At 33.6% G+C, this 72,089-nt stretch overlaps 4 protein-coding genes across 7 annotated transcripts in view; 3 read left to right on the top strand and 1 right to left on the bottom strand.

Annotated features, from left to right (window-relative positions):
• Positions 1-7,655: 7,655 nt before the first annotated feature.
• On the top strand, positions 7,656-12,498 carry LOC107868239 (heterogeneous nuclear ribonucleoprotein H2). Its single transcript, XM_016714868.2, has 2 exons — positions 7,656-7,819; positions 11,486-12,498. Exons 1-2 carry the CDS (start codon positions 7,803-7,805, stop codon positions 12,267-12,269), a joined length of 801 nt encoding a protein of 266 aa, XP_016570354.2. The 5' UTR covers positions 7,656-7,802; the 3' UTR covers positions 12,270-12,498.
• A 13,233-nt stretch (positions 12,499-25,731) lies between these two features.
• On the top strand, positions 25,732-32,174 carry LOC107868238 (probable serine/threonine-protein kinase PIX13). Its single transcript, XM_016714867.2, has 6 exons — positions 25,732-26,103; positions 27,829-28,160; positions 29,977-30,112; positions 30,199-30,341; positions 30,428-30,551; positions 31,417-32,174. The coding sequence occupies exons 1-6, from the start codon at positions 26,019-26,021 to the stop codon at positions 31,905-31,907; spliced, it is 1,311 nt and encodes a 436-aa protein (XP_016570353.2). The 5' UTR covers positions 25,732-26,018; the 3' UTR covers positions 31,908-32,174.
• A 1,389-nt stretch (positions 32,175-33,563) lies between these two features.
• Positions 33,564-54,495, bottom strand: LOC107868237 (ubiquitin domain-containing protein DSK2a). 4 transcript variants are annotated; one of them, XM_047410757.1, is made up of 9 exons: positions 54,126-54,472; positions 40,151-40,909; positions 39,111-39,322; positions 38,861-38,974; positions 36,006-36,064; positions 35,772-35,797; positions 34,907-34,993; positions 34,227-34,313; positions 33,564-34,133 (listed from the first exon to the last, which is right to left on the bottom strand). In XM_047410757.1, the coding sequence occupies exons 1-9, from the start codon at positions 54,367-54,369 to the stop codon at positions 33,985-33,987; spliced, it is 1,737 nt and encodes a 578-aa protein (XP_047266713.1). In that variant the 5' UTR covers positions 54,370-54,472; the 3' UTR covers positions 33,564-33,984. The 4 variants fall into 4 exon arrangements, with proteins under 4 accessions (XP_047266713.1, XP_016570352.2, XP_047266714.1 ...); XM_016714866.2 differs by lacking the exon at positions 34,907-34,993 and having other exon boundaries at positions 54,126-54,495; XM_047410758.1 differs by lacking the exon at positions 34,227-34,313.
• Positions 54,496-66,926: 12,431 nt separating this feature from the next.
• Positions 66,927-72,089, top strand: part of LOC107868235 — a gene marked incomplete at its 3' end in the record, with an annotated part of 29,456 nt that continues 24,293 nt past the window's right edge. Inside the window, 3 exon segments of the mRNA XM_016714865.2 lie at positions 66,927-67,128; positions 67,222-67,306; positions 70,948-71,058. Coding sequence (XP_016570351.2) covers positions 67,057-67,128; positions 67,222-67,306; positions 70,948-71,058 — 268 coding nt within the window.

A 72,089-nucleotide genomic window follows, 5' to 3' on the forward strand; every position in this document is an offset into this window, starting at 1 on the left:
GCTCTCCTTTTTCTAATTTTTTTATAAAATATATGAACAACAAAGAAATTTAACGACAAACTGACATAATATATAAAAATTTTAAAAAAAAATCTAATATCAATAAATATCCTAAACTGATTTTCTGTGGTGAAAAATTCGCAAAAACGGTTTATCACAGAAAAATCAAGGATTATATTTTATGATATTAGAGTGACTTTGAGAGAAAAATAAGGAGAAAAAAGTTGAAGAAGATCTCTTGAATAATCATGTATTATGATGTTGCCATTGTTGTTGTTTCTTTAATTTAAAATCAAGGATATTCAAGTGATTTTGAGAGAAAATTAAGGAAAAAATAGTTGAAGAAGATATTATAAAAAATCTTGTGTTTTGATATTCCTTGTTGCCTTTTATGAGTCAATGGGATAGAGAGAGAATAGAAAGAAAATATCAAAAATAATTATATGAGAGAGAAAATTGATATATACAAATCTTAATATATTTGTATATAGGACTCACAAAAAAAAAAACTGACTTTTAACTACCAAATGACTATGAATTGTAATTTTTTAAAATATTAACCATATCATGTAATTAATATAGTATTTTGTCTATAATATGTAATTTTTTCTTTATATTATATATGGATTCTCAAAAACTTAACTATTGCATGATATGTCTCATACTTCTTTTGTGTTTGCTAACATGAAAAAATAGATATCAAAAAATAATATTAAAATTCACAGGAATTTTATATATATATATATATATATAAATCAACTGCTTAAGAAAATTAACTTTATGAAAAGGTAAAAACGGCATAATCCAACACCTTGACTCATTACATAAGAAACGTCTATGACAACATATATATTTTTGGAGAAGTATCGATGGTGTGTTAATCTTCATTATCATCACTGCAACAAAATCTAGAGAGATTTAGAGAATGGAAGAAAAAATAAGATTCTAAAAATCTAATGAAAAACAACGCATTGTGTATAAAAAGAAAATTATCCAACAAAATTATTGTATAATACATAGCATAAAAAAGTAACTTTACTTTCATATTGCCACATCTTAAAGCCATATGACACAAACATGAAGCTATATATATACATACACACACACAATTAAAAATATAGAGAGATATCACATCACCTTGTTTATTTCTAACTTTGTACAGATCCAATTAAAGCAAGACAGAGTAAGCTAAAACATGAAAAGGGTTCACTTCAAATCTATATATAGTACAAAAACAGAATATGAAAAGACATAGACTTCTAAACTATAGGCGTAAAGCAGGTCATGAACCCACAGTTTTGTCACAATTTTGGAATCCACATGCTAGATGCGAGGCTTCTTGTCGAGGCACAACTTTTATTCCACGGTTGTACCATCGCCTTATCGTGTTCCAGTAGCCGCACTTGTTACTGCCTAAAAAATATCTATCATTGAAGAATTAATACATATTAAAACCCACTAATTACATATGATGAGGAAGAAGAAATGGTACAGAAAACTGTATATAGAAGTATATCAAAAGCCATTATAATTAGCACATGGCCTTTAACTATGCATTTATTTTGTGGGGCATTTAAAGCGATTTAGTAAATAGATTATGTATTGAGAAAATCTGAAAAATCCATCAAAAATCTCAAAAAAAGGAGGAAAAAAAATAGGAATGGTGGTCATAGAGAAGGTCACATCATCCTTATCTTGTTTTTCCTTTATATATATATACTAGTGGAATTGGCTGCGCTTTGCGCGGTGATAAGCTATTTTATTAAATAAAAATGTAATTTTTACTATTATCCAAGTACAATGAATGCGTTAAGATTTCTTTTAGTTTTCAAATTCAAAAAGTTAAAGTTAGTACTTTAAATTTATAACATTATTTATAATTAGTTGTGTAGTTTATTCAAAGTTTTCACTCTTTGAAAATTTATGATCTTTTAGGGATACTTGATTTTATCTATCTCTATGTAGATGATATAAATTTAAAATTTTTACTAAAAAATTTCTTTAACATATATAAATAATATATCAAAACACAATAAATATAAGAATTGTAATTAAAAGTTCATAAATTAAAATATTATTTTGATTTTGTATTTATGTACATATAATGTTTAAATATAATGCTAAAGTAATAAAATTTTAAAACTAATTTTAAAAGACACTACAAAATAAATTATCAAGATCCTTAGTTATTATTAGGACTCACATTTTCTGAATTTCAAAAAATATATTAAATTTATATTTGGAAACTCAAACTTTCAATTCTCACCATCAATACATATATGAAGCCAGGCATTAGAAAAGTGATGTGACACCTCTATTTGGTAAAAAAATTATTTTTTTTCTTTTTTTTTATAATTCCTTCAAATTTAATTTACTTATTATTATTATTATTATTATTATTATTATTATTATTATTATTATTATACAAAAATAAATATGTCAATTACCATTTCCTCTAGTCATTTACATTTCTCAGCAATTATACTAAAATCACGAGAATTGCATTATTTTGCATGGATAAGAAACTGCCATAATTGATATGTGAGAAGGTGGTAGCATTAATTTCTAATTAATTTCAAAATTAAAAATAATTAAAACTTTAAAACTTCATCAATTAACTAATAATAAAATTAAGGGATACAAAAATATATGCTTGCACTAACGCTTTATAATAAAGAATTTGAAGGGGTACGCCATATGATCACAATATACATCAACTTAATTGTAAGTACATCTTTTAATGTTGAGTTGTAACTACCAATAATTATAATGAGAAATATGAAGAGGATAGTAAATTACTAATTGTAATAATTAAGGAATCAATTTTTATATTAATTACTTAGAAAATAGAAAAAGCCAAAAAACAGAGGGAAAAATAAGTTAGGTATTGTATTAAAATGTAAAAATAAATTATAATTATCTGAATTAAAAGAAATGCTTTTTATATAACTTTAAAGTGGTTATCTAATCACATAAATATAAATTTATGACCTTATATGCTATTTGCCTTCTTCTTTTCTTTTCAAAACAAAAAATTGTGAATAACATTTTAATTTATTTTTTTTCACTCAAATACTCTATTTTATTGTCATTTTTTTTAGTTTAATGCTTGAACAAAGAGGGTGTTGAATTATTATTTTTTAAATAGCCAATAAAGTAAGTGCTAAAGTTATAAGTTGGACATATTCATTTTTTTTTTACTTTTAGCTCATTTTTATACTTTTCTGACCTAAAAGTAAATGTTTAAAAATATTTTTTTTCTTCAAACACCAAAAAAATAAAAACAAAAATGTAGCTTAAAAGCTAAAAAAATGTAAAATAAATTAATTCAAAAACTCTTGAAGTTCTTGAAGTTATTAAATTTTTGTTCTTCAAAATGCTTCTAATGATAGTTTTTAACCCCGTGTTGGGTGAATTGTGACCTCGTACGATCGTGTCGGGTGAGCAATAGCCGCTTCGTCACAGTACTTACTTATGGGCTAATAGGTCACACGAGATCGGGGTGAAAACTTCACTCGTACAAGTAAACAGACGTTGGTGATTCCGCGAAATCAACTATCAAATCCTTTCTGACGCTATTTAAAAAGTAGAATAGGAAAGAGCAATATCGAATTTAGAAATTAGGAATGCACTAACATGCAAAAAATACCAACATCAAGCACATAATGTTCATTTTAGAATGTTGCAAAAAATATCACAATAAAAATTTACAAAATCTAATCACAACTTAACATAATGAAATATGTGTGTACAACTATAGTCATATGAAAGAAAGCACAAAATAAAAGGGGGTCATTTCTCTTTTTCAACATTCTATTTTATCTTATCTATCATCATATTCTTGTCGTCATTACGTTTCTAAAATATAATTTTAAGAAATAAGAGGAAAAAGTATCACAATAAAAATTGACAAAATCTAATTATAACTTCACATAATGAAATATGTGTGTACAATACTACAATTATAGTAATATGAAAGAGAGAAAAATAAAAGGAGGTCATTTCTCTTTTTGGTTACTACTCTAGCCATTCATGACAATTATTTATTCTTTATTGACTTCATTTTTTTTTAATTTTCTCATTGACATTAATTTTACAGTTACAACTACATAATACATAAAAAGAAATTAATTATCATTAAGATTATGTTATATTAATCTCTTTTATGTGGGTTGTCTCAAGCAAATGGTGAATTGTATTCTATTGCAAAAGTTCTATTTTAAGGATAATTTTGATTTATTTAATGAAATTTTTAATAATCTATTTATTTAGTAGATTATGTAAAAAAAAAAAAAAAAATATAAGGTGCCACATCATCGTTTCTATATTTCTTCTTTATATCTATTTTTAGTATAACGACAAATAAAAGTGAACAAATTATGTAGTAATTTAAACTATTTAGAGAAAGCAAAAGAATGTGTATAATTTTTTTTTTAAAAAAGACATTCATCTCAAATGGTTCTTATGTCCTTCTCCTCAAATCTTTACATAGTCATCAATCATCATTTCATCTTTACTTCATTCGTTCACTATATGATCTTCTTCTTATTCCTGTAAAAAAATAATATATCACAAAAATTATATATAATAAAAAATTATAAGAAAACAGATTTAAATTATACATGTTCTTGCTTAAAAGTTGCAAACAATATAAGATAACAATAACAACAAATTTAATGTAATCTCATGCATGAGTTTAGCAAATCAATTAAAATGTCAAATGAACAATACGTGTAGAAGAAGAAGAAGAAGAAGCAATAGCATACCCAAAAGAAAACAATAAAGAGGACATTTTAAAAGGTATACAAATGATTTTTTTAAAAAGAATATATGAAAGTTCAAAAAATATATAGTGAATAAAATATCCTTAATTTTGATGATGGAGAAAAAAAGATTTATAATACTTCTATTTATAAGGCAGCAATATGGAATATTAAGGATATCATGAACATGACTATTAATATAATTGAAGAGTTATGATCATCAAAGGTCATGAGAGTAATGGAAAAGAAATATTAAATTTTAAAAATAAATGAAGGAGTAGTAATTGGTCCATTTATTTGAATTATTAAAAAAATTAATTGATTAGTGAAAAAAAGTTCCAAAAAATCACAAAAAAGATAAATAGTTTTGGAGACCTCTACGATATGCCACATAGAATTGACTAAAGTATATATATATATTGATTGATTGATATATAAGGCTGTATACTAAACCATTTACGTAATTGAGTCTAAGAAATAATCCATACGTAACTAATGATACCAATAGCTAATAACATGATTTGAAATGTATTAACTACACATAATATAATACCAAACATAGTATATAACTAATGCCTACAAATTTGAAAATCTTACTAATCAAAGATATTAATAAATACGGAAAAGGGTCAAAAATACCCCTAAACTATTAGAAATGGATCAAAAATATCCCCCGTTTATTTTTTTGGCTCAAAAATACCCCTCCATCAATTTTTTTGCTCAAAAATACCTCTCAGTTAATTTTTTGGCTCAAAAATACCCTTCTCTCTAATGAAATGCCACCAGACATGTCACGTGGATAAAAAAAATCACTTGACCAGTCCTTATCAGCATACACGTGGAAAATCACTTCATTTAATCTATCTATCCATCAATACATTTTATTCTATTTAAAATTTTAACCCGACCCATATTAAGAAAATCCGAACCAAGAGGCAAAAATCAATGGTTCAATTTTTTTTCTCAAATCATCCCTTTCACCACATTTCATTTCATTATTAACGTTTTTAAAGTTACGAGGCTCGCTCGAGTAATTCTTGACCTCATCAACTTGTGGTTGTCCGACACTGTCGCTAAACTTTCTCTCCCCAAATTTTAATCTTGTCTTCGAATTACCATTCCTCTTAGTACAATCAGGTTTCTCACTAGATTAATTCAGATAGGATATCCAGTAGGAATCTGAGCTCTTGGACACCGAATCAATTATTTAAAGATCCAATTATTTAGGGCGATCCAATTAAAACTTGATTCTTTCATGTCAATAATTAGAGGACCTGATTGTTCCCTCATCTTTTGCCTCGATCGATCCGAAATATCTGAACCCATCACATGAAAAATAAGCAATCAAATTTTTTAATTTTTTTTTTGTTCGGATTTTTTGAATATGGGCCGGGTTGGATTTTTAAATGGAATATAAAATGGGTTGATGATAAGATGATTAAATAGAGTGATTTTCCACGTGTATGCTGACATAGACTTATTATATATTTTTTTTTTCACGTGGCGTATCTGGGGTGGCATTCCGTTTGAGAGAAGAGTATTTTTAAGCTAAAAAATTAATGAAAGGATATTTTTGAGCCAAAAAATAAGTAGAAGGATATTTTTGAGCAAAAAATAAATGGGGGTATTTTTGATCCATTTTCAATAGTTCAGGGATATTTTTGACCCTTTTCCATAATAAATATATAAAGTTGGTAGGCGTTTGGTCACGAATGTTATTTCACAATACTTCGAAATATTCTTTTATTTTATTTTGAAATGTGTTTTTGGCCATAAATATTTTGAAATATATTTTTAAAATATTTAAATTTTTAAAGAATACCTCAAGAAGTGTTTTCACTATTTTGAATTCACTTTTTAATTTATTTTTTTCAAAAAATTTAAATTTTTTATTTTCATAAAATAACTCAATTTTCATAAAACTCTAAAATAAATTATTTTTTATATTTTCAAGTTTTAAAATACCTATTTCTAAAATACCATGACCAAAAACACCTCGAGCCCTATTTTCAACTTTAAAAATATCAAATAAAATTAATAGTTTATTTTTATTTTTATTGTCAAATGAGTCCTTAATACATTCATTATTTTTTCTATTGCATCCTGCCAAACGGCCCTATGTCTCAATAGAAAATTGCCATATGAAAAGTTATTTATACATATTAATTATTTTTGGTAAGAAAAATTAAGCTATAATATGTAAGAGTCAAAGTTATACTATTAATTGACAAACAAGGCCATATACTATAAATGTAATTTAGTCTGAGAAATAATTTATGCCTAACTAATGATACCAATAGATGATAACATGATTTGTCATGTATTAATTATACATAATATAATACTAAATAGAATGTATAATCAATGCTTACAGATTCAAAAATCGTATTAAACAAAGATATTAGTAGTAAATATATAAAGTTAGGAGCTATTTGACCATGAATATTACTTATAATATTTCGGAATACTTTTTTTTACTTTATTCTGAAATACTTGTTTGACCATAAATATTTTTAAAATATACAATAACAACAACAATAAACTCGGGATTTTGGGGAGAGTAGAGTGTACACAGTCCATAAATATTTTTGGAATATGTTTTCACAATATTTAAATTTTTGAAAAATCCTTCAAGAAGTGTTTTCATTATTTTTGAATTTACGTTTTAATTTAGTTTTTTCAAAAAAAGAATCTAAAAAATTATTTTTCATGAAATAACTAAATTTTCATAAAACCCTGATTTTTTAATTTTTTATATTTTAACTTCAAAATATTCCATTTCTCATATACTACGGATAAATATAATTTCAACTCTATTTTCAATACTAAATAAAATTAATATTTTTTTTATTTTCATTGCCAAATGGGTCCTTGATACATTCATTATTTTTCCTATTGCAACCTACCAAACGACCCTTAAAATGCTCAACAGAAAATGGCCATACGACGTCGTTCAGAGGCTAGGGTGTTCTCCTCTTTCTTCCTCAACAAGCTTTCAAATTGAGCCAAATAGTTTGAATTTTTCAGATTTTCAGAGCTATGTACGGATCAAGAGGGTAAATTAACCTAATTTTCCTTTTTATTGATACAAATTAAATGCTTTTTTTTATTAGTTGAATTGTTCTTTTTTTGTGTTTTTTTTTTGACTTTTTTATTTTATTTTATGTGTTTTTATTTGTTTGATAAATTGTTGATTTGATGTGGATTTACTGTATTTTTAATCTTTTTTTTTTTTTTTGAAACTAGTAACTATTATTATTCGGTTATTTTGTTTGATTTAAGAACCATGTAGCTGAAATTTTTGATTGTTCGTTTAGTCGAGGGTCCATTGGGAATAGTCTCTTTACATTTTTGAGGTAGGGATAAGGTCTGTGTATGCTATTCTTTACTAGACTCTACTTGTGTGATTATGCTAGGTTTGTTGTTGTTGTTGGAGAAATTATGATAGTTCGTTTAGTTGAGGGTCTATTGGAAGTAGCCTCTTTACCTTGATCTAGGTAGTGATAAGGTCTGTATATACTTTATTTTATCCTCCCCAGACCTGCTTGTGTAATCACACTGGGTTTGTTGTTGTTGTTGTAGAAGAAATTTTGATTGTTCGTTAAGTCGAGGGTCTTTGGAAATAACCTTTTTTACCTTCTCAAGGTGGGAGTAAGGTTTGCGTACACTCTATCCTCCCAGAAACCCATCTGATTACAATTTTCTAATTACAATGGGTTTGTTGTTGTTTTAGGAGAAATTTTGATCGTTTGTTTAGCCGAGGGTTTATTGGAACAACTTCTCTACCTTCAAAAGGTAGGGTAAGGTCTGTGTACACTCTACCATCCTCGGACTCCACCTGATTACATTGGGTTTGTTGTTGTAGGAGAAATTTTGATAGTTCATTCAGCTGAGGTCTATTGTGAACAATTTTTCTACCTTCTTAAGGTAGGAGTAAGGTCTGCGTACATTCTACCCTTTCCACACCCTAACTTTTTGTGATTATGTTGGGCTTCTTGTTGTAAGAGAAATTTTGATTGTTCGTTTAGTCAAAGGTCTATTGGAAATAGCCTCTCTATCCTTTTCAAGGAAAGGGTAAGGTCTACATACCCTCTACCCTCTCCAGATCCCACCTATTTGTGGTTACACTGGGTTTGTTGTTGTAGGAGAAATTATGATAATTTGTTCAGTTGAGGGTCTATCAGAGATAGCTTCTTTACTTTCTGAAGAGGCTATTTCTACACTCCACCATCCCAGACCCCACATGTGTGTTCACATTGGTTTTTTTTTTTTTTTTGGGGGGGGGGGGGGGTTTTTTAGGAGAAATTTTGGTTGTTCCTTTAGTCGAGGTTCTATCAAAAATAATTTTCTCAAGGTAGGGGTAAGGTTTGTGTATACTCCGCCTCCCCAAATTTGACTTGTGTGATTACACTGGGTTTATTGTTAGAGGAGAAATCTTGGTCTTTTGTTCAGCCGAGGGTCTATCGGAAATAGCCTCTCTACCTTTATCAAGGTAGGGGTAAGGCTTGCATACGCTCTACCCTCTCCAGACCGACTTGTGTGATTACACTGGGTTTGCTGTTGTAGGAAAGATTTTGATCGTATGTTCAGTTGAGGGTTGACTAGAAGCAACATCTTTACCTTTGATCAAGGTAGGTGGAAGGTTTTTGTACACTCTACCTCCCCAAGACTCCACTTGTTTGATTTCACTGGTTTGTTGTTGTTGTAGGAGAAATTTTGATAGTTAGTTTAGCTGGTTCTATCAGAAACCGTCTCTTTGCCTTCTCAAGGTAGGGGTAAGGTCTTTGTTTACTCTACCCTTCCCAAACACCACCTATGCGATATCTCACCGAATTTGCTGTTGTTGTGGTAGGAGAAATGTTGATCGTTCATTGAGATGGGGGTCTATAGAAAACAACCTCTTTACCTTCTAAGGTCTACGTACACTCTACCCTCACTAGACCTCACATGTATGATTCCCTTGTTTTCGTTGTTGTTGCAGGGGAATTGTGATAGTTCATTGGGATAAGGATCTTTAGGAAACAACCTCTCTACCTTCTAAAGGTAGGTGTAAGGTCTACATACTCTCTACCCTTCCCAAACCCCACATGTGTGTGATTACAGAATGGGTTTTTTGTTGTTGTTGTTGTAGTAGTAGGAGAAATTTTGACCGTCCATTCAGTTGAGGTTCTATTAGAAACAGTCTATCTTCTCAAGGTAGGGGTAAGGTTGAAGTACACTTTACCCTCCCTAGACCCCACCGGTGTGATTACATTGGGTTTTGTTGTTGTTGTAGAAGAAATTTGATTGTTCGTTCAGCTGAGGGTCTTATTGAAAACAACCTCTTGGTAGGGGTAAGGTCTGCTTACATTGTAACCCCTTCAAACCCCACCTGTGTGATTACATTGGGTTTGTTTGACAACTGGTTGATTTTATGAACTACGTAGGGTGAATTTTGGAATTACGTCACTATTGGTGTACCTTTTTGTAGGTACAAACAATTGACTTTTAACTTACTTTAAAGACAAATTATTCTTATTAGAATGTAATAAGCAGCGTAGAGTAGAGTAGAGTGAATATAGAAGATTCATACCATCAGCTACACGGGTTAGCTCAATTGGCAAAGCTTGAGGACTTGTGTCTAAGGTCACAAGTTCAAGCTCTGCGTCAAGTGGGGAGCATTTATGTTGGGAGGGGTGGAGGGGCAGGCTGCAGTTGGATCCACACGGATTTCTTGGACATAAAATAAAAAAGATTCATATCGTCAGCCCTAACTAGTTTGGAATTGAGGTTTGAGGCTTAATTGATTGACTGACTGTAACACCCCCCCCCCCCCCCCCAAAAAAAAAAAAAAAAAAGGAAGGCCTTTCTGTCTGGTGGAATGGGAAGTTCGATAAATCTTATCAAGGAATGGGGTGAGGTGACGACATACTTGTCCCTCTGATATTTAAACTTTGTATATCGATTCAGGATACAATACCTTGCACTAAGATCTTTTCTTTTTCTCGATTCAAGGATTGTTAAAACATAATCTTCGACCTTTTTCAGTTGTCATAGTTATCCAACCTTTAGGGATTGATAGAGTAATAGCAATTTTTTTGGTAAAGGATAGTGTAATAGCAATTTGTTAAATTGAGATTCTCTTTCTCAATTTAAGAACCTTGTACAGAATTGTTTGGCCTTTTAGGTAACCATAGTTTTCACATTTTAGGGGGGTTTTTGTACCAATACAAAATTCCTGATCACTGAAGTGTTTAAGTTGCCATATCGTTACCTACATAGTTGAGTAGTTAAGACTCCCTCTGCCTTAAGGATTTTAGGTGATTTTCTACTTCTACCTGATAGCTGGAAGAGTTTTTAAATCAATGATGGTCTAGTATTGTGGTCATCCGGTTATGTGCGCGTTATTTGGATGAATCTGTGTTTGTCGCTAGAGATTTTGAACTATAAAAGACAGAAAATATCTCCATTCTTGGAAAAGTTGTTCTTTCTTTAAGTTTTTGCTTAGGGAAATAATCCCGAGAATATGTGTCTGTATTTACTATGTTCATTTATGTGCTAACTATGTTAATATGCGGTAATTTGTTATTATGTTTTTTGGGATGCATGTGAAATGTTGTGATTTCGTTTTAGAATAAGTGGTATTGGAAACTAGGTTGTAGGAAACATATGGGTTGGGATTGGTTTTATTAACAAGGTTGAGTGGGGGATTTTTTTTCCTTTTTGGGTGTGAATAATTGAAGGGCAATGTTGGGGAGCGGGGGGGTTTCAGACGGGTACGGGATCGGCTCAAAGAGACCAAGAATGATGGAATCAAATCCCTACTTCGCAGTGAGCAGCGGTCCAAGCAGTTATCATCACGCTTATGGCTATGGCGGCAGCAGATCTCGGCCTTCTGGATTTCCTGTTGTTCGTTTGAGGGGTCTTCCGTTCAACTGCACTGTAATCGACATCTGCAAGTTCTTTGCTGGCCTGGATATTGTCGATACTTTCTTGGTCAACAAGGACGGACGGTTCTTTGGGGAGGCTTTTGTTGTCTTTGCTGGTCACACGCAAGTTGATTACGCTCTTCAACGGGACAGACAGAACATGGGGAGGAGATACGTGGAGGTTTTCAGCTGCAAGAAGGAAGACTATTACCAAGCTGTAGCTGCTGAGGTGAAGGAAGGAGGTTACAATTGCGTAAAACATCGTTCTCCTCCTCCATCTCGACCAAAGAGGTCCATGAACAAAGACGATATTGAGTACACCGAGATATTGAAATTGCGAGGTCTCCCATACAGTGCTAGAAGAACAGATATTGGCAGGTTTTTTGGTGAGGAATTCAACATTACACCAGATAAGATACACATTGCATATCGTTCTGATGGAAAAGCTACCGGAGAGGCTTATGTGGAATTCGCCTCCGCTGAAGAGGCTAAGAAAGCTATGTGCAAGGACAATATGAAGATTGGATTTAGGTATATTGAGCTATTTCCTTCCCATCCAGATGAAGCTAGGCGAGCCGAATCAAGGTCACGACAGTGATGCCAATTCTTAAGCATGACAATATTTTCTTCACATGTCATAAGTTAAGCTCCATGGGCAAGAACTGACACCACCACATTGTATTTTGATTGTTGAGATCCTCTATAACTCTTGCCTTAGAGGCAAGACTTCATACACTTGTTAAAGATCGTCTTGTTTGATTTACTGTCATTACTGTATCTTTTCGTTGACAAATTGATATGAACAGTTTTGTAATTTGTGGTTCTCACTCTTGGCATCTTCGCTAGTGTTTGGTCATAGATTCGCAAATATTTTTGGCTATCTTAGTTTTGGGTTTTGCTTAATTTGCTTTGAACTCTTCTCCATCCATTGATTTTTCTGTTTTTGAATTCTCTTGGTTTGATTACTGCCGTTACTGTATGATTTTCTTTTGGGCTCTGTGTGTGTGTGTTTAGGTCCAAGAAAATGCAATAATTTTTGCTTTGGGCTATGTCTTACTGTTTTTTTTTTTTTTTTTAAAAAACAGTTCGGTGCACTAAACTCCAGTCATACGGCGTTCGGAAAATGATCGGATGATAAGTCAAAATGAGATGCACCTATGGGGGATTATTTTATTCCGATATTTATACTAAAATGGTAAAATGACTATCCTATCCGAAGGGTGGGACTTATCCAATCCGATGTACCAAACGACCTCTACTTCCTTTATTCTAAGAGAATTTACAATAATCGAGTCAGTAAGCTTAGGATACTGAATGATTAACAAAATAATAAAATGCATCGTCATATAAACTTGGATATATTGTCTAACAACAAATACTCAGTCTAGTCGCACAAATAGCTAGATATGTTGTGCTTATGAAAGTAACAAGTACTTCCTCCGTTTCAATTTTTTTGTCGTATTTTTCTTTTTAATTTGTTTTTTAAAAAATGCGACTTTTCTTTTTAGGCAATTCTTTAGTTATAACTTCTCACTTGATATTTTTAAGATTATAAAATTAAAAGACATTTTAATATTTTTTTCATATCTTTAATTTAAGTTCATTAGATTTAAACGCATTTTCTACTTTATTATATTATGTGTCAGGTTAAAACCAGAAAAGCAAATTATACATCAATAGTTTCAGTTTTCAAACTTCTACAAAGAAAAAAAAAAAAGAACCTTTACAAAGAAGCAACATTTTTTTTTTTTTTTTTTAAAAGGTGAAGCTTCCTATCACATTATCATTTGTTGACAACTTTTGTTCATACACATAACATGATAAAAAAATCACAAAAATATATAGAACTAAAACAAATAATATCTGTAAAACAAAGAGAATTAAAAATAAAAAAGAAAAACTACAATATAACATAATTGTAGGAGTATGTCAAAATTCAATAAATACACAAAAAGAAGTACTAAGTGGAATTTGTTTTAACAATAATGGAGTAGCAAGTAGAACTTAATTATAAGTTATATTCTTGGAAATTTAGTTGGATGTACAAGGAAAAGACATCAAGTATTCAATTAAAATTGTCCCTTATGTCTTGGTTGGTACGAGGAATAACGAATATCTGATTTTGGAATTAATTTTAAAATGAGTTTATCTCATGTTTAGTTAGGATAAAATGATGAGGTAATTTATCCCTGAATTGCAGTGCTATTTTTGAATTTATTCTGGGCAAACAACATAAATCCCAATAATTTGAAGCTTGATTACAGAAAATCCCGATATTTTGCATAATTATTGAAAATCTCAATTTTGGGTCTATTAAGAATCGAGATATATAATTACCTCCGATACATCCAACAAAGATACATTTTTTTTGTTGTAAAGATACATAATAAATCTAACGAAGACACATTTTTTCTTTATAAAGATATATAATTAGCTCTCGGTATATTTATTTCGATTTTGATTCTCTAGAGATATATAATTAACTTTCGTTACACCCAACAAAGATACATAGTTAGTTAAAATTTTTGTAATACTTTATAAGGGTGGAGATTTGCATAAATATGTTATGATGTATATTTATATTATTTTTCCTAATTTTATTTCACCTAAGGGTGGAATAACAACTCCGAACAACTAATATCGGAAGAAATTATCTCGAAATGATTTGTTCCACAACCAAATGAGTCCCATAGAGTAGTATTATTTTGATTCTTTAAATATAACCTTGAACATCTTTCTTTTTTTTCTAATCGTTTCTTTATGATAAAATAAATATAAGTATGTTCTCCTAAATAAGTTTAACTTTTAGTGAGATATGTGATCATACCGTTGACATGATATTAGAGTAAAAATATTCTACGTTTAAGTTCTCACCGCTAAAAGCGAATCTATAAGGTAACTTACAATCACAAAAACTCAATAATATTTACCTAAATCATAAATATATTTTAAGAAATCTTATAAATACTTTTAAATATTAAATTATAAACCAAAATATATTAATTTGAGATGGTTATACAAAACTCATAAACTTCAAATTTTAAATTCGTTTCGCCTCATCATCACTCAACGTCATTTTTTCTTCTTTCTTATGCATACTTTCTTTGACAAATGTGTTAAAATATTTATTTTCCCCACAAATAAGGTACTAATGTTTTTTTCAAACTTTGAAAAATTTCAAGTTCTTTTTCAAATGTCTTTTTTTTTCCCCTTCTCAAAATCCATTGACTAACCTTGGTTTTAATTATTATTTTTTCAAGAACTGATTGACTATCCTTGATTTAAATTATTATTATTTTCCCATAGGAAACTATTATACTTCTAGAACTGATTTTTTTTCCTTATTTTTTCTTGTAAAAAATTTCTATCAGGTGATTTAAGCAGGTTTTAAATAAATAATTATTTTCTTCATTTTGATTTAAGTATCTTGGCTTAACTAAATGTGAAGTTTAAAAAAAAATTAAATCTTATGATTTTAAATTTAAAATGTATACGGTGCTAAAATGCCTTTTGTAATCTTAAATAATGTCACGTCGAAATATTCGAATTAGCGAGTTATCAAATACTATAAAAATTAATATTCTTTTTAAATCAAATCTAAAAAGAAAGTAAAAGGTCAGTTGGTTGCACTAAAACTTTTATTATGTGGGAATTTTAACAAAGGTTCGGACCATAATGATCTACAGTAAACAACTATTCCGATATTTCTGCTATAGTTGTTTTTACGACTTGAACTCATTAGTCATAACCTCCTAGTCACATATGGTGGCGAATTCAGAATTTAGAAATTATGGGCGTTCGGAAGGTTCACACACACATACTGACGCTCAAATTTTAAAGTTTAATCTGGAAATTAAAATATCTATCTATCTTTTTTATTTATTGAGTGCTTTTATGAGTCTTATACTAATTTTTATATATTTTTAATATAATTATATGTAATCTACGTTGAATTTAATAATTATTGAAATACCTCAAAATTAACCTTAAATCCGCCCTTAATCATATAATAATAATTTTATGAGTTACTCTAAAATTTACTAATTCAAAAAGTGCAAAATGGGCGGAGTGGGTGAATTAGTCCAAGAGCAATATAATAATCAAATTTCTGCAGTCAATGGTGTTATACAATATAGTCAATGACTCAATATAATACTCATGTGGTTTGTGATGAATGTTAATTTTTTTTAAGGGAAATGAAATCATTTTCATCCCAAACTATATAAGAAAAGCGTAAGCCACACTTAAACTATACTAGTGACTTATTACTCACCTAAACTATTAAAAAGTGATTTTTTTTATATCCTGTAAAATATTATATCATTTACACGTGGTGTGGTGTATTACACACGCCTTCCATATCAGCCTAATGCAGTTATAGACTTACACCTCACCAACCACAACCTCTCCAAATTCCTTGCCTCAGCTAATGCAGCAGCACCCACATCCTTCAACTCAGTAGTATTTGACAAATCAATCTCAACCAAATTCCCACAATTCATAACTAAATTAGACAATCCCACATGGATAAAAAACTTAGACTTTGAAAGATTAATTAACCTTAACATTTCTTTATATAAACTAGCTATAACTGTTAGTGTTTCATCTGTAATTCTTAGACAAAGGGAAAGATCAAGATTGATAATTTGCGGGTATCTATTAAGAATCTTTGTTAAGTGTTCTGGCCTAAAAGGTTTCAAGATTTTCCTAGCAAAAAATGATTTACAAACAAGTGAGAATGATTTTTTGTCAAATGGGTTGTCACTAAGACAATCAAGAATTGAAAAGACAATTTCTTCAAATAGAAAATCAAATGGGTTGTGTAAGCAATAAAATATTATTCGTACAAAATTTGAATACTATTAAAATTAAAATATATTAATGTCAAACAAATATTGGAGATTAATATAATTGGATTAATTATTTGAGTCCAAATATGCATGGATTTAATTAAAGTCCAATTGTTATTGGGCTAGTCCACTAATTTGGGCTAGAGATGACTAAGCCTACTTTAGCAAACCCAAGATGTCATCATGTTCTAGAGGACCAATTTGGTGCCACATGTCAAATGATGTGGCATGCCAAGTCAAGTGAAGGAGTCAATGAGGTCATGCCACGTGTCAAAATGATGCAGTAAATTAAAAACCCATAAGAAATGTCATGTCACTTAAATCTGATTGGCCAAAGGAAGTTCATGTTTATCATGACCCTTTACTTCCTACAACTATAAATAGGAGTCTCATAATTCAGAAAAGGACGAACAAGTTTAACAAGAATCAAGGGAGAGCTCGTGGATCAAAGCAGCAGATTTCTCTACAAATTCAAAAACAAGCTCAAGATTTCAAGATCAAGAGTTCAAGGTTCAAGAACAAGCTCAAGATTCAAGATCAAGAGTTCAAGATTCAAGAACAAGTTCAAGCTTCAAGATCAAGACTACAAGATTCAAGAACAAGCGCAAAGGCCTTGAATTTAAGTACAAGTCGAGATCAAGTTCATCAAGTCTTCAAATCAAGTTCAAGTTCAAGATCAAGACCGCAAGATTCAAGAATAAGCTACCAAGCCCTTGGATTAAAGCACAAGTCAAGATTAAATCCGTCAAGTTCAAGTTAAAGTTCAAGATCAAACTCGAAGCCCTTGAATTTATAGTTGAAAAGGCGAATCAGAGGAATCATAGAGATTGTAACACTCGCATTGAAATCAATAAATTGATTGTTGCAATATATTCTTCTAGTCTTGATTATTTATTTTCGATCTCTAGAATTTTATTATCCAACAGGTTGTAATTGGATTGTGAAATTTGCTTTTGCTTCTTTATTGTTTTCCAAGATTGGACCATTATGGTTCTTGCAAGCAAAATTGTGAGTTAGATTTGGATAAAAAAAAATTAGGTGAAAATTTTTAAAGGAAGATTGGGTGGTGGAGATGTAATATTGTAGTGTTTATGTGAATTTGATGATATAAAGAGGTTTAGGGAAATTAAGAAGCAATAGTTTAACAGAAAAACACTGGTCTAGTTGAGAACAAATTGAGTGAGGAAGAAGATGAGAAGAATGTTTCAATAACTTTATTGTCCTTGATGGTTTTGAGAGAAACAGTTATTCCATAATCCAATTCGTCCAAGTGAAAACAACAAATTCAATTTGAATTTTGGCGAGCCTGTTTAAGCTTAGTTTGAATTTAGTGATTCAAATTTTATTTCAAGATTTTGAAATTAGTGAAATTGACATCAATTCGGTGGGGTTGGAGTTTGGGGGTGGGGGATGATGAAGAAGATAGTTGGTTGGGGTGGGGTTGGTGTTTGGAGGTGGGGGTGATGAAGAAGATGATAGTTTGGAGGTGTGAGAGGGGAGATGAATATTTTATTTTATTTTATTTTTGTATTAATTTTTAATGTAGACGCGCTTTTTAAATTTAATTAATTATGTTTTTCCCACGTCAGAGCTTAAGGTAAAAAGTATCACTTTTTTATAGTTTAGGTGTGTAATAGGTCACTTAAATAGTTTAAGTGTGGCTTAGATTTTTTTTATATAGTTTGGGGGAAAACGATTCCTTTTCACTTTTTTTTTTAAAATACTTTGCCTATGTCACAATTGAATTTTAACAGGTGATAAATATTCCTTCATTTTTAGTGAGAAGATGAGTCATCATTATAGTTACATTTTTCCATAAATATCCAATAAATTCAAATCTTGTATTTGTGTCAAAGTTTTATCTCATATATATGTAAATAATAATTTATCAAAAATCTTATAAAAATAAGAATGGTCGTCTAAAATTCATAACCTAAAAATCCTAAATTTGGCTTTATTTTTAATCAAATATTCTGCATTTGAGCTCAGAAAATATAATCTCACCTTTAGTAAAAATTATTTTACCTTAGAAGTTAACATTTTCAAACAAATTTAAATTGCAATTTAATCGAGCCAAAATTTATTCGAACCTACAAGGGCAAAAAAAAAAAAAACATCCACACATTAATAAGACATTCAAATACATTATCATTATAGTATGCGGTACAGTGGATGAAATTACTTCTTATATAATTTATAAAATTTTTTATAAAAATAAGAATGGTCGTCCGAAATTCATAACCTAAAAATCCTAAAATTTAATTTTATCCTTAATCAAATATTTCAAATTCGAACTTAGAAATTATAATCTCACTTTCAGTACAGACTGTTTTACCTCAAAAGTGAGACTTTTAAAACTAATTCAAATTACAATTTAATCGAGCCAAAATCTATTTGAACCTACTACACACTAATAAGATGTTGAAATAATTATCATTAAAAGATATGGTGCAGCGGATGAGATTGTTTCTCTCTTAATAAAAATTTTAATTTCGAGATCTGAATATGAAAAAGTCCTATTCGTAGGGAATGATTTGCCAAATAAGTCTTATGCAACATGAATTCAAATTAATTGAATTTCAATACTAATATCGGACCTCAAATAAAAAACTAAAAAAAAAGTTTAAATAATTGACTCTTTCATTCTTTTTCCAATTGAATAGACTGAGACTAGGAAACCTGCATGTTGTTTGTTAAACAAAGTCCACACTTCACATCAATAATATCTTCTTCTTTTTTTTTAAGTATTTATTAGTAAACACACATATATATATGAAGAAATTATTAAGTTAATGAAAAGTAGTAAACTAATTCTTAGTAATTAAGTCAAGAAAATGACTAGATGTGGTTATCCATTTTAATACTAATTAATGAATAATATTCGCTTTTAACAACTCAAGAAAGTTTAGGAAAAAGATACATCTATATTGTCAAAGTAGTCATATAGTTGTTTTTCACTAAACTAACAAATTCGAAATGACATAAAGTGTTTTTAGATGGAATTCAGAATTCAAAATTTAAATTGTATGATTTGGGACCTTAAATATCAAAGACGATTTTAGTTATTCATGCTTTCATGCATAAGCCTATAGATTGTTTCAATCAGGGGTGGAGCCAGCCGAACCTTTCTATGATAAAAAAAATATACTATTTATATATGATTAAACTTATTTATATGTATAGGGTTGAACCCCCTTTAGCTAATTTTTCTTCAAATATTGACATCCCTCAGTTGAAATCCTAGTTTTGCCTCTGGTTTCACTCCCCACTCTCCCCGCCCTTCATCAGTGGCGGAGTTAAAATTTTTACTAAAGGGGTTCCTAAGTGCACACACGAACTAACCGAAGGGGGTTTAACATCTATTATATATAAAATATAATATATATATATATATATATATATATATATATATGTATGTATGTATGTATATATACATACATAAAAAATAATTTTAACCATGTACAAATAGTATTATTTTTTACCGAAGAATGAACCCCCTCATTGTATGCTAGCTGCGCGTATAGACTATGGTGAGACATCCAGTCCAGTTATTAAGAATTTAGGGGTGTTCACGGTTTGATTTTTAACCAAATCGAACCGCGATCCAAATCAAACCAATTTAAAAAATCAATATTTGGTTAGGTTTGGTTTGGTTTTATTTTGAATTTTTGAAAATCGATGCTAATCTGCTTTGATTTAGTTTTACTCTGAAATAATTAAATCGAACCGATATATATATATATATATATATATAATTATTTATATATTATTCATAAATACAATATAAATATTTGTCACATTTTATATTTTAATCATGATTTAACTTTAGTCGTAACACACTCAGTCATATGTCTTTATCCAGTTGACGGTACCTTATGAGATTCTAAATGAATTTCGCACTTGGAATGACAAATGATACTAATTGTGGATACAATATCTTGTTGTTTATTAAAATTTACAACTAAGATTCATTAGACTATAGACAATCACTAATTTTAACTTTCTTTTTTAACCTTGTTGAGCAGGAAGTTTGTGTGTTCACCTTTTGGGGGTTTTATCATATCATTCTGTTAAATGTAGTTTTTAAATATTGTTTTAGAAGCGTTCATATGGTGTTGTTCACGGCTTTATCGAAGTATAACACTCAGTTGACATTTTAGTTTCAAGGTTGAGATATAACACTCGGTTGACATCTCATATGTTAGATTGGATTTGTTTTTTTATATTTTCAACTTTTATCATTAGTTAAAGTCATAAAGTTATTTTTTTATTTGGTTTTAGAAATTTAAAAATCGGCTAAGTTGATTTGATATAATTTTAACCAATAAACGACCCAAACCGATCTATGAACACCCCTAATTAAGATGGCATCAAAGGTGTAGACGCTTAAGCTGGGAACGACAATAAGACCCCTATTGAGATGAGATATTTACACTTTTTGCTTACCAAGCCCCTATTCTTATAGGTTGAGTAGCCAAAGCTTCTTAAAGCGTATTGTCCCCTCTCGTATGAAAGAAAGACGTTGATGCCCCCGAGTTTTTTCCCTTCTTTTTCTAGGTCAAAAGACTCAAAATATGGTTCGATTCTTGCGAGCAGGCAAAAATGAGATGGAAAATGACAGGTTGTTGGGGGTAAAATGTCACATAAAATAAAGTAAGTGCACAAAATATTTTATGTTTACATAGGGATTAAATGTTTGGACATGGTCACACAGAATAAGTATAATGTAAGCATTTTATATCTTGACATAAAATTCAATGCAAAAAATTTCATAGACATTTTACTTATTTTTCAAGTTGACTAGATTTTCCAATATATTAATCGATAATGATGGTACTATTTCATTTCTAGAATCGTTACAAAGAGAAAATAAATTAAAATCCGTTGCTAGAGGATTCATAGTCATTTTACTTATATTTGAGAAAAGACATAAAGTGATCATTGAATTTGTTAGAGATTTGTAAAAAGACACTTTAATTTTGTGAGCGACTTATTACCCCCTTAAATAATTTAAAAGTGATATAAATATTCATATTTCAGCCAACTTCAAATGTGGAAAAAGGAAATCTTAGTAGCTTAATTGGTTAGTTATTAGAACTTTCACCTTATTGGTGAGGGTTCGATTCCCCACATTGTAATCCTCTCCCCCTATCCCCAGTTTTTTAGAAAAAAAAATGTCAGTCACGCACCAATAAATATTTGCCACGTGGCACACTTATTTTTTATCCTAATAGTTATTTTTATTTTTTAATTTTATTTGTTTATACATTTTTTTTCTGTCTTTTCTCCTTCTTCTTCAATCTTGTTGTGTGCTAATAAGCCCAACTATTTGCTCCATTTCATTATGTTTCTTTTTCAATCTTGTCCATGGTTATCTTTGACACAATTATCTTTTTTTATTTTTTTTTTCATTCGGTGTACGGTACCCGCATTGAAACCCGACTAATTTGGATTCGCATCGGGTAGGGCTCCATTCGGGGGTAGCGCTCCAAACAAAGTTTTCTTCATGCCCAGAATCGAATACTTGACCTCCGATTAAGGGTGGAGCAGCCCCATCCGCTGCACCACAACTCATGGTTTTGGCACAACTATCATCACCATTGTCACTTTATACCTCCATTATGTCTATCACTTAATCATTCCCAAATAAAAATTAAAATCAGAAAATCAAAATCTCCATAAAATTAAATGTAAAATTAGACCACTTATTAATCGAAAATAATGAATCAAAATGCTTTGATAATTCATTAAAAAGCACAGTAATTATAAATTAGAGAAAAAAATTATCGAAAAAAGATCTTGAAAGAACAAAGAAGAACGAAAAAAAATATAAAGAGAGAAGCAATACAATTAAGGAAAATCTTGATGAAATAGGGAAGAAGGAAGAAATAATGAAAAGAGAAGCAATTATGAAAAAAAAGGGCAAAGAATGAATATCTAACTATGGGTCTTCTCAAGCAAGAAAATGAAGAAAAAGAAAAAAGAGAAAAAAAGTAAAATGAAAATTTATAAAGTAAAAAATAAAGTGATACTTTTAAAATTAAATAAATGCTGAAAAAAAAAAAAACAATTTATTTTACTTATTTCTGCGTTACATGAGAGTGAAACACACTCTACATGCCATCAAAGTTCATAAGGGGATGATAAACAAGAGTAACGAGATAATAGACTTATAAAATTAAGATATTTTTTTATTAAATTCAAGACAATTTTGATAATTACTTTATATTTTTTCTCCTTATATTTTTCATGTGACTCAAACCTCTAATATATTGATTGATAATGATAGTGCAATTTTCACTTTAGAAATTTATCATTTTTCAGGTGACTCAAATCTCCAATATATTGATTGAAAATGATGGTGCAATTTTTACTTTTAGAAACTTATATGAAGAGTCAAGTCAAGAGAGAATAAAGCAAAATCCAATAATCTATTGGTTAATTATTTTTAATATATTTAATATATAAAGAATAAAGAAAGAAAGAAATGCATTTTCTTATTACTTTTTAATAAAATATTACTACTACTTATTTTATTCCTAAAGGCACATGCACTATTTTCCTCCACTACAAGAAAGCATCATTAATTTATTTTCTAAACTTGAAAAATGGGATGGTTAATGACCTTTGATGATAAAAAAATTTGGGTTTGAATTTTTGAGTATACATAAAGTTTTAGTGGAAGTTTTCTAAATAATGATAGTGGCGAAATTAAAATTTTCATTAAGAGGGTTTAAGATTGAAAGAAGTAGGCATGCGAACTAGTTAAATGAGGTTTAACATCAATTATATATATAATTTTTTTAATCATGTATAAATAATTTAATTTTCACTAAAAGAAATTTGTGTGAACCTCTAACCATTAGGTGGCTCCGCCCCTTATAACACGCCTTACAAATTATGGATTCAAATTTAGTTGAATTTGAGTGGGTAATTTGATGCATCAAGCTTTCGTTATGTGCAGAGTTTGAAAAAGAATCGGATCATAAGTGTCTATTATATATACAACTTTATCCTACATTTCTCAGTACAACTCAAGTTCGTGATCTTCTTGTTGGTATTGATCTGATTTTCTTATCACCATATTTTGCCGATCCTTATTCTTGTAGGAAATGTTATAAACTCTATGAATAGAGACTCATTTTTTCTAGTTTATTAACATTCACGACGTAGTTCTAAGAGTTAGAGTATTGTTTGTTGGTTGTTGGGGAGGGGGAGGGGAATTTGTGAGACTCAAGTGTTACGGTGTTATTTGTGTGATTTTTTTTTATTCCGAGTGAATTGTATGAGATTGTCTCTCTTGACATTTTGTACTCTCTTTTATATAGTGAATTACTCATCTTCTTTTGTGGATGTAGGTCGATTAAATCGAACCACTTTAAATTATTGTGCCTCTTTTAGTGTATTTTCTGTTTGTCTTTTTATTTAGTGTCTTTCGAGGTTTGCTTTACTAGTTTTTGCATAACACCTGATTATTTCAATCACGTAAAAATAATACTTTACCAGTTACACAAAAACTCCTCGTTCAATCAAGCTCGGCTGAAAAACCAAAAGAAAAATAAAATCCTCTTTCTCACGAAGGGTATACATATTTTGAATAAATATGAAAGGGGGTTGTGATATAAGTATGGATATAATTTTCTATTTCTTAATTAGAAGTTTCGAATCATAAACTTAAAATATAAAGAGTTATGATAGGAAACTCAATAATTTTTTTTTTAGCTAAACTAACATAAATATACACTTTAACTTATTATGTTTACATAAATCTCCATTCTTATAAAGTAATTACAAAAATTTCAGCTAATTATGTATCTTCGTTGAAAGTATTAGAAAGCTAATTATGTATCTCGATAGACACAAATCAAAAAATATATCGAAAGCTAAATATATATCTTTATAAAGAAAAATTATATCTTCTTTAAATTTTTTGGAAGTTAATTATATATTCCGACAGACTTAAAATTAAGATTTCAGTAATTATATAAAATATTAAAATTATCAAAATTTATCTTCTTTCTCCCAAAAAAAAGGAAAAATTAAAATGTGAAGCTATCAGACAAATAATGCAATTGATAGGAAACTTAATTAAATAGGATAAGTATTGACTCTTGACTAGTTTATAGAGGTTGAACACATTAACGTGTCAATACCATAGACCTTAATTATTATTTTTTTTTATGCATTTTGTATTATAGTTTTTTATATTTTAGAATTCGAATTTAAAATTTTTAATTATTGAAATTAAAAAAACTTTATACTATCACGACCCTCAAATGAAAAGTTTTGTAAGTGATATTTACTCTTAGTAATTATGTTCTTTTTATCGTTCAACATACCACATTTTCACTTTCATTATTCCACACCCCACATTAATTATTGATTTTTTCTTTTCCATTATTTCTTAATATGAATTTGTTACTACTATATTTACTTTACATATTTTTTTAATATTTTTTTAATCAAATCAATTGTCTATTGAAAATAACTATTTTACTTTTGTAGATGTAAGGTTGCTTACACATGCACCACCCTCTTTATGTTTGTTAAATTATATTGTATATCTTTATCATTGATATTATAATATTATTTTACTTATAGAATCACACAAAAAGACAAATAAAAAATCTTTTTCTCAATGTAAAAATAAAAATGTATAAAGATGATGTTCACAAAAAAGCAATAGGAACAGCAGCTTTCAAGAAAAAGTGAGAAGCTTCTCTTTTTTGTTTTCTTATTTAAGGTGAATATTTGTATTAAAACTTGATTAATTTAAAATTAAATTGATATAACCTATTTATGAGATGCTTTTTAAAAAAAGACAGTTCAATGTACTAAAATTTCTGTTATAAAATATTTTTTTTATTAAAAATGTTTTTATACTTTATTTGAAATTGAGACCTCTAATTAGAAGACAATAACTTGCTAAGGGTATTCATATATATATATATATTTTAAAACAGTTAACTTTGAGTAATTATTTTTGGATCAACTTACCAAACAATACAAATCTTTTTAAAATTGAAAAAAATATTTAAATTTTGTATTGCTAAACATTATAATTTATTAGAATAAAATAATTCTTTAAAAAAAATAAAAAAATTCTCATGATCAAACGGTTAGTAAGACTCGAACACAAAACCTGATGCTTTTTATATATTAAAATTCAAACATAAAATCTTTCACACCGATTCAATATTCTTTTGTTACATAGACAACATTAACATTTTCAAAAAGCAAGCTTTTATACTATAATTTCTTGGAAAAGTCCACCAAGAAAACAAAAAAAAGTCACCCTTTTCCATTCCATTGATTAATAATAGTATCTTTGAATATTGATACCCTTTAAATTCTCCTTTTTCCCTTTTTTCTTGCTCTTTATTTCCACCTCTTTTCTTGTTTCTTTCGACTTTTTATCCTCACTTTTCACAATTGAATTATGCTATTAATAATATTGAAGTGAAAGGAAAAATATTAGTACAAGTTTTGGAATCTTGATGGGGAATTGTTTTGGAGCTAAGCTTTCTAATTCTAAATCTAGTAGTACTTATCCTAGTTTCTCAACCAGAGCATCTACTATAGGTACTTTTTAGTTTATGCTTGCTTAATATTATGAACAAATTATTGCATATGTTGTTGTATTTGTACTTAGTTTTCTATTTTGGGTACTATGTTAACTCCCTTTATTTTCTTGTTTTTGTACTCCGTTTGTATCATTTTATATGATTGTTGTTCAGTGACGGAATCAGAATTTTCACCAAGAGTGACAGAGTTAGAATTATCACCTAAGGGGTTAAAATATAAAGAAAACAAATTATGCATATGTTGTTGTATTTGTACTTAGTTTCTATTTTTGGGTACTATGAAATCTCCCTTTATTTTCTTGTTTTTGTATTCCCTATGTATATTTTATGTGTTTGTTGTTCAGTGACGGAGTCAGAATTTTCAACAAGGGGGTTAAAATAAAAGAAAAAAAAGTTATGCATAGGTTGTCTTGTTAGCTCTTAATTCTATTTTGGGTACCATGAGATCTCCCTTTATTTTCTTGTTTTTGTATTCCCTTTATATCATTTTATATGATTTATGTTCAGTGACAGAGTCAGAATTTTCACCAAAGGGTTAAAATATAAAGAAAACAAATTATGCATATGTTGTTTTGTTAGTACTCAATTCTGTTTTGGGTACTTTGAAATTTCCCCCGTCTTTTATTGTTTGTGTACTCCATTTGTATCATCTTATATGACTGTGTTAGGGACGGAGTCCGGATGTTCACTAAAAAAAGTAAACAAATTATGCATATGTTGTTTTTTAGTACTTAGTTTCTATTTTGGGTACTCTTGAATTTCCCCTTCTTTTCTTGTTTGTGTACTCTCTTTGTCGTTTTATATGGTGGTGTTTAGTGACTCAGTCAGGATTTTCGCTATGAGGGGTTAAAGTATAAAAAAGTAAACAAATTGTGTATCTGTTGTTCTGTTAGTACTTAATTGCTATTATGGAAAGTGACGGAGTCAGAATTTTTATCAAAGGTGTCAAAATTAACACATGAAGGAGCCAGATGGACTCAACATGGTGTATTACTAATGTTGAGATTAGTTATGCTTTCTTATTCACTGTTTGGATTGGTGTATTAAGGGTAGTTTTATCTTTAACCATGTCTATCCATGTATAATAGTCTTGTATTGCTAATACCATAGGTTTGTTACGTGTTAGTTATACACCTTATAATACTGAATAGGATTAAATAATATCACGGCTAATATATGTATTAATTTCTCTAATACATCCCACCAAACGACCCCATTGCGTATATATGTGTGTGTGTGTGTATATATGAAAAAAATACATACATACGTGTTGTGTAATTTTTCAGGGAAGGGTGGTGCCACTGATCGTGTTTTATTGTGAATAGAGTTAAAAAGATCACATTTTTGGCACATAACAAACTTAGAACTTGTTGTATTAAATATATCGCGTTTATGAGGCTAAGAGAGCATTTCGTTAATGGTAAAATGAGAAGTTTAAAGTTTATCAATATAGAAAGGTGGATCCTTTTTTGGAACGGACTAAGAAGGAAGAGTGTAAGGAACAAAACTAGTAACTAACTTTTTTTTATCGAGTTCTCGAATTTCTCATGAATGAATTTGTTGCACGTCATAACTCTTGTAATTATTGTGATTTCTTCTCTTTTTCCTATTTGGCTTTCGAAGATCCTGCTCTTTAGCTTATTTCAAAATCATGGACTTTATATTTAGTTGGGAGTGAGAAGATTCGAACTAGAGATTTACATGGTAGTTAGTATTTGTGCAGACACATCAAAGAACTACAGCAATGGCCTTGGCTATTCGGCTACGAGTGGCAGTATTGGACATAGTCAGTTCTCAGCAGCTGCAAGTGACGATACATGTTTGAACGGAGAGATATTGCCGATTGCAAATTTGAAGATTTATAGTTTTTCTGATATGAAGTTTTCCACAAAAAATTTCAAGTCTGACTCAGTTTTGGGGATCGGCGGTTTTGGTACTGTGTATAAAGGATGGGTTGATGAGAAGACACTTGCTCCGACTAAAGCTGGCACTGGAATGATTGTTGCCATCAAGAAGTTGAATGCCGAGAGTACTCAAGGATTTGAAGAGTGGCAGGTATACAATTGAGATTTTTGATCCAATGATAAAGCAATTATTATTTGGCTCTTGTAGTTTCTCGTCCTTCAATTTATGTTGCCATCTGTTGTTCCTTGTAGCTTCATTACCGTACCATTTTGTTGTATTTTCTGCGCTGTTATTATCTGTTGTATCTTGGACTTCCGTTACTTCTTTTTCTAGACTGTTTTGGACTGTTTTCCCTTAGCCAAGGGTCTATTGGAAACAGCCTCTCTACTTCTGAGGTAGGGATAAGGTCTGCGTACAGTCTACTGACTACACAGGGTATGTTTGTTGTTGTTGTTGTTGATAAAGCAAGTATTCTTTGGCATAAATGTAGACTCTTTTTCGATGAAGAAGTCAATTGAGTAATTGACTGGAGTAGTTGATGGTTGGACAAAGCCATCTAAGAAACTAGGATGCCTAAACTTGCTCGATGCAAGCTCGATGCAATTGAAGTAACAAAGAACATGGTAAAAATTGTATAGTCTTAATGAAAACTTTCCTACATATACTGTTATGTTTATATTCTTCTTGAATCAGATATCGACTGTATTTCAATTGCTTAATTTACATATTGTCAAAAAGAAACTTAACTGTTGAGTTTGCTAGTTCATATTGTCTACTGATTGCTCATAAAATTTGAAGGATTTTATGGGTTGATGTCCTCATTATTCCAGTAAATCCCTGCAAGAAAGATAAGTTGTAAGAAAATTGCAGTTTGCTTGGGCTCTTCTTAGATGCTTAGTTGGTAAAGTGAACCAGAGAATTAAGAAAATTGGCTCGACTACACAATTGTGTGGCATAGAAATGTGTTGGTGTTTAATATGACAGTTCTTTTTATAATTTTTGGGGTAAATCTTTTGTTACTTAGTTGAGATGCCATGAGCACAGAGTCTTTAAACATTTATTCAACGTACTGCACTTTTTCAATTTTTGTTTACCACAATGATACTTTTTATGTGGTTGGAGCATGTGTTAGTGACAAAGTGAAATGAATTTTATTGGTCATCTGGGCCGCATTGGCTTTGGTAAAAATTTAGTGATTATGTCGTGACCATATTATCTATGGCCATTATACGGGCCAATATATGTAGTGTAACTCACTAGTAATTGTTATGTGAAGAGGAAGGAAGAGTATAAGAATTTTCTGCCAAATTTTATCAGAAACTTCCTTTAACTCATGTCAAACTTAGAGAACTGAAATTAATTTTTTTTTTATTGCGACTTTGTTTACTGTCATTTTGTCCTGTGCCCGAGGTCTATCGAATACAACCTTTCTACTTCTTCGGAGGTAGTGGTATGGACTGCGTACATTTTACCCTTCCCAGACACCACTAGGTGGGAATACACTGGGTATGTTGTTGTTGTTGTCAAATTGGTAGTTTTTTGAGCGGAATGTGAATAAATGCAAGCTTTTTGCGTCAAAATCAGTTTCAGGAACAAAAAATGATCTTCTTTAGAAAATTGATTCCAATTGGATGGAATTACAACAACAACAACAACGCCAGTGCAATTCCACAAGCGAGGTCTGGGAAGGGTAGTGTGTACGCAGGCCTTTCCCCTACTTGTCTGTTTCCGATCCTAATGGATGGAGTTATGGAGATAAATTCCAAGCTAGATCAAGTTCGCTTTGTCAATGTGTTCTTGCGGTGTCCGTCTCTAAATTTCAGTCCGTATAGTTAGTTATGTATCACATTTGCTATTTTCCATCTTCTTTTTTTTGTTTAGACTTTCTGTTGTCAGTTATTTTGATCTATGTTTTCCAGTTAGATTATTTCTATGATGTTTATAATCTGTATCACTTAAAATGCAGTCGGAAGTGAGCTTTTTAGGAAGGCTTTCACATCCGAACCTTGTTAAACTGCTGGGATATTGTTCGGAGGAAAAGGAACTGTTACTTGTGTACGAATTTATGCCAAAGGGGAGCTTGGAAAACCATCTTTTCAGAAGTAAGAAGTTAGTGTTAGAAATTCAATAAAACCAAAGCTCAATTGATTATATGGTGCACTTGACCTCCAACGTGTCTACTTTGTAGGGAGTGCCGCTATTGAACCACTTTCTTGGGACTTGCGGCTCAAAATTGCCATAGGAGCAGCACGGGGCTTAGCTTTTTTACATACTTCAGAAAAGAAAGTTATTTACCGGGACTTCAAAGCATCAAACATTCTGCTTGATGGGGTAATGTTTGCTTCCTGGTCGGCATTTTATTTGGTTCTCGAGTTAATTAGTGTGTTAGTCATGAATCATCACCTTTTGCTTTGTAGAACTACAATGCAAAAATATCAGACTTCGGATTAGCTAAACTGGGGCCTTCTGGTAGTAACTCACACGTAACTACTCGTGTTATGGGCACATATGGTTATGCTGCTCCAGAATATGTTGAAACCGGTGAGCACCTTTTTTGAGCCCTTATTATTTGTGTCTAATCTAAAATCTACATTATAGTACTAAGTTGACTGGCTAACTCTGACCTTGATAAAATGTTGCTTTCGGGTGTAACCATAGCGTTCTATCGATTAGTTGGTTGATGAAGTTCCCTTGTTTGTTAGATTCGCCGTCTATTTTCAATTCAAGATTGCTTCATCATGACCAAAAATTGACCTAAAGATATTCTAACAACTGATTGTTCCTAAATGTCAACAAATTAGCGCACTAGCTTCTCTGTTGTTTCTTGCCTTTCGTTTTTTCTTTTTTTTTTTTCATAATTGATTCATGAATAAACTCATTGATTATATTCCAAGATTTCCCGTAAATGCTCGAATTTTACGATAATGTACCAATAAAGATGTAAATTGAAGGGAACTCTACTCAGTTGGACTACCTGTACTTTCACCTTGTTGAGTCTGACCATTCTGTTGTAGTATCCACTTGCTAGTATAGATACATAAGAGGGAACTAACCTATGTTGCTCGGACTCGTCAAAAATGTCCATGGGTGCGTGTTGGATTCGCCAAAAGTAGTGTGTTTTCAAAGAATCCGACACGGATGCAGCATCGAAAATGAAGAGTCCGCGCAACTTAGGAACGCTCCATAGAAACAAAAAGTGAGACGCTGGAAAGCATTTGCAGTATTACTCCTGTTATGACACTCTTTCCTGTAAATTTGTTCCGAAGATGAACGACCACAAGTTTTAAGGTCAGTTTGGATATGTCCAAAAAGTTGTCTTACATTTCATGCCTCGTCAAATACAATCATATAAAATGAAACTGAGGGAGAATATATGTTAAAGGGGATTTGTTTGTCATGTTAACAGGTCATCTATATGTAAAAAGCGACGTGTATGGATTTGGAGTCGTCTTGCTTGAGATGTTGACTGGTTTACGAGCACTTGACACCAAACGCCCAAACGGACGGGAGAAATTGGTGGAGTGGGTGAAACCAATGTTATCTAACAAAAGGAAGTTGAAGTCGATTATGGATGCCCGGATGGAAGGCCAGTATTCTTCGAAAGCAGCAACGCTCGCTGCACAGATTACTCTAAAATGCTTAGAGGGAGACCCAAAGAATCGACCTTCAATGAAAGAAGTAACAAACGTGTTGGAACAGATCGAAGCGATCAAGGAGAAACCAAAAGAATCCATAAGAAAATCCGAGCATTCTTCATCTCATCAAAACAGACAGTCTCCACGAAGTCGTCAATCACCACGTCAGACAAACGACAGAGAGTCTCCAAGAAGTCGCCAATCACCACGTAAGCCAAACGATCATGGATTCAGCGCGGGGTCAGGAAATATTATGAGGTGAAGAAATTGGCCTGCCTTAGCTATATGTATGTCTCTATAAATTTCAATCTTTTAACTCATTTAGTACAAGATCAAGTTTATATTGTTCACCATTTTATGTCATTTCATTTTTTTTTTCCACTAAAATTTTGTATTGTATGTTACCTCTGTGTTTGCATGACTTGACTGTTGTAATTTGTTAAAAGAATTCATAGAAAACTTTGACACTGATTTGGCTTCTGTATTGAGGAAGGTTTCAGCAGAGTTATTGGAGCTAACTTTCCTTTTATTTCATTGCACCGGAAAACATGGCTGTTGTTGTTATTATTACTGAGATAATGGTCAGAAACACATCTGAAGTATCATTTTTTCACGAGTTTCTCACTCTATCAGTTGTTCTCTTTTTCTACCTGAACTATCACCATCTATGTATTAAAACACATCTCAGCTATCAGTTGTTCCCATTGCGTACCTGTACAAAGGTGAGAGTTTAGGTTTGGAAAAGAAAACTGACAGTTTGAGGTGTTCCTAAGACAGAGATGGTGATAGTACAGGTAGAACAAGGGTGCAAACTTTTTTTTTTGGGTTTCTCATTCAATGTTTGGTACCCACATTGGAGTCCTGACTAATTCGGATCGTGTTCTGTAGAGGCCATTCTGGGGGTGGCGTTTTTAACGGGAATTTCTCCATACCCAGGGCTCAAATTCGAGACCTCTGGTTAACGGTGGAGTAGTCCCATCACTACACCACAACTCAAGTAGGAAAAAAGAAAAACGAAGCAACTTATACTTCAGGTATTCTCGAAAAAATAATTTCAGGTGTGTTTTTGATCAATAACTGATTATTTTCACAGTGGATTTCTTTTAGTTGTCTATTTGTGCATTATTGGCTCTTACTTCTTTCCTTCATTAATAACAGAATTATTTTATACAAATTCCATAATATAAAGTATCTTATTTATCTCATATAATTTGTCTCTAAACCAAATGATTCCTAATGTTGTTAGCACCAACAATACAATGAAGTTTCATAAGCGAATCCCAATTACAAAAATGTCTTGGAAACAGATGTCGGAAAGCGAAATATACAGTATCAAAAACATAGTAAAGTAAATAAAAGAAGAAAATACATTTTCAAGAAAATCAAATAGTCTTTCTCAAGCATGAACCTTAGCCTACGCGTTAAGATTACGTGCAATCAGAGGTAACATGTCAAGGGTCATTGAGACATCGTAAAGTGAAATAGGTTGGTCTTGTGCATCCAATAATTAAAAGAGCTTGCAGAAAGGGGAAGGGGTTGAGTTGTGCTATACAAATTCACAGGTCCATAAATCATTGGATTTGAGATCGAACTCACTCTTAGCTTTAAGGGCGGAGGCAATCGAAAAGGCTTTTTAGGAACGAGGCCCCCTCCCTCTTATGCTGTAAAAGGGATCATGTTGGCTTTGAAGCAACTGCATGGTAGACGTGATTCGACTATCCTATTTGTTTCTAGGCTCTAGCTATTGGTAGGAAGGTATATGGGGGCCCACGCTCGTCTATGGGTGTCGCCACTCAATACGCTCTCTTCAGACGAACGCCGGGCCCACCACATATTGTCACTCTGTAAAAAAACAACTAGTATATGTTTTTCAACTAAATAATTAAATATTTCTCAAACCAACAATAACATTCAGAACTCAAAGAACAAAAGCCTGCACATTCATACTCAAGTAGCATACAAACACTAAAACACATTATGCAAGCTTTTAAATAACAGATTCAGTAGAAAGAGACATATGACTGCAGCAGAAGTTTAACGTAACATAGCGTCAAGAAAAGCTCTTCAGCCGGGTATATAGTAAAGCAGATGCCAGAAGAAACGGGAGTTCGAACTATTTATGGGACAGGTCTTTAACGCTGTATGTACAGAGAATTACTTTAATCCAAGCGAAAACAGAACCGGGAGGGGTGGGTGCGGGGGAAGACGAGCTGTGAGTCCAAAAAATTGAACTTATGAATAATTATTCTCAGCAAGATTTAAGGCTCGTTGTGTCCGAAATCAATCAATTTCATCAGACCCCATCAATTGTGTTGTCCTGTAGAAGAGAATACTGACACTTATTGTCCGAGATTTCCAAGAAGTCGCTCTACTGCAGCATGAACATTGCCTGCAGTGGCAGTCAGTGCCCGGATATTTTCTTGTGTGTCGAAGAAACCCATTTCCTGTAACTGAGTTAGCTGAGTAGCGTATAATTCCTCTGGGGGCACTGCAACAGAACGTCAAGAGGAAAATTCACAAATTGTTGGGCCGGAAGGAAAGAGAGAAATATTGAAGAAGGAAAGCAAGAGATAAAAGTAACCATTAGGTCTGTTAGGGACACCCAAGCCACCAGTCCCAAGTCCACCAAACATATTCATAAGCATTTCCATTCCCGCGTTGTCAAGTGCTGCAATTATTCAAACCACCACACAGATGTGAGTTAACTAAAGCATAACTCCATACACAGAAATCGCATCATTTTTGTCCTTCAAAGCTGAATTTTATATGGTTATTTGCCAAGTCAAAATAGACTCAGTAGTTCCGTATATCCATGGCATCAATGACAATCAGTTGCTATATCTTTTAACAACCTGAATAATGGTTTCACAGTCAAGAATCCAGTTCGAAACCCAAACACACAAGCCAAACAAACTAAGATACAGAGTAGGCGTTTGGACATAGAAGCAAAGTACTTATTTCACTCTATTTGGAATTTTTGAAGTTAGAGTTGAAGATGGAGTTGTGTTTGGATAGTCAAAAGTGAAAACATGATTTGGGTGTTTCCAAATACAACTTGAATTTGCATTTGAAATTTTCATGGCAAAACGTTGATTTTCAAATAAAATGAAGAGAAGTTCTGGAAGAAGCAAACAAATCTCATGGACCCATATAATTCCTCTGGGGGCACTGCAACAGAACGTCAAGAGGAAAATTCACAAATTGTTGGGCCGGAAGGAAAGAGAGAAATATTGAAGAAGGAAAGCAAGAGATAAAAGTAACCATTAGGTCTGTTGGGGACACCCAAGCCACCAGTCCCAAGTCCACCAAACATATTCATAAGCATTTCCATTCCCGCGTTGTCAAGTGCTGCAATTATTCAAACCACCACACAGATGTGAGTTAACTAAAGCATAACTCCATACACAGAAATCGCATCATTTTTGTCCTTCAAAGCTGAATTTTATATGGTTATTTGCCAAGTCAAAATAGACTCAGTAGTTCCGTATATCCATGGCATCAATGACAATCAGTTGCTATATCTTTTAACAACCTGAATAATGGTTTCACAGTCAAGAATCCAGTTCGAAACCCAAACACACAAGCCAAACAAACTAAGATACAGAGTAGGCGTTTGGACATAGAAGCAAAGTACTTATTTCACTCTATTTGGAATTTTTGAAGTTAGAGTTGAAGATGGAGTTGTGTTTGGATAGTCAAAAGTGAAAACATGATTTGGGTGTTTCCAAATACAACTTGAATTTGCATTTGAAATTTTCATGGCAAAACGTTGATTTTCAAATAAAATGAAGAGAAGTTCTGGAAGAAGCAAACAAATCTCATGGCCAAATGGGTCCAATAATTTCTCTGCAACATATATAAGAACCTGACAAAGTAAGTGTCTATTTACAAAAGAAATATTGTGCAGGAGATTTGGAAGTTGAAGGTGTGTATGGTTCCCAGTGGACCCTGTTGTGCCAAGATAAGAGCAAATTTGGAAACGAATGATAACAAAAATCATATTCCCCAAAATAACATTATTAACCCAAGAGACCAGCTATTGTGCAGACTAATTCAGAACAATGACTTGACCGCACAGTTATAAGAAAGAATATCAGGTTCAAGAACTGAAGAAAGGAAAGTTTACCTCCTCCACCAGCATTTTGGCCTTGTCTGCAAGTAGAAAAAGAAATTTTGTCAACATCGAATAGTAACAAGTTCATGTTGTACTAGATGGGATTTCTCCATCTTTTGGCAAGTTAAAACGCGAAAAAGGCAAAACGCGAAAAAGGCAAGAGTTTGATAATTCAATCGAATATGCAACCCGTGCAAGACAAATCAGGAAGCATGTTTCCAGCCAAGAAAATAGGTACCAACTTACTGGTTTGTTTGCTGCCGCCCAAGTTGAGATGCAAGCCCTTGTTGGAAAGTCATAAGTTGCTAAAAAGAAAGAAAAGATGAACAAGTCAAAACAAGACAGATTATAAAGGAAGACTATAACAAAATCATCATACACTGATTGAGCTATCTGCTCAGAGTTTCAGACGAACATCAACAGCCTCTTTTTGCACAATAACCCCACATAAACCCTATAGGGCTTCTCTTACCAAACAATGGCAGTTTATCCCCTCCCCCCCTCACCCTTTTTTTTTCTTTTTCTTCTTCTTTGAAGTTCTAAATGGAGTTATAGGGACCAACTAGGCAACTACCCCGGAACTATGGATTCACAAGTAGGTGTAATGTCATTGCGGAAAAAAGCGAGGAATATGTTGTTTCTTTTGTACTACCTATCATTTTGTGTTCTTTTTCTTTGGACCATTAGGCATCCTTGTTGAAAGTATGTCCCAAAAATAAAGTAGGAATATATATTTAGGAATAGATATTTTTAGTAGTTTTTAATTATTAGAGTCCTATGTGACTTAGGAATTAGTTGTCCCTTTATTATTTGAATAGGAATTAGTTATCCCAATTTAAATTGGAGTGTAGTTAGAAATTTAGCTATAAATATATTTTTTGAGTTATTAATAAAATAATTCCCTTTGACAATACTATTGCCGTATTTTATTTTTCTCCAACTCTTTCTTTTTTATTTCTCCAATTTCAAAGCTAAAAACCAACAATTGGTATCAAAAGCCAGTTTTTTGAGGGATCTGTGAGAGATGAATTCTGAAAATAACTTTTCTAAAATAGATCCTCCTGTCTTTGATGGTGAGAATTACCAACTTTGGGCAGTAAGAATGGAGACTTATCTTGAGGTTTTAGATCTTTGGGAGGCCGTGGAGGAGGATTATGATGTTGTTCCGCTGCCCGATAATCCCACGGTAGCCCAGATCAAAAGCCAAAGGAAAAGAAAATCAGAAAATCAAAGGCAAAAGCAACTTTATTTGCTAGTCTGTCTCCAATAATTTTCTTGAGAATTATGACCCTTAAATCACCAAAGGAAATTTAGGATTATCTGAAGGAAGAATATATCGGAGATGAAAGAATACCAGGCATGAAAGTATTGAATCTAATAAGGGAATTCAAATTGCAAAAGATGAAGGAATCTGAGACCTTCAAAGAGTACTCAGACCGACTTCTTACCATTGTTAACAAGGTAAGATTGTTTGGCACAAAATTTAAAGATTCGAGAATTGTTGAAAAAATTCTTGTTACAGAAAGATACGAAGTATCAATAACTACCTTGGAAAACACAAAAGATCTGTCCAAGATTACCTTGGCAGAATTGTTAAATACGTTGCAGGCACAAGAGCAAAGGAGGCTTATGAGGCAAGATGGTATGGTTGAAGGGGCTTTGACAGCCAACTACAAGACTCAAAGCAAGGGTAATAATTCAAGAAAAAATTACCCACCTTGCCAGCACTGTGGCAAAATAGGTCATCCTCCATTTAAATGTTGGAAGAGACCAGATGCACAATGCAAGATTTGCAATCAATTTGGTCATGAAGCTGTGATTTGCAAAAACAAATCTCAAAAAATATGAAGCAAAAGCCCAAGTCACCAAAGATGAAGAAGATCACTTATTTGTGGCAACATCTTCAACCAAGAAATCTGATTTTTGGATGATTGATAGTGGTTGTACAAACCACATAACATATGACAACTCTTTTTAAAGAGTTTTTGCCTTTAGAAAATAAGAAAATCAGAATTGGAAATGGTGATTATATTCCTGCGGAAGAAAAAGAAAATGTTGCAATCAAAACAGTTTCAGGTACAAAAATAATTTCAAATGTCCTTTATGTACCCGATATTGATAAAAGTTTGTTAAGTGTTGGTCAACTAATGAAAGAAGGATTTAAACTATTGTTTGGAGATAACTATTATCGAATCTTTGATTCCACTAATCTTGAGATTTACAAATTGATATGAGAGACAAAAGTTTCTTATTTAATCCAACAGAAGATGCACATAAGTCATGCAAAAACAAAGACGAATTGACAGATTTATTCAAGAGGTCAAATTCAGCCGAAGCCGAGACAATTTCTGATCCAAGGAGGAGTGTTGAAAATATGTCAACGAAATAAAGTAGGAATAGATATGTAGGAATAGATATTTTTAGTAGTTTTTAATTATTGTCCCTTTATTATTTGAATAGGAATTAGTTATCCCAATTTAAATTGGAGTGTAGTTAGAAATTTAGCTATAAATATATGTTTTGAGTTATTAATAAAATAATTTCCTTTGCCAATACTATTGCCGTATTTTATTTTTCTTCAACTCTTTTCTGTTTTATTTCTCCAATTTCAAAGCTAAAAACCAACAATTGGTATCAAGAGCCTATTTTGTTTCTCTAATTTCAAAGCTAAAAACCAACAATCCTCTATTCGCTTGTATTGTTTTACGGTCTCTTTGGGTCATTTCACACTTCCTTTTCAATTTATTTTGCACATCGATGCATTCCTCTCGAGTGTTATTAATGATAAAAGTCACAAAATGTACTATTACCATGCAAAAACGAATAAGGTCACCCATGATATTTAGTTGTTACATCTCATGTACAAGATGCATATTTTAAGCAAGACCTTCCACAAACAGAAGCCAGGTTTGAAGCTTATGAATTCGGGATTTAGTTCTTTTACATTACTGGATTGTGAATTAATAATTTAAACATATTCAATGGATCTTTTAAGACAAATACAAATTTTCGACCAAAGCTACTGGGTTTGCTGAACCAGTAAAGTACGCTCTAGCTCAGCCCTTTCTTCCAAGTGTTGCAAGAAGCCAAGAATTATTTACCTGCATTGTTTCGGGCGATGTCAATTGACGAATAAATTCAGGATTTTGCATCATTTCTCTAAGCTGTGGATTGGAATCAAGCATGCTTCTAAGCTGTGGGTTGAGCCCTAAAACCTAATCACCAAAGTCAAATGAGAAGCTTCATGAAAAATTTTCTGTCAAAGAGACAAACAGGAGCAAAGGAAATGGACATACAGCAATAAACTAAATGACAGTATGCCAAATTTCTGTCAGATAAATAAATAAATACCTGGTTCATGTACTGAGGATTTGAAAGGAGAGATTGCATCATCTGTGAGACGGCAGGGTTCTGCATCATTTGATTTAAAGAAGTGGTATCAGGCATGCCACCTAGCATTTGCTCCAAACCTGGGGAAGCAAGCCCACCTAAGCCAAGTGGTGCATCCCTGGTACCCCCAGCAGTATTTGATCTAGCAGTGGTATTGGTTTGGGCAGCTCCAGCTGAAAAAAGTTAAAAAGTATAAGTGAAGACGTATAATCATATAATTCATACTTACGAACAACAAAGCTTCGTGAGAAATATAGTTCATAAATAGGGCATAACATAATGATTAGCCAAGGATCCTAAGAGTAAACCATAATAATGTCTTCAACATGAAGGATTAAAATAATTCAAATCAACATTAAGAAGCTTACAGCAAACTTTGAAATATTTAATGGAAGGAAATTAAAAGAAGAAAAATCATCTTTACTGTTTTACAGTAAACAAAAGCAGTAAACAAATTTTGAATAGAAATTCATAATGCTTGATGACCATTAAATTTTGTTTAGTGATAGGGATATGAGAGTACAAGTAGGAGCCCGACCTTAGCAGCAAAGATGCATGAAAATATCTCAAGAAACACAAGAGAAAAAGATAAGGTAGCTACTAATTGCAGAAGAATCCCAAGCTCAACAAAACAAGAGATTAAGTAAATAGTTAACTAAAATACAATAAAAGAAAATTTAAAAAAGTAAACAGTTAAACTCCTTCGAGTTGTTTTTAGGCGAAACAAAAATCAGCGCACATGATTAAGTTATATTATATCTTGTTACTTTACTTTTGGTTTAAAAAGGAATATGCAAATGAGGCAGAAACTTGACAAAAATTCAAGGCGCGCGAATCCCTCTAAAGTTTAGAAGAGGGCTATACTTTTGGCTTTTTTGCTCACTTGTACGAAAATTCGATCATTACCTTTGTGATGCTTTACTATTACAATTGTACCATTAAAAAAACAGTTTAACTAGCTAGCCAAAATGATTAAAGAGCAAGAGATGATAAGAACTAACTGCCTGCAGACGCCCAAGGATTAGGAAGTGGATTAGTATTTGGAGCAGGCAGATTATCAGGAGTCTCAGAACCAGTAGTTGGAGGATTATTTGGCTGCTGTCTGCCTTGTCCACCACCTTGTGCTCCCAAAAGAGCTGCAAATGGGTTAGACCCTGTATCGTTTCTCGCATCTCCAGACAATGTTGATGCATTTAGGAATGGCTCTTGGACATTTTCATACATGCGCCTCAGCATGTTAAATCCCTCTGGAGAAGATTCGATATTGCTCATCGCCCTGTCTGTATTGCGCATCATCTCACGCATAAGTTCAGGGTTTCGTGCAGCCTCCATTGTCTGCCGAAGAGTAGCTGGATCATTGAGTACATGAGCAAGCTCAGGATTACGATCCATGATCTCTCTCATTTGGGGATTGTTCAAGATCAAGTTGCGGATGGTTTCAGGGTTATTCATGAAATTCTGAAAAAGAGGCATATTCATCATATCTCGCATTAAGTCGGGGTTTTGGGTCAACTGCTGCTGGACCTGCTCAAAATCTGGAAGTCCAGCTCCAAACAAACTACCACCACCACTTCCAAGACCAGGAAACGTTGAAGCTCCAAGGCCTGATCCTGGAAATGGTGCGCCTGCATCAGGAGTAGCATCTCTTGGTGCATTCTGAGCAGTAGTTGGACCTCCAGCATTGGTTGCACTTGCAGGGTTTGCAGAGGGAGCTGGGGCAAAACCTCGAACTAAATGAACGGTGTGATCCGCCTCCAGACCTATCAAGCACAAAGTTAAAATAAGCTAGAACACTATGCTTATCACTGACATCTTGATAACATGTTATACACAGAAGCAAAACTCAATCTTGAAAATTTTGAAGTGATAATTAACCAATCAACTTGACATGCATCAGAGTATCTTCATGTAAAAAGTAATGCAGAATACAAGATATTCCGTCCATGCAAAACTGTGCATCGCAAGGCGGGTGGGAACACACAATACATCCAACGAAGAGTCGCACAAGCCCACCTTTACGCCTCCCTCACTCAAAAATGAAAAAGGATAAAAGATATTCCATCAATACCAAACTGAGTGTCCCAAGGAAAGTGGAATCACATTTTATTTTTGTAAAAAAATTGAAGTGGAATCACATATTACATTCAACAAAAGTCGCACAAGCCCCACTTCTCACCCATCTCACTTCACATTTTCACTATTCCAACGTTGATAAACCAAAAATCCAATGGTATCACCCTTTCCTCTATATACTGCTCCAGCTTTTCAATTAAAACTAGTACAAAGTCAAACATTATCATAGAGTTAACATTGTAATGTAACAGAAAAGACTGTGTCTCTTAGAATCACATATACTTGTCAATTCATGTGACCTCCCACTTAACAAGCTTTTTAGTTATAAATGGTTTACTAATTCAGTATAGTTTAACAATAGCTTCCTACAAGTCAAAGCAGTTACTTGAGGCTAACAGCAGTAGTTTAACAATAGCTTCCCAGAACTCTTTAGTTATCCCCTCAATCTGTCAGTCACTTGAGACTAACAGCAGTGTACACATCCTACTAGTCAGTTTCTAAATTGATGGCATCAACAACCAAGTCAAGCCAAAGAAGATACTACTCCATCATTTGGATCAGCATGTTTGGCATTAGCATGTGAACAATCAGCCTAAAACTTCCAAACAATCATTTTTCGAGACTAGGACAAGCAGGCATGCTTGCACGTTGAACAAATCACTAATCCACTCCTCCAAGCAGCACCTCACTTTCACTACCTTGGTCACATGCGTTTTTTACTAAGGTATAATTTTATTAACAATTGAGGAAAACCCTGTACGAATCATATACCAAAAGGAGAGAACCTACATCAATTTATGGTTCTCAACAAAAAAGATCAAATCCTCTAGACAAATAGACCGCATTGTACAAATCTAGTTCCACCCCTTCAAAGGCTCTCCTATTTCTCTCTTTCAAAATGACCCAAATGATTGGTAACGTGTTTTGCCATGTTCTTTTTATCAAGAAAACACCCATGTTGCTAAGAAGTGGATAATAAAAGCATATTAGCAAAACTGTATGCTTGCCATATATATTGGAAGTCAATAAAATTCATTGCCTTTATCTTTGTCACCTTCAGGGATAAACCCCCAAAATATAATTTTCATACATTTAAAAGCAACAACAATTCTAATACGAGTATAATAATAAATAAATATCAAATGTAATAACTCAACACAAAAATTCAATACAGAAACGAAACAACTACTGTTACTACGCCTCTATTCAAAGCTACTTGGGGAAGGTCAACTTAATCCTCAATATGCATTCGACGACTCCATGTGCTGGTTTCGTTCCAATACTCAAGAGATTAATACAAGAGTTCTATAACCAAATCTATATCTATCCAATGAAACTTATTGTAATACCCCGTAATATTCCAAGCTCGATTCAGCTCTTAGCTCTTAGTTGCATGCTTAAGGGGTCTAAGGCTTGAAAATTTCACCCAAGTATTGAGGACTTAGTCATTTTCAAGACCTCTAAATTTTACGAATTTTTATTTTGGCCTTCCCGACCCCGAAATGTTGGTTTCCGAGTTGATTCATGTTTAGGGAGGTTAAAAGTATTGTCCCGGGAGAGTTTCGGGACTTTCAGACGAGGTTTGAGACGTGTTTGGATGGCTGAAACAGTGAAGCCTCGCGATAGCCCCGCAGCGCGAGGGTGGCTCCGCAGGCGAGGGGGGTCACGGCGTGATGGCCGCTTGACCCAAGCAAGGGTCGCGGCGCGCCAAGGGTATCCCGCACAGCTTTTTGATTTAAGTGCCCAAGGGGCATTTGAGTCATTTCCCTCAGCCCAAGTCGTCCTAAACACGATTTGGGACTTCCAAAAGGGCATTATTTGCCCTTTTCACTCCAAATTGCTCTCAAGAAACCCTCCTCCTTCTCAAGAACAAACTCAAGCCTTTTCCCCAAGAAATCAAGAGTTCAAGCTTCCAATCCAAGAAATCTTCAAGAATTCAGTTATTAAGGTATGTGGGGTGTTTATCCATGGACCTTTTCACCCATGGAGCCCAAAAACTTTCTTTTAATTAAATTAAAGAGTTTTTCCTTTACTATGAAATTTCATATGTTCACGATGGGTTAAATTCATGTGTTCCCTAGAAATTTGAACTCAATTCATGTCTATGTATGATCCCATGAAAAGTTAGGCTGCTTCATGCTTTAAATTTCAGTCTCCCATGTCATATTCAAATGAATTTCATGTTAAATCCCCAATGTCATATTCAAATGAATTTCATGTTAAATCCCTAATTTATGAATTTAGCCATGTAATCATGTTGTTTTCCTCATACTTAACACATTCCCATATTCAAGTTCATGATTCTCACATGCATGATGGAATGTTCATGTTTTGGGTCTTTGAACCATGATTTTATACTACAATTTTAAGCTTTGATATCGTATTTTTGATCATTCAGTGTTGGAGGGTTATGAACACTCGATACCTATGTATTTTACATGATTTCAAATTTTCAAGTAATGTTTCAGTTAAACCATGGATATTATTATTATTTTACTCAATTGATACAATCATGATAAGCACCATCAGAAGTAATGTCCAGTTAAACTTAGTTAAGTTCAGGACCAGTGTCTTTCAGTTGGAGGTAGGATTTAGCACCGAGTGAACCTAGGGATGGCGGCTTAATAGCAGTCCCTAAGTTCCAAAACTACGCAGCCAGCGTAGGATTATGAGATGTCACCCGCCAGTTTAGGATTGACATTCTCTTAGGGGTCACTCGCCAGTTTAGGACTGACTCCCTAGTCCTTCGAGACATCAGATTAGAGTACCTGTGGCAAGTTACTGACACCCTTCCAATTGGGGTTATAGGTTGGACCCCGATTAGCTCAGATTGGGGCATGTCAATTATATGATACCTCCCACAGTTTCAGTCAGTATGTCCGTGTATCTCAGCTCAGGTTTGCTTGACCAAGTGTACAAATTTATCAATTATTCAATTACACAGATTTCAGTCTTCATAGATTTCAGAATAATTCAGTATCATGCTTATGCTTGATCTTCCATTCTCAGATAGTACATGTTTATGCATTCATGCTCAGTTATCTTATGCATTTCAGTCAGCCCTTATCCCTCGTACCAGTACATTCAAAGTACTGACCGCATACTTTTCTTTGCGCTATGTTGTCTTATAACATAGGTTCGGACACTCAGTTTCCCGACTATTCTTAGACAGCTCAGCGTTACTCAGCAGTAGCAGTGGTGAGTCCTCATTCATTGACAACATGATTTTCTTATCTCAGATATTTCGGTATTTCCTTATTTTCAATCAGTCGGAGTTAGTTGGGGGTTTGTCCAATCAACTCCTCAGGATGTTTAGAGGTTTTCAAACAATCAATTAGACAGTCATTTCTTTCACTATTTTATTAGATATTTCAGACGTTGACATGTATTTTGGTATTCAGATTTACAGTACCTTATCAGTTTACCTACTATATTACTCGGTGCTCGCAGCAGGTACCAGCTCATGGGTTAGCTTGTGGTCACTTGTTGCCGTAAGCACCGTTGTCGCGAATAGGAGGTAGCCTCGGGTCGTGGCACATATATCCATATGTAATGGTCTCAGAACGGTATAATACCGAGAACAACGAAGAGCATGTTTGGAATGGCTTATTTAAGTGTTTCTAAGCCTAAATAGATTTTAACTACTTTTGTAGTGTTCGGGTAAAATAAAAAGTTCTTATAAGCACTTGGTTTTAAGCCAAAATGAAGAAGAAGAAGAAAAAAGCCAAAAGTCAAAAGCCAATCCAAACAGGCTCTAAGACAGCTGAGAAATTTGAATAAAACAAAGGGAAGGATAACCTCTGGTTTAATGAGCGTAGATGGTGGAGATTTAAGGGTATTCAATATGACAATGTAGCTGAAGCAGAGGGAACGGCATATAGAATTCCGAACTTTCTCCAATTGATCACACCGTTCTTCTGAATTTCTGTCTCTTTTTCTCACTTCTTTATTTCATTCTGCAGAATTGCAAGCTTCATTTGGTTGTCTGAAGTTCATTTCTATTTCAGCTCAATTACCAAGTAGTTTGGAGTTCCCTTTGTTGTTGTTTTTAAATATGGTAGCTACATCTACCAACCCCAACCCCTCTTCTAGGAGTCAATAGTGGCCCTCTCCACTTAGCTCCCTTGGTGACAGACCCCAACCCCCAACACCTCAAGGTTAGAGGTGGAGGTAGTTTTCCACTTGAGCTACCCTTTTCTTTTTGTAGAAGTTTTACCTTCATCAATGAAATTCCCAGAAAATTGAGCCCCAATTTCATTGCATTTCATAGTGTGTTCTACATGGTATCGAAACATCAACTCTGCAACCTGTGGGAAGTGGAAGCGGCTGAGAAATATGGTTTACAGTCAATGTTTTGATGCTGAACAATCGGGAAAGAACTCTTAAACCAGCACAGGGTAGGCTAGACAGATTGACCAGTTCGCAGGTGGATACGTGAGATAAATTGGGCAAGATTGCAGAGGAGACAGGAATTAAATCGAAGATTGAGGACTGAGGCCTTGCAGGGAAATTATCTACATTCTCGATCTTTTTGGTGAACTATATAGCCCTCTGCCAATTGCAACTAAGGACTTGTGTTAAAATTCTCCACGTTCTCGGTCTGTCTAAAATGACAGATTCAGAAATGAAGTCCAAAGTAGGGAAGAGGATCATCCATCACACACAATAGACAACTAAATACCTCGAATAAAAGTTGAACAGGCTGGCTCAAAAAGGGATCTGTTGTAGAGTACCTTGAGAAGTTTGACGGCCTTGGGGTACAGATGATTGATCCGCAGTACAACACATTCAATGATGCCTGCTTTCTTTCAAGTTCCACAGCTTGACTAAAAGAAGAAATTAAGATGTCTATCAAGGTATTTCGGCCTACCATTTTGACCAAACAATTGAGTAGCCAAGGCTGGAAGAAAAGGCTATTGAGGCTTACCTAAAAAGGCGCAAAGTGGTCTTTAAACTTCTATCTCCCAGCTATATTCGCAACCCATTCATAAGCCTAGTACACTAAAAATGCTGGAAAATAGTGCAATGATAGCCACTTGACTAAAATATGTCTACTGGTGCTGAATTTTCACAAGGTTTAACTGCTAGGGCTGATGTAAACGTGTATGTGGAAAAGGACTATATTGCTTCAATCCATATAGATATGTCTGGCAATATAACAATCGCAGCAAGAACGAAAGCAGTAATGGTTTTATATCTCATGAACAAGGCACACCTAACATGGTTGAGATCAAAGCAGAAGTTGCAGGCCATCCTAAAGATTCTGGTGGTTGTACTGAAAAGCATACTGGAACAACTCCAGACAACAGAGATATCTTATGTAGCAAACAGAAACGACAAAATCAAGAGCTTTGGGATTAAAGTTAGAGGAAGAATTGTGTGTAAGGATGATGAGACTGACAAGACAGAAAGGCTAAGGACTTCAGATTCCAAGGAGACTCATTATATTCTGGAAGGCTCATGTAATGCTTTGCTTCAAGGCATGTGGAATGAAGTGAATGGCTCTTCTGACAAGTTACTAAATACGAAGTTCCTAGGCAGTTTCTGACTTTCTGTGTTGGTTACAAAATTCACATTTTCTATTATGCGCATTGCCCCAGGGTGCTCTCAGTTTAGGCTCTTTGTCTTCCAATGGAAAGGGGACCTCCAGCTGAAGGTGAAAGGAAGGCTTGGGTGTGTGTTTGGTATGAAAATGCAAATTCCAGATTAGAGAGATGAGAGCTATATTGGAGCTGCACAATATGACAATCAGGGACAAAAAGAGAACCAGAACATAAAGGTATATATATGATGCAGAAGGGATAATGAATGAGCATCAGCTTCCTTGCATGCCACTTACTATTGTTTACGTTGGCGGGTCAAAATTTGTACCAAGTTCTAGGAGGAATCCTTCTATTAGATGGCTTGTCCTTGTCTGCATGCTCTCAAAGTGAAGGGTTTATTATTTCTGTCGTTGATTTTTCATTGGAGAACTTGCAAAAAATGGTATATGAATCACTCACAAAAAAATAAATCGCAGAAAGCTGTGATATTGGTACAACAGGACTATTTTAGGACAATTACCAGAACGAGTAAGTAATGATGAGACTAGTGTACTCCTACATGCATAGACAATGATGTCTTTCGCCTGGATTTTTCCAGTCATCACTTTTTATGTGGCTTCGCAACCTTACTTCTTCACTTGTCTTGATCAGAAAAGCATCTAGTGCAATGTTACGTATTGTGGCTAACATGCATGACCATCCAACTGTTAAGACACTTAGCTACAGCAAATTCATACTACAAAATTGATTTCTTTTTTTATAAGGAACAGTTTAACTGCAGTAAAATACAACACAATTGATCTAATAAGCAGCAATTACATCTTCTAGAGCTTAACCATGAGGTGCCAAAAAACCTTCGACATGAATAGGTATGCAAATGGGGAACATGGAAGAAATGTTGTTTATAGCATCATCTTGTCCTCTTGGTTCCAATAACCCAGTTTCTACAGTTGGGTACTAATGGATCCATACATGATCGTAGAAATGAGAATTGAAATTTACATCTAAAAGATCTTTAAGATCTTTGAGCTTCCCATAACCAGGATATGGAACTCAAAATTTGGAAACATAAAGGGACACTGAAGTGTCATCTCCCCATACATATATGTGCATGTACGGTATGAAGAAAAATATTTTTCATGGAGAACGTTTTTTTGGAAAATATTTTATAGGAAAATAAGTGGGTTTCTACTTATTTTCTTGTGTCCGATAGACGATACGTAAGCAAAACTTATCATCCTAAAAGCATTTGTATATAGTCTAGAAAAATGCTATAGGATGTATAGTGGTGGGGATGAGGGCTGCGGGGGTGGGTGAAGATGATGTATGTTGGCGGGTGGGCCAGTGGGAGGACAAAATCATTAGAAAATATTTTCCAAAAACTTTGACCAACCGACATGGAAAAATCAGAAAATATCTTCACACCACACCCTTGATCACACGGATCGACCTTTGTTGACTTATTTGGAAGAACCAATGGTTGGTCATTAAATGCGGAACATTGTTTTCCGGGATGAAATAGTAGACAGCAAAACGTACTTACGTATGTTGCATGAATCCAAGGCACACATACATTGATGAAATTTGTTGTGCTACAACATCATTTCTCAAGTATTTTCCCAAGGACTCGTGTGATGAGCGTTAGAGTAGTGATAGTACTAAAAGTGGGTATAACCCTTATAAAAATTGTCGTTTGCCATTACGTTTATCTGGCCTAGATAATGGACATGCAGAAACATGCTCAAGTATAACCTGTATGCACTACCAGTAGTACTTTAATTGCACATTGATGGCATATTCCCTGTGCTTTCCCTATTGGACATCAGCTGTGGTGGGAAGATCTATGAAGTAATGACAACTTTGCTAAATTTTGGGGGGATGACTCAAGAATTTGAAGAGAAAGCAGCTATGTTAGCTTCACTGTTTAAGAATTTGCTATCAACTAGCAGACAGTTTTTGCAGATAAAAGACTGCCTTTCCTATTAGAGATCTTCTGTTGATATGCTACCCAAAGTGGTTGCCTGAGCTTGATATTGCAAAGGAGTTTTACACTTCAGAAATGAGCTTGAGAAAAATTTTACAAGTTCCATTTGATCCTGGTGAAAGTGGAACTACTATGGATCTACGGATTATCTTTACCGATACATAGTTTTGTGTATGAAGAGTAACAGACATCTCATAGCACTGTGGAGAGAGCTAGTATTATCAAGGACCTACAATAGACCTTTACTGAATCTTCAAATTGTTTCTTGCTCAGTAAATCAAAATATAGGAGTATGGACCACGTTCTAGGAAATTTTTTTGCTGCAATCCTAGATTTGAAAGGCAACTTAAGACGGCCTCATTTGGGAAGCTCACTCATTTGTGTTACTGTCATTTGCAGTAAGCAATTTTTTGTGTGTTCAATTTTACCAGCCATCAACAAGTAAACAACCGTTAACGTCAAAGCTATACGTAAATTTGAGAACAAGCAAATTTCAAGTGGGAAGTATTATCATCACCAAATTCAAATTAAATAGTGTCACATGGGAGGCATGGGCAAGGGATTAGACCACGCCCCTCATATCTCTCCCCCCCCGCCCCCCCCCCCGGTCTCTCCCTCTCCTATCTATCTATCTTCATTTCCTCTTTTCTAATCATGCATTCTTCATCATCATAGATGAGTTAGCTTCTTACACTCAAGTATGAGGTATCTTCATGGAGTAAACTAATGTTGATGTTTGAGTGATATTTTCTTCTTTTTTTTATAATCGTGGTGTCTGGAACAGCTTTCACGCACCTCGACTAATTCCACGGAATACCTGACACCTCCACCAGCAACACGTAGCAACAAGTACCAAGTAATCTGTCCACCAAGGGTAGGACATATAGAAAGAAATCACCTAGTGTTTTGTCAGACCTCATCGACCTCAAACCACTTCATTGACTACTAAGTCACACCTTTCCATGCTTATTTTCAAGCATTCTTCGTCATATACTTCACGTTTTTGTAGGAAGATGTAGCATCTTCCAGCTCCTAGCTGATCGTTGTAACTGGATTATCTTCTTACACGCAAGTAAGACGTATCTTCGTGATTCAAATAATGCTAACATTTGAGTGATGTTCTTAGATTGTGTTTTTTTTTTAGTTCCATTTTTGGGCTTCCAATTATAGTTTCTTCTTTCTACTGAGCTTTAATTCGAGTTTACTAATCATCACTAAATGGAGTACCAAAATCGCTAATTCTGAATTATTGCTTTGCAATTAAATTCAAATCGAAATTTCCAAATATATTATCCAAACACCAGCAATTTATCATCTCCCACATAAAAAAATAAAAGCAAAAAAAGCCTATAATTAACGTACCATATCTTTCTAATGTTTGTTTGTCGTTTAAGATTCGTCCTTGATAGATCAATCTTTGTTGTTCGGCAAGAATGTTTGTGTGTTGTACAAGAATAGACTTAAAAAATTCGACGATAGAATCGAGGTTGACCTGAAGGGAGAATTTCAAGCCGCTTAAACATAGAATGTTGATTGTAACGCTAGAATCGGTACCGGCATCGACGCCGGAGTTATTCGCCTAAGCAATAGCATCTCCGCCGCCCATACTTATACTTCTTTCTCCCCTTCTTTATGGAATATTTTTGGAAGGTGTAAATATCAGGTGAATCGGAGAAAGCAAAATGTGAAGCAAAAAAAAGTCGAGCCTTAGGGAAATTTTCACAAATAAGGAAATGTAATGTACCTTTTAATTAATTGATTGGTAAAGAAATGTAGGAATTTATAAAACTATAGAATAGAATAGAAGAATATTGTAAGAGAAGAGAGAAGACGAGATGAATTACAATGAATAGAACTCTTTTATTTATAGGGGAAGTTTGACTTGCCCCGAAGTTAAGGTTCCTAACTTTTCTCCAAAAGAGAGACATTCACTATAAATTAAAGAGATAAGACACGAGCACCCCTCAAACTATAGCCTAAGTTGCTATGACACACCTAAACTCTACGGGGGTCCTATTACCCCCTAAATTCATTTTTCTGTATTTTTGTGCTCTTTCTGTGCTGACATGGCAGCCATGTCAAGACAAAAAAGCACAAAAATACAGAAAAATGAAGTTTAGGGGGTAATAGGACCCCCCGTATAGTTTAGGCGTGTCATAGAAACTTGGGCTATAGTTAGAGGGGGTACATGCTCCTTATCTCTTAATTTGTAGTGAATGTCTATCTTTTGGAGAAAAGTAAGATAAAAGTAGGAACCCTAACTTCGAGACAAATCAATTTTCCCCTATAAATAAAAGAGTTCTCTTCATTGTAATCCATCTCTCAAGAGAAATAATGAGTCTTCTCTCTCCTCCCTACAATATTATTCTCTTCTATTTGATAGTTTTATAACAATACATTTTTGTTACCAATTAATTAATTAAAAAATACATTACATTTCTCTATCCGTAAAAATCGTGAAAATTTCCCAGTCTTCGACTTTTTTTTTGCTTCACATTTTATCTCTAAATTAAATACATTTATAGCACTCATTTGCGTTACTGTGGAGAGAGCTAGTATCAAAGGACCTATAATGAACCTATACTGAAGCTTCAATTTGCATGTTGCTCAGTAAATCGAAATACAGGAATACGGAACATGTGTAAAGTAAAACTTTTTGCTAAAATTCTAGATTTGGAAGGCAACTTAAGACGACCTCGTTTGGGAAGCTCACTCATTTGTGTTACTATCACTGGCAATAGCAATTTTGTGGGTGTTCAATCAATAGCCATCGACAAGTAAAGAACAAGTTATACGTGACTTTGAGGACAAGGCCAATTTCAAGTGGGAAGTATTATCATCACCCATATCAAATTAAATAGGGTCACACGGGAGGCATGGGGGCAAGGGATTAGACCACGCCCCTCATAACATAGTGAAATTATTGTGAAAAGACATGAAATATTATTGAAATTTCGTCTCTCTCTCCCCCAATCTTTCTCTCTCTATCTATCTCTCTTAATTTCCTCTTCTCTATTCAATCATTCTTCGGCATCATAGTTTAGTTAGCTTTTTGCACTCAAGTATAAGGTATCTTCATGGATTAAATTAACATTGATGTTCGAGTTTCTACTGAAGGAATTTGAACCTGAGACAACCTCATTGACCACTAGGCACACCCTTGGGTGCTTACTCTCAAGTAGGGGTGGGCATATTTTGATTTAAACCGAAAAAAATGAAAAAACAAACCGAAATGAAATTTTGGTTTCAGTTTTCGGATCGGATTCAATTTGTAATTTTAAAATTTTGGTTTTTCGATTCGGTTTTCGGTTTTTAAAAAAAAATCGGTTAAACCGAAAAACCGAAATTTTATAAATAAATAATATATATATATATATATATTTTATTATATATATATATATTTAGAAATTCACATTCACAATTAACATTTAACAACAAATTCGCATACGCCGCAAGCTGTTTATGGATTGTTTTAGTGATTCAAATATTTTATGGACTATTTTGGTGACTTTGGATTATTTTATGGACTATTTATGCAGAAAGTATGTTGTTTCATGGACTATTTTTATGAGTTTTGTGTTGTTTTGTAGACTATTTATGCAAGGTTATATTATATGTAATGATTAATGACATTATGTATTATGTTAAGCTTATGATTATTTCATTTCGTTTCATCCATGTTGAGTTATTTATATTTGGGAATGAAAAACAGGTTTGAAAAAAATAATTTTTCTAAAAAAAATCATCAATTTTAAATGCTCAGTTATGAAAAAGAGAGGCTAACTACTTAAATATTTCAAACCGAAATAACCAAACCGAATTTGTAAAAACTGAACCAAATCGAATTTAAACAATCAAACCGAACAACGCCCACCCCTACTCTCAAGAGTTCTTAATCTTCTTCTTCGTGTTATCCTAGGATTTGTCTGGCTCTTGGCTGATCTTCGTAGCTGAGTTTTCTTCTTACCCACGAAAGTACAACGTATCTTCCTAGGTCAAATTAATGCTGATGTTAAAATATTGTTCTTAGATTGTCGCTTCTTAGTTCTATTGTTTGCAATATGTTCTTTTTATTTACTATCTACTATTTCTTATACTTCTATTTCTTCTTTTTCTGGACTGCTTTAGACTATTTTACCCTTGAGCCGAGGGTCTATATGAAACAGCCTATCTACCTCTAAAGTAGGAGTAAGGTTTACGTACATTCTATCCTCCCCAAACCCCAGTTTGTGCGACGACTATACTAAGTATATTATTGTTGTTGCCTTTATAGTTTCTTCTTTCTATTAAGCTATAATTCGAGTTTACCAATCAGTACTAAATGAGTTACTTAATCGCTAACTCTATCATCTCAATATAAATTCCGAATTATTACTGTACAATTAAATTCAAATAAAATTTCCAAATACATTAACCAAACACCAAATTTATCATCTCCACCATCAAAAGAGTAAAGCATCTAGTAACCCCCGAACTATCTCCAAATTTTCTACGACACACTCAAGCTTCACAAGGGTCTTATTAACCTCTGAACTCAGTTTTAGTGTATTTTTGTCACCCTTTTTAGCTGATGTAGCACCTTTTTAGATGACGTAGCACCTTTGACGTGAACCCCATTTTTATGTAACAAAGGTGTTATGTCAGCACAAAAGGATGACAAAAATATGCTAAAATCGAGTTCAGGGGTAATAGGATCCATGCGAAGTTGGAGTGTGTCGTAGCAAGTTCGAGGGGCACTGGAGGCTTATCTCCCATCAAAATAAATAAATCATCCAAGCTGTCCATCTGTCCTAGCCTTGATGGACAAAGTTACCATCACTTGGATTTAGTCGAGGTGCGCAAAAGCTGGCTTGGACCCCAAGGTAATCCCCAAAAAAAACTATAATTAAAGTAACCTAGTTTTCTAGTGTTTGTTCGTCTTTAAAGATCCTTCCTTTATGGATCAATCACTGTTGTTCAACAAGAACATTTGCTTGCTGTGCAAGAATAGACATAAACGATCCGACTAAACTAGGTATGTTCTTGTTGTTGCCACTATAGTTTCTTCTTTCTACTGAGCTGTGCGAAGGAAACTAATCACTACTAAACGGATTACTAAATCCCCAATTCTATCATCTCAATATATATTCCGAATTACTACTGCGCAATTAAATTCAAATAAAAGTTCCCTTTGTTTTTTTAATAACCATGGTGTCTAGGCCAGTTTCCGTGCACCTCGACTAATTACACAGAATAACTGTCACCTACCACCAGCATAAGCAACATTAAAAAATTCCAAACATATTAATCAAACACCAAGCAATTTATCATCTCTACCATTAATTAAAATAAAAATACCAAACAAATCTTCCCATAAAAAACTATAAATTAAGGTACCGTAGCTTTGTAACGTTTGATCGTCCTTTAAGATCCGTCCTTTATAGATCAATCTCTGTTGTTCAACAGGGAAGTTTGCGTGTTCTACAAGTTTCGACTTAAACGATCCGACAGTAGAATCCAGATTGACTTGCAAAGAGAATTTCGAACCGCTAGAACATCGGATGTTGATATTAACACCGGCGCCGGAATCGGCGCCGGAGTTTTTCGCCAGAGTAGTATCATCTCCGCCGCCCATACTCATATTAAAGTAAAAAAATGAGAGTTGTTATCTGGGAAAATTAATTTGTAGTATAACAAAAACGTAAGGAATAGTAATTTATTTATTTTTCTATTTTGGGTTTAAGACTTTAGGAGGAAAATTGAGTCATTGATGATATCATATTATTCATTTACTACTTGTTGTAGGGTATGAGAGGGGCAAAAAAAATATACAGTATTAAGTATTTTAGTAGGTGTTTGAGATATAGGGTGTGTTTGGTACGATGGAAAATATTTTTCGGTTTTTCCTTGTTTGGTTGCAACAAAAGTTTAGAAAAATATTTTTCAAAACAACTTATTTTCCACCATTTGATGGAAAATGACTTTCCTCATGAGCCAAGGGAAGGGAAATCATTTTCCATAAAATGACAAATATGACTTATGACCTCACCTTCACCCGTCTCCCCACCCAAAAAACACTTATATTCACATGATTCAAAAAAATTACATACTCGAAAATATTTTTCACTGTGTTTCACTTCAATTTTTCACTGTTTGAAATAAAAAATAATGAAGCCCGATTTTTTTTCATTTTCAATTCGTTTAATATATTATTATTTTCATATGCATAGAGAAAGACTTACTTATGTTACTTTTGTTAATTGCATATTTTATTTTGTTATCGATGTAACTTGTTTCACGAGGTTGAATAAGTTTAGCGTTCTGTTATATTTCTATTAATTGTAGTATCTTGAAATTGTCCGAAAAAATGTTGAAAAGTGTCTCCTATATTTATTAATTAATAGTTGCTTAAATTTAATGGTTGTAATATTTTAGTATTCGATATTGATATTATTTGTTATGCTTAAATTAGTTCTTACAAATTGTTGAGTTGCTAGAGGCACTGATATACTAGTTAACAGATAGTAGTATTTTCTAAAAAATATTTTTTCACTCATCAATCGAACACTAAAAAATATTTTTCTAAAAAATATTCTCTACTCACCATCCAAACACCATAAAATATTTTCCGAAAAATATTTTTCATTCACCAACCAAACATGAGAAAATAATTAGAAAATCAACTTATTTTCCAGGAAAACATTTTTCAAGAAAATATTTTCCGAAAAATATTTTTTAATTTTTTCATGTTTGGTTGACTTAAAGGTTTTGGAAAATGTTTTTCAAATCAACTTATTTTTCTCAAATCTAAGGAAAATGACTTCCCTTCAAAAAGTAAGAAAAAAAATTTCAAAACTCTTTTTCAACCTCACTCTTAAGATAGAATATTCATATAACTCTCAAAATCACACATTCCTATTCTGACCCCCAATCCCCTACCCCACCCCACCCCCTATCACCCGTTCAAAAGAAAATATTTTAAATTTTTTTGTTATTTCATCCCACTACCCAAAACTCAAAACCTTACTCCCCTCTTCCCCACCCCTTCCAAAAAAAATATTTAATTTTTTTTAAATCAAACTTTTTCCTACCCCATACCCAACACCCCACTCTACCAATCCCCTCCCCTTAAAAAAATTAAATTTATAAAATTTATTTTTTGAAAAAATTTAAATTTTTTCTAACCCTACCCTCGCTCCCCTACCTTGACCCCCACCCCCTACCCCCTCCTATTAAAAAAAGCTACTATTTCAAATTTTTTCTTCCATCATCCTCTAACCCGAAACTCAAACCCCTACTCCCTTCAAAAAAAAAAAAAAAAATTAATTTATTTTTAAAAAATATCAAACTTTTTCCTTTTCCTCCGTTACCCGACCCCCTACCAACATCCACCTCCCTCCTCCCAAAAAAATAGTTTTTTCTTACCCCGCCCGATACCCACCCTCTACTAGACCCCGGGCCTCCCAAAAAAAATAATTTATTTTTAAAAAAAATATTTTTTTCTTATCCCACCCTTACTATCTATTTTGACAACCTCAGCCCCCACCTACCAATCCCCCTCCCCTACAAAAAATAATTTTTTAATTTATTTTTTGTAAAAAAAAATCCTTATCCCACCCTTCCTATCCTATTTGTTCTCATTATTTTTGTTAAACATATACAAATACTTTTAGAAAATATATATACTTACCCAATTTGCATAACGAACACAAGACTATGCATAATAACAACTTATTTTTCTAAAAAATGTTTTCTCTTCTTCATATCGAACACACCCTAAAAAAAATATTTTTCATGGTCAAAAATAATTTTCTAAAACATATTTTTACGATTTAGCTAAACATTAAAATGTATTTTCTGAAAAATCTTTTTTCATTCATCAACCAAACACTAGAAAACATTTTCCAGAAAATATTTTCCGTCCATCACTCAAACATAAGAAAACAAGCAAGAAACCAACTTATTTTCCAAGAAAATATTTTTCATGAAAAATATTTTCCTTCATACCAAACAAACCCATAAAGAATAGGCCCAAGTCATCGACAGACCCTCAAACTTATTTTGAAAATTCACTTAAACCCCGCAACTAAGACCTGTACCTATCAGATCCCTAAACCCCCCGAATTTTGAACCAATTCGGCATTTTTTTCCCAATCAACTAAAAGTTCAAAGTGTGTGTTACACACACGCAATAATGTAGCAAAAGGGCTAATTGGAAGATGACATGTGGCATTGTGAGTCCAATAATTATTAAAAATTAATTATAAAATTATTTAAAAAATTAAAAAAATAATTATAAAATTATTTTAAAAATAAAAATAAAATTATAAAAAATTTTAAAAATAAAAATAAAAAATAGAATTGAGGATCCAAATTATTAAAAAATAACTACAAAATTATTTTTTAAAAAAATAATTATTAAAAAGAAATTATAAATTTTTTAGAAAAATGAAAATAAAAAATAGCATTGAGGATCCCAATTATTAAAAAATAATTATAAAATTATTTTAAAAATAAAAATAAAAAACCAATTATTAAAAAGAAACTATAAAATTTTAAAAGAATGAAAATAAAAAAATGACATTGAGGATCAAAATTATAAGAAAATAATTATAAAATTATTTAAAAAAATAAAAATAAAAAACTAATTATTAAAAAGAAATTATAAAAAAATTTAAAAAATGGAAATAAAAAATTCTCCACCTTCCCCTAGTCCCCCAGCATTCATCTTCTTCCCCACCCCCCACTCCCCAAACCCCCACGTTCTTCTTCTTCATTAAAGTGAACCTTCCTTCTCTGTGAACCTCAAAAACATACACACACAAAAAAAATTTTTGTTTAAATCTATTTCAAGAATTCTAAAAGGGGTCTAGAAAAAAGCCATCTTTATTGAATTTTTTCATAAAATGGTGATACTAATGGAGAAAAAAGTGATCTTTCTTATGGAGGGAAAAAAAGAAATGGTGATAAACGTGATCTTTCTTGTGGAGGAAAAAGTGATCTTTATTGAAATTTGTTGTAATTTTTCAAGAAATGGTGATATTAGTGGAGAAAAAAAAAGTTTTTGTTGGAAATTTTCAAGAAATGGAAATAATTATGGTGGATTAAGCAGAATTTGTTCATGTGAAGACGTGGGGGTGGGGTGACGACGAAGACGCGGGGGTGGGGTGGGGTTGAAACGGTGAAGATGCGGGGGGGGGTGGGGTGGGGTTGGAGGTGGGGGGGGGGGGGTGGGGGGGGGGGCTATGAAGAAGATGACATAGGGGGTGGGGTGCTTTTTCTAAAAAAGAATTAAGAAATTATAATAATTAAAAATTATATTAATAAAGGAACCAAAGGTACTACTTCCCAACTCTTGGGAAATGATGCTATTGGAGCCTTGATGGCTCAGCTTGATGCCTTGGGTTGAGACTTTGCTCAAATAATGGAAGATAGTCATAATGCCTTAAGAAAAGATATGAAGAGTGATATAGATGCTATGCTGACTGAAATTTCTACTTTTAGTGGAAAACTTTATCGTTTTGAAAGTAGGAGGAACTCACGACCTTCTACTCTTATTCCCTACCATGCATCCTCTAGTGTCCAAGCTAATAACTCTTCCATGACTATAATACTCGAAACCCTCCACCAAATGCTTAACCCTCCAAGAGTTTCCCAAAACCAGCTACTAAACCAACCCCAAACTTCTCCTAACCGAACCCTACAAAAGTCATTACATCCCCAAATGAACCAAGTCCAACAAGAGGGACTTGGAACCAAAACTCCACCCACAAATCCAAGCCAAATACTCCTACAAAATCCTACACTTTACAAAATCTAATGCCGATTCTCCATAAGTTAGAATCCGAAGAGAATGAGGTCAAGCCTCAATATGTAGATAAACTTATTATTGAGATACAAGAAGAGTGTGAAGAAAGAAATTAAACGGAAAGGAAACCATGCGTAGTGAAGTTGGAAGGGGAAAAAATGCTTAATTGTGGATCTTGTCCATAAAGAATTCTTATTACTCACTAACCCAAATAATAGCATTTTGCCTAGTATTTTCTCTCCTCATGTACAGGTTCAAGACCCTAGAAGTCCCGAGAAGAAGCCCAAGGAAGTTCCCTTTAAGCCCTTGACTGAAAGTCCCCATTTTGGGACAAGTGATGAAGGAGTGAGTCCAAAGGGAGAACTTGAAATATTCCCTTGTAATGTGGAGCATGAAGGCTTCCCTTACACAAAATCAAGTGAAGAACATACTTCCTATGATCTACAAGGTGACATTCCTACACTCTACACTTCCTTGAACTTAAAATATTGTGATGTGGCTAGTAGTGGCCAAAGTAGTGTAGTTTTCGATTTTCTTAGTGAAGAAGTGTGTGAATCTTCCTTTTTTTGGGTTGCATAAGTACCAAACTCTTGTTGTGAGTCCACAAGCACTAGTTGATCCTTTAGATGACAAAATCAATTATTTTCAAAAGAATAATTTGTGTCCATCTAGTGCTAGCATTCATGACTTGAATAAGGTTCCAATACCAAGTGAGAAGAGTATTTACACACTAATTGACCCTTGTGAAAACCAAGGTGAGTCTACGTTGGTATGTGAGTTGCCAACAACTAGTGAAGATGTGAATGGTGATCAATTTATTCACAAATGCAGTCCACTACTTGAGTTTATGTATGATGTGATTGAGGAGTCTCAAGTTAGTGATGATGTTGATAGGGTTGATCATGATATTGGACATGACTCTTTGAGCTTGTGTGATGCAAACCGTGCTACTAGTTTTGCTCATGGCGATCATGTGTTTGAAAATATTGTGAATGATGGAATGAACCTTGTTGAGAGAAGCCTTTTAGGCCGTAGGTCTTTATCCTTGAATGTTAGTCTTCTCTTAAAGGCAAATGATGTGCGTGATTGTGGGAATAGCATTCTAGGAAAAGAAAAGGCTAACCTCGGCCTAGATCCTTGGCTACTTCTTTCATTTGATCCTGGTGCCTTTCCTGATGTTGATTTTTATTTGTAACCCCTTTCCCAAAGGTGGTTTCATATTCTTGGACCCTAGGGCAAATATGGCATTGCCTCTTTGGGGTGTTACTTATACACGTGTATTCTTGTTTGACACACTTGTGCTTAAGTTGCTTGAATCTCAACTTGTGGATGCCAAGTTTATGTTTCATTTGAAAGAAGGAAGTCATATGTGTTTAAATGATTTGATTCCATTCTTATGTGCTAAAACTATTGAATCATTTGGAATTCTTATCGATAATAGCACCGTGGATGATGCCTTTACACTTGATGCCTTCCTATACTACCTCTTTGCTTATGACGATATCCATGCTAGTCTTGGATTTGTTTTATGTAGGGGTAGGACACTTGTTTATTGGCCAACTTGGAGTTACAATGCTAAATGGCTTTTGTGGGCCTTTGTAGTTGCCTCCCTCCTTGATATTTACCTTAGTCGTGTCCTTTGTGTTGCTTATGGTAGGTGTTTCATGACTATAACAAAGGATAGTTGGGTGTATTCCAAAAGTGTACCCCCTTGGCATAATTGTATTGTTGATCTTGATAAAAAATATGGTCCTTTGAACTTGTATAATGAAAGCCCTTATGTTAATCTTGTTCATAATGACCTTGTGTTTGTCCTAGTGGTGGGTAATGCCTTGAATGATTGTGAACTTGGCAACCTAGTGAAAGGAATGGACCATCTAGACTTAAACCTTTATCATTTGCTCCCATTTGACCCCGGAATACTCTTGAGATGTGAAGATTATAGTCGCTGGTCATGCATGTCTTTGGTATACGTTATGTTAAGCTTTTTAATTTAAAAACTAAGGATATGTGGATGTATGCTAAGTTTGAGCAACCATGGGTGATTATATAAGTGTGGTACTAATGCTAACACTCCTACCAAGATGATTTTGTGCTTGTTTTGCTCTCTCTTTGGTTTTGCAAGATCTGAATTTGAGGACAAATCCTTTCAAGGTGGAAAGAATGATACAAGCATAAAGAGTACAAGGTTTACAAGGTCTTGTAGAAGGTTCAAGCTTCGGATTGTCAAAGGATCAAGACTCGGATTTGCAAGTGCTTAAAGACCTTTTGGAACCATTACAAAGCCTTGTCCAAGTGAAGAAAGGAGGAGGTTCCTTACACTCAAGAGGCGCCTTTTACTAAGGGCATGATGGACTTTTTACACTCCAAAATAACACTCCATAAGAGCCCTTTTCTAAGCCCCTCATTAAGGGCATTTTTGTCGTTTGGTTGTAATGAGTATAAATAGACCCTTTAGCTTGTATTTTCCTTATACTTTGATGAAATTATTGAGAGATACTCTTTAGTTGTATTTTTCTTCCTCTTTTAAAGAGAGAATCTGAAATTAGGGTTTACACTAAGTGATGGATTTCACTTGTGTTGACAAATTGGCAAGAAAAGTTGGTGCTTGGAGAAGGTGATTCCCTTTGTGGAGTGGTTTGAACTTTCATTTGTGAGGTGTGATTGGAGATTTGATGCATCTCCTTTCGTTAATCATATAGTGGAAGTAAAAGTCACTCTACTATCTTTACATTTATTCAATTTTTCTTCTTCATCTCTTTTCGAAGTGTTGTTTTCTCTTTGTGTGCTTGCTGGTTTTTGCATATCTAGTGTCAATTTCGTGTTTTAGCCTTTCTTTAGGCTATCACATGGACTATGCACCTGTAATGGGTTTAGATTTTTTTTTATTAGACACCACTCGACAACCACACATCTATGGCTTCAACCCTTTTTTTCTTTTCATCCAACAGTTATTTTGTGTAGGCTCACGAAAGAGATGATACAAACATATACAGGAAATAACTTTCCAATTTTGTATTAAACTCGTTCCACAAAGAAGCACACCCAATTCGCCTTACAAAAATTGGCCAATACAGCTAATCTGCCTTGTGATTTTTTGTTTGTGACTAAATAGAGGCCACAACCAAGTAACATGTCAGACACATCCTCCCATCCTAAGCAGTCGACAATCCCAATTACATAGACATTCAAATACAAATACGATTTTCAAATTATAAGTCCATCCAATGTTGCTGACAGAGCCAACACGGTAATAATTGTCCTAACTGCGGACACGCGTGCAAAGTATACACATGTAAGCTTCAAATTTGGCACCAAAAGCGTTCCTTGGGCCCCAACTTGTTACTTGCTCTTGTGCCTGCCTTGTGTGTAGGTTCTACCACGAATAGTTTGCCATTGGTGCCTATTTTCTATAGTCGTTTGCCTTGCTCAATTTATAGTCCACAAACTTGACTTAGCCACAATCATGTCATATCATAACCTTGTTTTCCCTTAACTTGCTTGCCTTTGTCATGTCTTAGCCACGCCATGCAAGCCTAGTCAAGACATTGCCAAAGTCTTGCCATGCCCTGTCAACATACCCATTTCGACAGATTAGCCTCAAGCGAACTTAACCTTAATCGAAATTATTGGATCGTAGCTAGGTTTATCATGTAAATCTCTAGCCATGCATGAGTCATTCGAACCATCAAATTGAGGGTCTGACAACATTTCACCTTGAATTTGCGACGACAATTTATCCATCATGAAGACAAACAAAAATGGGCTAAAACTCGATCCCTGGCGTAACCAATTAACACGAAAAATGAAAAAGTGTTTCAAATCTCCTCCCACATTTCTTACTGGAGTCCTGACTTAATCGTTAATGTCCTTAATCAATCTAGTACGCCACAAGTACACCTCGAGCATCTAAGCACCTCCATTAAATCTCTTGGGGACTTTGTCGTTAGCTTTTTCTTTGATACCTAATTTGTTGATTTGGTTTAATTTTTTTGTTAAACTTTAAATAAAAAAATTATGATTTATTTAATCAATTTGGTTTGAGTTTATTTTTAACCAAACTATAAACACATCTAATCGAGATATATTTTGTGGACAAAAGAAAGGAGATATATTTTAATAAATAGCTAGCATATTCCAAGTAATAAACGAACACAACGTTTTCAAAGTAATACACACATATTATACGGGTTCATTTGGCAGTGAGATTTTTTTTCATATTTCTTTTATTTTATGCTAAATACAACTCCAAATTGATATTTGCTACAACTTGAAGTTGTGTTTGAAAAAAGTGAAAAACAAGAAAAAATCATTTTCACGTTTTTCATCTTGGTTCTTTCACAAAATTTCAAAAAACAACTCCAATTATATTCATGGTCAAACAAAAATCTAACTCCAACTCCAACTCCAACTTCAAAAAAAAATCGCAAACTTCAACTTTAAAATTTTTAGTTTTCATGGCCAAATATGAAGGCAGATTATCATGAATTTTTTTCACTTTTATTCTGAAACTCTAAAAGACACGTTTGACCATAAAATTTTAGAAAATTCTGTTTTACTTTATTATTCACTTGTTCCAGAAATTTTCAGTAATTCCAAAAACAACAAAAAAGGGTTTTCACTTCAAATTACTTACAAAAAATTTAAAATAATTCTAATTTATTTCATTATCGAACACAACCATAACTACAACTCCGATTTTCAATATTATTTTTCACTTTAAAACAAAACTTTTTTCCCCTATTACTTAAAAAGTATGAAACTAAAAAAAATATAGGCATAATACATAAATATGTTATTTAACTTGATTTTAATTTATATTTATATCCTCCAACTTTGGGCGGAGTGTCAAAATAAACCTAAATTGAGTTGACCCATCTAACCCGTCCAAAACTTAATAGGCTGGGTTCAAGATAATTTACTATTGACTAAATCTCAACCCATTAAGTCCCAAATCATTTCAAATCGGGTTCAAATGAGTCCAATCAATCTTTATTTTAACTCTTTTAATAGAAAATTATTTTCTTAACGAAAATAGGGAAAAAAAATGACAATTTCTTATTCCACTTTCAAAATCACCCACCTCACCTCACTCCCACCTTAGGCCAATCTCACCACAAGTCAAATTACCCACCCTGACCCGCCTCCCTTAATTAAATTATTTTTATTTCTTAATTATTTTTTATAATCATAGGCTCTTGAATGACGAAGGTGATAGAGCTATTGTGTTAGGGGAGCTGGAGCACTCAGAGGAGTGTCGGGATTTTAGTTATTGTAGACGTTTTAAGATAGAGGAGGTTAGAGAGGCTGTTCGCAGGATGCAAAGGGGTAGGGTGATGGGGCCTGATGAGATACCGGTGGATTTTTGGAAGTTTTCTGGCGAGACTGGTTTAAGGTGGTTGACTGAATTGTTTAACGAAATTTCAAGACAGCGAAAATGCCCGAGGCTTGGAGGTGGAGTACTATGATCCCTCTTTATAAGAACAAGGGTGATATTCAGAGTTGCAATAACTATAGGGTTATTAAGTTATTGAGCCACTCTATGAAAATTTGGGAGAGAGTGGTCGAGGTGAGGCTGAGACGGATAGTGTATATTTTGGAGAACCAGTTTGGATTTATGCCTGGCCGCTCGACGACGGAGGCAATTCACCTGGTACGGAGGCTGGTGTAACAGTATAGGGAGAGGAAGAAGGACCAGCACATGGTGTTTATCGACTTGGAGAAGGCGTCCGACAAAGTCCCCAGGGAGGTGCTTTGGAGATGCTTGGAGGTGAGTGGAGTTTTGGTGGCATATATCAGAGCAATTAAGGACATGTATGATGGAGCTAAAACTTAGGTGAGGATGGCGGAAGGAGACTCAGAGCATTTCACTGTCTTGACAGGATTGCATCAGGGATTTACTCTTAGTCCCTTTTTGTTTGCTTTGGTGATGGATGTGTTGACACGGCGTATTCAAGGAGAGGTGCCTTGGTGTATGTTTTTTGCAGATGATGTAGTTTTGATTGATGAGACGCGGGAGGGTGTGTGTGAATGATAAATTAGAGGTGTGGAGACAAACTCTTGAGTCTAAAGGGTTCAGGTTAAGTAGGAGCAAGACAGAGTATTTGAAATACAAGTTTAATGACGTGAGGCTGAAGAATGAGGTGGTAGTGAAGTTGGAATCACGGGTGGTATGGAAGAGGGATAGTTTCAAGTATCTCGGGTCTGTGATTCAAGGTAACGGTGAGATTGACGAGGATGTCTCGCACCGTATTGGGGCGGGATGGATGAAGTGGAAGCTTACTTCGGGGGTGTTGTGTGATAAGAAGGTGCCGCCCAAGCTAAAAGGCAAATTCTACAGGGTGGCAGTCCGTCCGGCCATGTTGTATGGAGCGGAGTGTTGGCTAGTTAAGAACTCCCACATTTAAAAAATGAAGGTGGCGGAAATGCGGATGTTGCGTTGGATGTGTGGGCTGACTAGGGGGGATAGAGTTCGGAATGAGACTATCAGGGAGAAGGTTGGTGTGATTCCAGTGGAGAATAAGATGCGGGAAGTCCGATTGAAATAATTTGGACACATGATGAGGAGGGGCATGGATACCCCGATTCGTAGGTGTGAGAGGCTAGCTTTGGATGGTTTTAGGCGGGGTAGGGTAGGCCGAAAAAGTACTGGGGAGAGGTAATTAGGCGGGACATGGAGTAGTTACAGCTCACTGAGGACATGACCCTAGATAGGAAGATCTGGAGGACGCGAATTAGGGCATAAGGCTAGGGTCAGTTTGGGTCGCTAGTGTAGGGAATTACTTGGTGGAGGTATTATTCTTGTTATGATACCCTGTTTCATGCTTTATTATGAATCTGTTTACTTTTCTCTATTTTCTATTACTCGTGGGTGTCGTATTTATGTTATGTCATCTTGTTCCATGCTTTTCTATGTATTTGTGTAGTATTCCGTGTCTCGAGCCGGAGGTCTATCGAAAACAACCTTTCTACTTCTTTAAAGGTAGAGGTATGGACTGCGTACATCTTACCCTCCCAGACCTCACTATGTGGGAATACACTGGGTTTGTTATTGTTGTAATTATTTTTTATAAATTTTCTTATTACCCCCACCCACCTCATCCCCATTGCCCCCTTCCTACCCCAGCCCCCCTTACCCCTTAAAATTTTTTAAAACTTTTATTATCCCATGGTCAAAACCCTACCCTCCTTCCTTCCCCGCACCCCCCACCTCTCTCAAAAAAAATATTTTTTAAAAGTAAATAAATAAATTTCATTTTTCTTTTAAAAAAATATCTCCCCAACCCCCATCTGTCCCTACTCCCTGCACCCCCACACCCCTTCCCCTGTACGACATATTCCTTCTCCCCCAAAACATATATATTTTTTTTTAAAAAAATATTTTTAAAATTTATTTATTTATTTTTAAAAAACTCTTACCTCAATCCCCATCCCTTTCCTATACCCCACCCCCACCCCCACGCCGCTCGCTCCCAATTTTTTTCTTTAAGAAAAAGTATTTATTTCTAAAAAAAATTAATTTTTTTACCTCAACCCCTATCCTAACCTCACCCCTTATACCCCCGGACCCCTTACCCCGTACTCCTCTCCAAAAAATTAAATTTTTATTTTTTAAAAAGTAAATATTTTAAAAAAGCATTCTTACCTTACCTGCACCACCTCTTCCTACCCACCACCCAACTTTCCAACCTCATTCAAATTTATTTTCTTGAGTTTAAATATACAAAAGGGTTGAAAAAAATAAATAAATTTACAAGGAATAAATATCAATATATTAAAATTTATTAAATTAAGTAGGTCAAACTGAATGGGTCAAGACCCAGTTCAATTATTAATCTATTTTAACTTTTAAAGAAAATTTGAGCGGGTCATGACCCAATTCAATATCCAATATAACCCATTTAATATCCTCAATCTCAACCCAACTCGCCCATTTGGCATCTACATGCACAATTATGACACTTAAACTTGCGTACAATTGAACAAATTTACGTGGTTAGTTCTTATCCTACATGATGTCATATGAGTATTATGCCATATAGGATGCGTGTGTTTATTTATTCAAATTTATAATAAATTTAAGTAGCCGTTTAACGATGAAAATTATTTATATTTTTCCAAAAAATTATTTCACTTTAGTGAAAAAGTGAAAACAAGATGCGTTTGACCATGAAAATTTCAAATACAATTCTGAAATTATATTTGAAAAAGTAAAATTCTTTTACTTATCTCACAAAATTTTTAAAAATAACTTTAATTTATATTTATGACAAAATACCATTCCAACTTCAACTCCGAAAAATTTTGATTTTTCATTGCCAAATGGGCCTAAGTGTCTGCTTGTACCCAACAAGTTAAAAGGGCACTATTATGTATTATGCCAACAATATATAAATTGTATTTTTGCCCTTCACCCTCTTTTTTCGTTTTTTTTAAAATCTCAAATGGCCAGTTACCCCTGTTTTCACCAGTTGCTACTTCTGTATAGACAGTAATAAAGTTGTCGTTCTCTCAATTTTCATGGCCGCTATATCAAACTTCACAAGAGAAAATGCCTTACTCTCCCGCCTCAAAGCCTTTATATCCTTGCAGGTACACTCGTTCTACCACGTATTGTTTATTTTTTTCTTTGAGGCATTTTGTCGAACAGTTTGTATACATATGCTGAATGTGTTGTTGTTTCAGAGATTTAAACATTCATTTGCTGAACAAGAACGTCAGTTTCAAGTTTCGAATGATACGGAAACTGGTTGCTCCGTGAATGAAGCAGGTAAATTTAAGTACATTTTGAAGGGTCAAAAAGACAACTAAAGTATCTGTTTTTTTGAGTTTCATACTTGAACTATCGGTTTTCTATTGAACTATTATCAACTATTATTTAAGCTAAGTATATTTTGAACGGTGGTGTGGCTTTGGTGGAGGACAAGTTGCGTGAAGTGAGGTTGAGGATGGTTTGGACGGCACTGATGCCCTAGTTCGTAGGTGTGAGAGGTTGGCTTTGTATGATTTCAGGTGGGACAGAGTTAGTCCGAAGAAATACTGGAGTGATATGGATCAATTATAGCTTATTTAGGACATGTCCCTATACAGGAAGTTGTGGAGGACGCGAATTACGTTAGAAGGCTAATGCGGGTGGGTGAGGCGTAGCTAGTAGATAGGAGTACTTTGGTGCAACCGAGCTAGTAGTCATAGGAGGGTTGGGGTGAGGTGGATGCTCCCGTGATAGTGTAGAGTACTACTTTGAGAGTGTTTTATTTCTGTTATTTCATCTTGTTTCATATTTTATTACGACTTTGTTTATTGTCTTTTGTCCTGAGCCGTGGGTCTATCGGAAACAACCTCTCTACTTCTTCGGAGGTAGTGGTATGGACTACGTACATTTTACCCTCCACAGACCCCAGTATGTGGGAATACACTGGGTATGTTGTTGTTGTATATTTTGAAGGGTCAAAAATACAACTAAAGTATACTTTTTTTTTGAGTTTCACACCTGAACAATCGGATTTCTATTGAACTATTATCAACTATTATTTAAGCTTAGTACATTATTATGGGCCAAAAATACATCTAAAGTATCTGTTTTTTCGAGTTTCATACCTGAACTATCGGTTTTCTATTGAACTATTGTATAAGCTTAGTACATTATGAAGGGCCAAAATACAACTAAAGTATTCGTTTTTTCGAGTTTCATACCTGAACTATCAGTTTTCTATTGAACTATTATCAACTGTTATTTAAGCTTAGTACATTTTGTAGGGCCAAAAATAAAACTAAAGTATCCGTTTGTTCGAGTTTCATACCTGGACTATCGGTTTTCTATTGAACTATTATCAACTATTATTTAAGCTTAGTACATTTTGAAGGGCCAAAAATACAACTAAAGTATCCGTTTTTTCGAGTTTCATACCTGAACTATCAATTTTCTATTGAACTATGATCAACTATTATTTAAGCTTAGTACATTTTGAAGTGCCAAAAATACAACTTAAGTATCCGTTTTTTCGAGTTTCATACCTGAACTATCGGTTTTCTATTGAACTATTATCAACTACATTATTTAAGCTTAGTACATTTTGAAGGGCCAAAAACACAACTAAAGAATCCATTTTTTCGAGTTTCATACATGAATTATCGATTTTCTATTGAACTATTCTTAACTATTTATCGAAACACACTTAAACTATTACTTGTTCACACTTAAACTATTAATTGTTCACTTTTTCTGACATCGAATGTCACCAATTTTCAGGTAGGAAAAGTTCATGGTTTATTTTTTGGGTTCTATACCTGAACAATCATGTGTGTGTGAATTTCCTAGCTGAATTATCCAACTATCTATCAAAACACACCTCACAACTATCGGTTTTCTATTGAAGTATTATCAACTATTGTTTAAGCTTAGTACATATTGAAGGGCCAAAAATACTACTAAAGTATCCGTTTTTTCGAGTTTCATACATGAGCTATCGGTTTTCTAGTTGAACTATTGTCAACTATTATTTAAGCTTAGTACATTTTGAAGGCTCAAAAATACAACTAAAGTATTCGTTTTTTTGAGTTTCATACCTGAACTAGCGGTTTTCTATTGAACTATTATCAACTATTATTTAAGCTTAGTGTATATGGAAGGGCCAAAAATACTACTAAAGTATCCATTTTTTCGAGTTTCATACCTGAACTATCGGTTTTCTATTGAACTATTATTTAGGCTTAGTACATTTTGAATGGCCAAAAATACTACTAAAGTATCCGTTTTTTCGAGTTTCATACCTGTACTATCGGTTTTCTATTGAACTATTATCAACTATTATTTAAGCTTAGTACATATTGAAGGGCCAAAAATACTACTAAAGTATCCGCTTTTTCGAGTTTCGTACCTGAACTATCGGTTTTCTATTGAACTATTATTTAGGCTTAGTACATTTTGAAGGGCCGAAAATACAACTAAAGCATCTGTTTTTTCGAGTTTCATAGCTGAACTTATCGGTTTTCTATTGAACTATTATCAACTATTATTTAAGCTTAGTACATTAGGAAGGGCCAAAATACAACTAAAGTATCCATTTTTTCGAGTTTCATACCCGAACTATCGGTTTTCTATTGAACCATTATCAACTGCTCCCTCCGTCCCATTTTATGTGTCATCATTTCCTTTTTAGTCCGTCCCAAAAAGAATGTCATGTTTCCTTATTTGGTAAATATTTAAAACACAATTACACTTTTACCCTTATTGGGCCCACTTAATTAAAAAAAAAGATAGTAGCACTTTTTTTGATAAAGGACAATTTGGTAAATATTATCAAGTCTTCCCTTATTTCTTAAACTCCGTGTCCGGTTAAATGGCGACACATAAAATGGGACGAAGGGAGTATTATTTAAGCTTAGTACATTATGAAGGGCCAAAATACAACTGAAGTATTTGTTTTTTCGAGTTTCATACCTGAACTATCGGTTTTCTATTGAACTATTATCAACTATTATTTATGCTTAGTACATTTTGAAGGGTCAGAAATACAACTAAAGTATCCGTTTTTTCGAGTTTCATTCCTGAACTGTCAGTTTTCTATTGAACTATTATAAACTATTATTTAAGTTTTGTACATTATGAAGGGCCAAAAATACAACTAAAGTATCCGTTTTTTCGAGTTTCGTACCTGAACTATTGGTTTTTTATTGAATTATTATCAACTATTATTTAAGCTTAGTACATTTTGAAGGGTCAGAAATACAACTAATGTATCCGTTTTTTCGAGTTTCGCACTTGAACTATCGGTTTTCTATTGAACTATTATCAACTACTCCAAGCTTAGTACATTTTGAAGGGCCAAAAATACAACTAAAGTATCTTGTTGTGTTGTAACTCTGCGTATCTGATTGATAGAGAGTGTAATCTTGGATAAAGAAGGATGGACGGTTACAGTAGGTTGATAGGTAGGGTAAAAGATTAGTACTGAAAAACCTGAATAGAGCAGAATGTGTATGAAGGATTTATCCACTTAATTTGGGATCAAGCATAGCGATTGTTGAGTGTGTATTTTTTCTCTGTCAGTTCATTTTTTTTGCTTAAATTGCATTGGTCTGCTGAAAAAACTATTAACCAACAACAACGTGCCCACTCTGATCCCACAAGTGGGGGTCTGGGGAGGGTAAGATGGACGCAGACCTTACCCCTACCCTTCTTGCGGGGTAGAGATGTTGTTTCCGATAGACCCTCGGTTCAAAAGAGAGCAAATTATTGACCAAAGAGGAAAAAAAACGACTGGCTTTCTATTCTGCTAGTCTGTTCTCATCGGGTAGGATAGATGGTTCTGCAAACATTGGGTAGGAGATATAGTGCTGCAAATTTGTGATTGGATGAAAAATGGTATTTGTGGAGTAGGAGTTGAATTATGATATGTGATTATGATTCAGGTCAAATTGACTTCTCAAAATGGAGGAAGCTGGACTCAAGGAACTTTGGGATTAGTAGATCAGTGATACCGCCATCATCCTGGATTGTTCTGAAGATTCTGCATAGTGAAGGTGATACTTTTTGTTGTGTTCGATCATTTCTTTTCATGCTTCTGGTCTGGCCAGAATCACGGGACCTCAAACTTATCAATTTACTTTCAAATGTTGAAACTGTATTTTGTTTTGAATTGCACCTGTCACGAGTCAAAAAAAAAAAAAAAAAAGGAAAGAAAGCAAGACAGGATAAAAAGGTGACTGCCTCTCCAAATAACAAGTGCATTTGATTGGTAACATTGGATCTTTGTTGTGGTACTCAAAGTTGATCAATAAAATCAAAGTTGGTTAAATTGGAAAAAAGCCAACTTAAGCCATGTTTGCAACAATACTTGTTTGTAGAAAAATAGTTTAGTTGTGAAAACAACAACAACAACATACCCAGTATATTCCCTCAAAGTGGGGTTTGGGCAGTCCATACCACTACATCAGTTGTGAAACAATATTGATTTTTGGAGAACCAGGCTGAAATTTTTGAAGATAGAAACCAATAGTTTGGTTGTTTTTTATTTTTATTTTGGACCAATAACCAAAATAGACTTTCACGGTTAAGGTATGGGTTGTATCTTAAGGTCCCAAGAAGTGTACTGTGATAGTCTATGGCAGGAACAGACAAGAATGGATATAATGGATCTCTTTGTATTAATCCTTTCTTAGCAGGAAAAAGGGGTGGTAGATCTTCCATTGATTAAAATAGAATATGATAAGGTACTCACACTCACACATACCATCATCCACTTTACAGACATATTAGGGAAGTTCATTCCGATCAACTCTTGCTCCAGAGAAATACCATTCGGCCGAATTGTGGACTTTTTGCATAATCATGCACCTGGGTGAAATTCCTTCCTGCCATATCCTTTTATCAGTTCACGGCTTCATGACTTCATCATGACTGGAGATTATATTATCTGAGATTATCCTATCATGTATAAAAGCAGCCTAGCAACTATCTATCAAGTAGTCCATAATCTCTTGCAATCTAGAAGTAAGAAATACAACAACAACAACAAGAAACCCAATATATTCCCACAAAGTGGCATCTGGGG

This window comes from Capsicum annuum, chromosome 4 (genome assembly GCF_002878395.1).
Source record: "Capsicum annuum cultivar UCD-10X-F1 chromosome 4, UCD10Xv1.1, whole genome shotgun sequence".
Classification (NCBI taxonomy): Eukaryota; Viridiplantae; Streptophyta; class Magnoliopsida; order Solanales; family Solanaceae; genus Capsicum; species Capsicum annuum.

Excerpts from the sequence above, each read along its gene's own strand:
- LOC107868238 (XM_016714867.2), top strand. The coding sequence starts at position 26,019 with ATGGGGAATTGTTTTGGAGCTAAGCTTTCTAATTCTAAATCTAGTAGT. Across the intron at positions 28,161-29,976 it reads AAGGATTTGAAGAGTGGCAG|TCGGAAGTGAGCTTTTTAGG; the intron begins GTATACAATTGA and ends CTTAAAATGCAG. Across the intron at positions 30,552-31,416 it reads TCCAGAATATGTTGAAACCG|GTCATCTATATGTAAAAAGC; the intron begins GTGAGCACCTTT and ends TCATGTTAACAG.
- LOC107868237 (XM_047410757.1), bottom strand. The coding sequence starts at position 54,369 with ATGAGTATGGGCGGCGGAGATGATACTACTCTGGCGAAAAACTCCGGC. Across the intron at positions 38,975-39,110 it reads ATCCTCAGTACATGAACCAG|GTTTTAGGGCTCAACCCACA; the intron begins GTATTTATTTAT and ends TTTGGTGATTAG. Across the intron at positions 34,994-35,771 it reads CCAAAATGCTGGTGGAGGAG|CACTTGACAACGCGGGAATG; the intron begins GTAAACTTTCCT and ends GAATAATTGCAG.